The sequence below is a fragment of the Pseudonaja textilis genome, chromosome 3 (genome assembly GCF_049901715.1).
Source record: "Pseudonaja textilis isolate UNSWEBS1 chromosome 3, rPseTex1.2, whole genome shotgun sequence".
In the NCBI taxonomy this organism is placed as follows: domain Eukaryota; kingdom Metazoa; phylum Chordata; class Lepidosauria; order Squamata; family Elapidae; genus Pseudonaja; species Pseudonaja textilis.
Genome location: NC_141992.1, coordinates 99,323,588 through 99,395,676, shown reverse-complemented (window position 1 = coordinate 99,395,676; position 72,089 = coordinate 99,323,588). Strand labels below are relative to the sequence as shown.

Below are 72,089 nucleotides of genomic sequence, written 5' to 3'. Positions count from 1 at the left end.
TTGACAGATGGCAAAAATCTCTGGCATTTCTACAGGTAATAAAAGCCTGGTCTGCCATATTTTGACTCTTTTTTAACACTGAGCAAAGTTGCAAGCATGATCTTTTCATATGTGATGATGGAACTGTTATTATCATTCTGGGCAAAAAGAAATCACAACCTCTGAAACTTTGGTGGCTAAACCTGCTACACACTTTTTTTTCTTTAAGCCACTAGGATAGAATAAATAAATTAAATGGAATAAACAGAGCTCCTTGTAATTATTTTCTAGACATATTTAAAGAGAAGTGTATGGATGACATGAAAAATCCATTACTTCCTATACCAGTGTAACCTTTCCTGAAGCACTAGAAAAGATGTGCATGGACAACATCACTCCTTCTATATAGTCTTAAAGTATCCCAATATTATGATTGGGCTTGTTACCATGGACTTTCCTTGAAAGAACAAAGGTCCACACAGGATACAGCGGAACTTCTGCTCTAACTGAATCTACCGTGTTTCTCCAACAATATGGCCTCCCCCAATAGGAAGTCCCAGCATGTTTTATCGGCATAAAATCAAATTAAGCCCCTCTCCTCAACTTAAGGCCTATATTAAACATGCGAAATGGGGGGAATGGCGGGGGCTTGCTGTTAGGAAGTACTTTTGTTGCATACCTGATATGCATACCCGGATATGGTGCTTCTTGCATTGACTTTGGTGTTGGTGGGGCACTTAGTATGAGGAGACCTTCTGCCACCATTGCTTTCCCTTCTCCCCATGCTGCCGCAGCATTTAGAGCAATGCGGTGGCGTTTTGGTGCAGCCATGCGCAGCCAGCCAGGGCTCCTCCCTGCAACTGGAGCCCAGTGGAGACACTTGGCTTCAGGCGCTCCTGTCACTGCTTTCCCTTTGCCTTCAAAGGCAAAACCAATTCTTTTAAAAACAACACCCTACTACCGGTACAACAAAGCCTCCCCTGCCTGAGAGAGCAGCCCAACCCAATGTGGGGAGGCGAATCTCCCGGGGCCGCAGCACAGGATCAGCCCACCCCAGGAGAAGCCAGGCAGGGATGGCGGCTGGGCGCTTCTCCCAGGGTGGGCCGATCCTGCGCTGAGGCCCCGGGAGATTCGCCTCCCCATGTGGGGTTGGGCTGCCCTCTTGGGCAGGGGAGGCTTTGTCATACTGATAGTAGGGCGTCATTTTTAAAAGAATTGGCTTTGCCTTCGAAGGCAGCAACAGGAGCACCTGAAGCCGAGTGTCTCCGCTGGGCTCCAGTTGCAGGGAGGAACCCTGGCTGGCCACACATAGCTGCGCCAAATGCCACGGCATTGCTCTAAATGCCACAGCAGCACAGGAGAAGGGAGAGCAATGGTGGCGGAAGGTCTCCCGATACAAAGTGCCCCACCAACACCGAGGTCAACATCCAAGCCATCACTGCCTGCCCACCTGAGGATGCAAGGGGGGAATTAAGTCACCCCCGAAAAGACGGCCTAGCCGATTTTTCAGTGGTCAAAAAAAAAAAAAAAAGGCCTGGCCTTATTTTATGAGAAACACGGTAGCTACAATCACAGATCCTGACTGGAGAGAATTGTCTTCCTAAAAACATTCAGATTAAGCACAGCTAAGTCATTTTGAACATATTCCAATTCCCTTAAATTGGGAAATGGCTTCATTGCCCTTTGACATACTAAACACCTTCATGTGATGAATCATGATTCAGCTTGGAGATGTCCCTTATCTCACTTTACTGGAGACCTCAGACAGTGGGATTCAGCCGGTTCACACTGGTTCAAGTAAACAGTTGTTAAATTACACACCATCACCACCCCACTATCAAAGTGGATCCTGGGCACTGCACTGTGCTGCAGTGGAGAAATGGGCAACGGAGCGGCTGGCATGAGGGAAGGAGAAAGCCGCTTTCCCTCTTTTTTCTCCTTGCTCCTCTTCCTTACCTTGGCTGGCTGCTCTGTTTACCATTTCTCCATTGCAGCACAGTGCCCAGGATTGATTTTGACAATGTGGGGGAATTTAACAACTGATTCGCGTAGGGTCAGGTTGGGCCATGCCTCCCATGACAGCCAACCTGACCCTACGCGAATTAAATTATTTGTTAAGTTGTTAAATTTTGAATCCCACCACTGATTTCAAAGCCAGAACTAGGTGCATTCACTAGAGCTAGATGCATCCATCTTTTTTGTATAGAAACCATTCTTCATTACTTGAGCAAATCAGAATAAAGTAAATTAAGTCCTTAGATTGTCAACTTTTTCTGAAACACAAGCACCTAGAAAAAACTTAATGCTAGAAATTACTGCAACTTTATCACCCAACAATCATGGAGTGAATAATAACCAGCAAAAAAATCTGCTAAACTTGTTGTAATCTTGTCAGACAACCAGATTCTGCTTCAAGTGCCTCTGTTTCTTAACCCCAACCTGTCATATTGTTCTCACTTTACACTCTGGGCATCATTGCTAAATAATTCCAAAGTACAACAATTGGGTGTAAAATTATTTTTCCTGTTTTCCATAGCACTTGATATCTGACACTCACCCACCCCATGTCAGCAGCAGTATGATCATCTAGTAATAAAAGTTTTAAAGTTTAAAGTTTGAATGTAAAGTTTACATTCAACTAAAACTACCTTCATTCTCTCGTAATTTAATTTCTGACACTCTTTGAATGAAGGCTTGAAATTCATCCAGAAAATCTTTTTGCAAATATTTGCTGATGCACAATAATGCTATCGGGGATTAAAAGGCATCCTTAACATTCCCCTTCTCTGATGATTCTTAGCATAACCCAGATTTTTGTAACTGAAGAGCAAAGATCCTTCCTTGACATTTCAGTGCAAGGCTGTAAAGTAGCAGTCACCAACCAGTGAAGACTTACTCTCACTCGTTGATTTTTGAAACAGCACATTTGACATTTTGACTGTTTCAATTAGTGAACACAGGATGCTCCAGATATCCCAGAAGGTGAAAGCAACCCAATTTCTTCTCACTCAGTTCTTCGTTGCTATAAAATGTAAAGCCTGTCTCAACAGGGGATACCAGTTTCATGCTGTCATAGCCAGAATGCATAAAATGTACCCTGTTATGGGTTAAAAACAGTGCCTTAAGGGATGCAATGAAGGCTGCTGAAAGTAAGAGCCATGGAAAGTTATATGCAGAGTGATGAAAAATTGATCCAGCTGGAAGACAAATTTATACATTTGTAAAAAAAAAAAATGAAAAGGGTTGCCATAGTTGCCATAGGAATTTTTCAGAAAGGATTGTGAGAATATTTTTTTTTATCTGTGATTAGCTAGGAGTGCCCATATGATTTGTACAGAAAGCTACTGTTTCTCCAAACTGGCTTCAGATAAGAGAAGGCTGTTACTAATTTGATTACTCATAGATTGGAGTATGTATTACACCCAGTAATGATAGAAAAAAGTAGTTTGAAGATATTTTGTTACCCTGTCACATCCTTGATTGAACAAGTCAGCATAGTGGCAAGAAGTACATTCTATAGCCGAGAGTAATCAATCCATGATGTCTCTTCTTGGAGAGAATTGAACTAGCTACCATTATCCACACATTGGGTAGCTCCTATTTAAATGACAGCAGATTGTTCTACATTAAAATGCCTTTGAAAATGCAACAAGTCCAAAATGTGGCAGCCAGGTCTTTGTTGGCTCCTTCCAACTGGGAACATATGACATCTGTTCTGGCTAAGCTGCTTCCAATAGATTTCCAAGTTAATTTTAGGTGCCAAATGGAGCTATGACCTTGTCTCAAGGCCTGTTTGCAAATGCTGGAAAGGGTCCACCTGGAATTTAGTAGTAGCTCCAGTGCTGTGGAATTCAATTGTTTAAGAAAAATGGTTAAAATGGCTTTTAAATTTTAGCCTTTCCTTAATGGAGTTTTCCTACCATTTTAATCTATCATATGTATGTATGCATGTAAATGAAGGGGAGGGCTTCAAAAATTTCAGCGACTGGTTTTCTGCCCGGTTGCTGGGTGGGCCTGACCATGGTGGGTGTGGCCTAGTCAGCCTCCTGCACCATGGACAGAGGGAGTTTTGGCCTTCCCCAGGCTCCAGAAGCTTTCCTCGAGCCTCTGGGAAGCCCATTTTTCACCCTCCCTGAGCCTCTGCACAGGCCCTGCATTTACCTTGCATCCAAAACAGGCCACATGGAGACTCCTGCAAGAAGCGTGGAGAAGCAGGAGGGGTGAGGCAGGGTGGACAGGGACAGCCAGGAGTGGGATTTGGCAGTTCACCAAACTGGCCATAACATTAGCTATGGGTTTGCCCGAACCCGGAGAACCCATAGCAGCCCACCCCTGTGTATATGTATATACAATATTCAGAATATACAATATTTTTATAGTATTAATTTATTGTTGCTGCTGTTAGCTGTTATGAGTTAGTTTAGCTTGGATGAGGGGGGCAGGTAGGCAGGTAGGCAGGCAGTATCAAATAGATAAGAGTGAGGAAAAGAGTTGAACCCTAGGACACCCCACATAAGAAAGTCTAGGGCTGAATGTCTTTCCATCCCTCCCACAAGCACCAATTGAAACTAGCCTTGGAGGAAGGAGCAAAACAGTGGCCTCTACTCTCAATCTTCAGGATGCTATGCTCAATTGTGTTTAAAGCCATCAAGAGATCTATGACAGCAAGGAGAGATTCACACACACACACACACTCCATTCTGAGTCCATTCATAAGGATATTCATAAGCACAAGCAATGCCATCTCAGTACTATAACTTGGCTTGTAATCTGAAATTTCAGCACTGTGGTGGAGGTATTTGTAGAAACTATAATGAGTCTGCTCTCAGTCATAGAGTCTCGCTCCTTTTCCATATTTCCATGCAAGCACCCAAATAAAACAGTTAATATTCATGTTGTTGAAAAGGAGCTGAAACTAGGTGTTAGTTTAGATTCTGATGGGAAATAGTTGTCATAGAAGAAGAAGGGGTGATAGATATGGAATGGCATATCTTTAAAAATCTTTTTAAAAGACACAATGGACAATTCTGGAGACAAGAAGCTTAGAAATGGAGGTGATGGCTGGTAACCACAATTAATAACCTGGACCAACAACTATAGTGGTTCAGAAACACTGTTAAGTTCATTCCAGAAGCAGTATGGCTAGTAATCCTAAAATTGATTAAACAGTCTTTGCCATGTTTAAGGCTGCTAGTTCAGGAGTTGTCTGGTCAATAAAATACTTGAAGACATAATAGAGGAACAGTGGAAGAGGAAGAAGAGCAGCTAATATAATCATTACTGAGAACCTTTAGTTGGATTGAAATTAATGAAAGATCAATGGTTTTATTTATCAAAGAATTATTAGCTAGATCAAGGCCAGCTTCCTATTCATTTGGTTAAGATAGAAAGAGGAAAACCTACCACTAATACCTGCAAAGCTTTTGTAACTCTTGCACAAGAAGAATGGGTGGGTGTAGGATTAGAGTAGAGCACATATTCTGTAATATACTTATGCACATATATTTGATAATGTTTATAGTTAATAAGAGTTGAAAGCTGAAGTTTGGGGGTGGGGGGAAAGTCCTCTTGCTTATCCTGAAAGAGCAAAACTGTTTTGACTGGCATGCAGTCAGCTAGAAGCTGTAAATCATACTTGTAAAACTTAAGGCTGAAGAAATGAAAGTATGTTTGCTGTGTTTTATCAGTTATTTGACTTTAAAAAGAGAGAGGATGAATGGAATGCTATTTTTCACAGTGGCACTATCTATGATTAAATTTACTGAGACCAGTAAGACTTTGGGTATTATTATTTTTTTATTTTTTATTTATAAAACCATCTTCCATTTTGTACATGCAGTGTGTCAGTTGGTTTAGAATCTTCTGTGCGTATCTTTCATAATCATTGTTCACAATTTATATCAATCTCACATTGTCAAACTAACATATGCTTATTTATTTATCAATTATTATCCTGCTATTTATTCCATCAATATTATATTATGCTGTCATCCAATGGTTATATATGTCTACATTATTTATTTATTTATTTATTTAATTTTATTTATTTGTCAATTGTTTACAAGATAATAAGTATAAGTGTATACATAGTTCAAGTATACATACATGAAATGGGTACATATAAGAAAAATAAAAGAAAAATAAAAGAAACAATAGGACAGGGACGGTAGGCACGTTGGTGCGCTTATGCACGCCCCCTACAGACCTCTTAGGAAAGGGGTGAGGTCAATAGTAGACAGTCTAAGGTTAAAGTTTTTGGGGTTTGGCGAAGAAACTATAGAGTCGGGTAGAGTATTCCAGACATTGACCACTCTGTTGCTGAAGTCGTATTTCCTGCAATCAAGCTTGGTGCGGTTAACCTTGAGTTTGTATCTGTTGTGTGCTCTTGTGTTGTTATGGTTGAAGCTGAAGTATTCATTGACAGGTAGGACATTGCAATGTATGATTTTATATACCATGCTTAAATCAGACCGAAGACGCGTAATTCAAGGTTTTCTAGTTCTAGAATTTCAAGTCTGGTGGCATAAGGTATTCTACAACAGTAGAGGAGTGGAGAACTCTTCTTGTGAAATATTTCTGGACTTTCTCAATTGTGCTAATATCAGATACGTAATGTGGGTTCCAGACTGATGAGCTGTATTCGAGTATTGGTCTAGCAAATGTTTTGTATGCTCTAGTTAGTAGTGTGATATTACCAGAGAAAAAGCTACGTAAGATTAGGTTAACAACTCTTAATGCCTTTTTGGCTATGTAGTTGCAGTGGGCTCTAGCACTTAGATCATTAGAGGTGAGTATTCCAAGGTCCTTTACAGAACTTGGATCATCAACAAGATCTTGACTATTCAGCTTGTATTTTATTTTCGGATTTTTTTGCCAATATGTAAGACAGAGCATTTATTTGTTGAGATTTGAAGTTGCCATTTGTTTGACCATTCTGATACACAGTCAAGATCTTTTTGAAGGGTAGCAGTATTGTCTGTGGTATTGAACAGCTTTACATCATCAGCGAAAAGAACGCAGTTGCTCTTAATATGATCACAGAGGTCATTTATGTAGAGTATGAAGAGAGTTGGTCCTAGAACACTGCCTTGGGGACACCACTATTGACAGGTACAGAATTTGATAGGAAGCTCCCAATTTTGACCATTTGTTGTCTGTTTGACAGGAATGCTTCTATCCAGTTATGCAGTTGTCCAGAGATACCATAGGATTTTATTTTTAGGAGTAGTTTGTCATGTACCACTGAATCAAAGGCTTTACAGAAGTCTATGTAGATTGCATCTATTGTTTTGCCCTGATCAAGTTGTGTAGTCCATATGTTTTTGCAGTGTAAGAGTTGCAGATTACAGGATAGTTTTTCTGAAACCAAATTGTTTATTGGAGAGTAGGTTGTTTGTCTCTAAGTGGAGGATGATGGATTGGTTAATAATTGATTCCATTACTTTACAGGTGACGCAGCATACGGAGATTGGTCTGTAATTTTCAACTAGGCAAGGGTCTCCCTTTTTGAAGATGGGGATGACTGTGGCTTGTGACCATAGGTTAGGCAAGGAACTGGTCCTGAAAGATTTTTCAAAGATTATGCTTAGAGGTTTGGCTATGGCAGTGGATAGCTTTTTTAAGAAATAGGCACATATTCCATCCGGTCCAATAGATAGAGATGGTTTTAGATTGTGTAGTGCTTTTTCAACATTGTCTTCTGTAAAATCGATATGTATTAGATCATTGTAGTTATCTGTGGTTCGGCTAGGAAATACTGGGCATGATCCATTGCTGTTTACAAATACTGAGCCAAAAAATGTGTTAAAAGTGTTGGCTTTAATGGTGTCGTCGTTGCAGTCTTTACCATTAGGTCCTAATTATATTTTGTATCAGTCTATTAAACTTCTATAACAAAATTATCTATTCTGTTACCTTACCATGTCTTTTTATCCAACCATTGATAAAACAAATCCCATATCATATAAAATTGCTTGTCTTCTTATTCTCTAATTTCAAATGTCAGTTACTCATTTCAGCACAGTGCATAATTTTTTAATAACTTCCTCCTGCATAGGTATTTTGTCATTTTTCCAGTTCTTCCCAAATACAATTCTAGCTGCTGTTGAAACATTTATAATCAAATATTTCAATTTTTTATTGTATTTGTCTGGTATGACTCCAAATAAAAAGATCGCTGGTTTAAGTCTATATGTTGCTTTATCATTTTTTCCAACCATGTGTGGATTTTAGTCCAATATTTCTTTGTGTCTGAATATGTCCACCACATATGGTAATATGAACCAGGTATCTGATGACATTTCCAGCATTTATCTGATGTATTCTTAAACATTCTCGCAAGTCTCATTGGGGGTAGGTGCCACCTGTAAAACATCTTATACAAATTTTCTTTATATGCAGTTAACATTGTCAATTTATAATTTTGAGACCACAATTTTTGGCATTTTTCTAAATCAATCCCATATCCAAAAATTTTCCTCCAAGCAATCATCTTTTCTTTAACTTGTTCCTCCTCCAATTTAAATTCTAATAGATATCCATAAAGTTTTTTCATTACCTTTTCATCAGTACTCATCAAAATTTTATCTAAATCAGTCAACTTATCATAAATAACTTCTGCTTTAGAGTCTTTATCAAACTTAGATTGTATTTGCAAATATGAAAACCAATTCATTTTTACACCTTGTTCTTCCAATGCTTGCATAGATTTAAGTTCACCCTTTTTATTCAATATCTCACCTTATCTAACTGTTCGTTCCTTTTTAAATATTATTGGATAAGAAAAAGCTTCAATAGTTGATATCCATGTTGGAATTTTTAAGTAATATTGTCTTTTTATCTTCTCCCAGTTCAAAAACAATGCCTTTCGAATATAATGTCTTCTAAAATACCCCTGTGTTTTAGTTCCCTTATACCAGAGAAAGGCATGCCATCCCAACTGCAAGTCATGGCTTTCTAAAGTCAGTAATCTACTGTTCCTTAGTGTTATCCATTCCTTTACCCACATCAAACTTGACACCTGGTAATATAGCTCCCAATTGGGCAAGGCAAACCCTCCTCTTATTCTTACATCTTGTAATAGTTTTAATTTTATTCTTGCTTTTTTACCCTGCCAAATATATTTCAACACAATTCTATTTAAATCTTCAAAAAACACTTTCCGTAGTCAAATAGGAATTGTCTGGAATAAATATAAAACTCTAGGCAATATATTCATCTTAACTGTAGATATTCTCCCAATCAATGATAGTTGCAGTTTTTCCCATTTTATCAAATCTGTCGCAATCTGCTGTTTGAGTTTAACATAGTTATCTTCCTTAAGTGTACTACATCTTGGTGTAATATGTATCCCTAAATATTTAACCTTGTTCGTAACCTGTATTTTTAAAATTTCTTCCAACTCTTTCTTTCGTGTTGCTAACATATTCTTTGTTAATATCTTTGTTTTGTCTTTATTTATTCTGAAAACTGCTACTTTTCCATATTCTTCTGTTTTTTTCTATTAATTTGGGTGCTGTTTCCAATGGGTCTTCTAATATAAATACCAGGTCGTCTGCAAAAGCTTGCAATTTATACTCCTCCTTTTTAATTTTCATTCCTTTTATTTCTCTTTCTTCTCTAATATACTTGTTCAACACTTCCAATGTTAACACAAACAGCAGAGGCGACAAAGGACAGCCTTGCCTTGTCCCTTTTCTTATATTTATAAATTCTGTTAATTCTCCATTCACCATCACCTTTGCAGTTTGTTCATGGTATATTGTTTCAATGGCTTGGATAAATTTCTTACCAAAGCCCATTTGTATCAATTGCAGTAAAATAAATCGCCAACTCACATTGCCAAAGGCTTTTTGTGCATCTAGAAACATCAAGGCCATTTGCTTCTCAGGGTGTGCTTCATAATATTCCAGAGTATCCAAAATAATTCTCACATTGTCTTTGATTTGTCTCTTTGGCAGAAATCCATTTTGATCAGTATGAATAAAATTATTTAAGTATCTTTTTAGTCTTTCTGCCAAAACTGAAGCAAAGATTTTATAGTCTGAGTCCAATTAAGATATAGGTCTATAATTTTTAACTTGCTGCAAGTCTGTATCTTTCTTCATGCTTCTGACCATGTTTTTTGGTATTCTTTTCTTCAATATAACTTCATTCATAACTTCTCAAAGATGAAGATTCAACATTTCCTGAAAAGTCTTATAAAATCCCGCTGGCAACCCATCTGGACCTGGTGCTTTCCCAACATTCTGTTTTTTTTAAGGCTTCTGTTAATTCCATCATTGTTATATTTCCTTCTAACATTGCTTCAATATTTTTAGGTATCTGAGTTGGTTTGTTTTCTGTAGATATTGCTTAATTTTTTCTTCTTGAATATTCTCTCTCTTTTTTGTAAATTTTATTTGAGTTTTCACAAAGAGAAAAAAAAATACAAATAAAACATCTTTTTTGAAAGTAGCATAATCCCGGGTTACATTTCTTCGTACAGACACAAATTTAGGTTCATGCTCATTTTTATATTCTATTCCATATCTTATTACTATTTTACATTTTCTGCATAGCTTCTCCCCTCTTTTAATTTTCTAAATTTTATTTTAATTATCTCATCTCAATTCAAATCATTGTATTTATATTTTTTGTCTGTCCTGTTTCAATTATCTATTATCTTTTTTCATTAAACAAAATTTCTCCTGTAGTTACTGATTGGAGTATGATGCCTTTTTATCTTTTCCCTAAAGTTGTAACATTCAATATAATACATAACTTCCATTCAGATTCTGCTTGGTACATTCTTAAAATACACATTGTATTCTTAAAAAAAGAAAAAATTATAAATGTATATAATTAAAACAACATTCCATTCCAATTCAATTCTATCATTAATATTAATATTCATTAAAGTCTTAACATTTTTCACGTTGCTTTTCAATTAAATATTATACTTCTATGGGAACAATTATAAACTTTCCATAGTTAATTCCCCCCCCTTCACTTATATTTTATAAAACATTAACTAATTAAAATGTTCCCGTTCCTTCCTAATTCAATTTTCTCATTTATTTTATTTCATTTATTTTATTCACAAACATTTCACTAAATTACACTATTTTATCCCTCATTTTAATCATACGTTGTTTCCAATTTTCTAAAGTTATTTCTATTACTAATATAACAATACAATCTTATGTACCTTTACAGAATCCCTTTTTCAGTTAGATTTTCACCCATTATCTCTAAATAGGACCTGTTTCTCTATATCTTGCTCCAGTCCTTTGTAACTTCTTTTCCTTTCCTTCTTCCCTCTCTTCTTCTCTCTCCCCTTTTTACCCCCTTGTCTCTCTACCTCTATTTCTCTCTTCTGTATTCCGCTTTTCTGTTGCTTTCCAGTATTATACTTATTTTTTGAATTATTTTTTTTCTTTGGTTGTTTTTTTAAGTCTTAAATTCTCCATTCTCTTTCCCCCCTTTCCTTTTTCTTCCCCACATAAAATTGCTTGTTCATTAAAGATGGATTCTTCTTTGTCCCACTCTTCTTGTTTTGCAGTCTTTTCTTGTTGTTTCTCATAGTTCCAAATCTCCATTTCTAAGAATTGAAAAACGAAGTCAGAAGAACCCTTCCCTTCTTGTGCATCTTCTTTGTACTTTTTAAGTTCCATTTTCAATTCATCCAGAAGTGGTGCCATTGTATAAATTTTTAAACAACCACCCGATTGATTTTAGTCATTCAAATATAATAACCAAGAATCCAAAGATCACCAAATAATCCAAATATATGCAAGCTGTTTCTTTTTTGCTCTTTTTTTTCATTTTCTCTTCCTGGGGCTACTCTTTAGTTGCAAAGTTTCAGTTAAAATGTATCTTTTAGAAGTCTTGTTGAAGTTTTACTGTAGATTATTTTTAATTCCAGGCAGTCTCCTCCCTCTTCCAGATCCTGCCCTTATTCTTTTTCTCTCCCTTCCTGCTTATGAAAAAGAAAAATTTTAATATTCAGAAATCTTTATTATCCCTTTGGCATTTTGTTTTATATTCAGCTTAATTGCCTATTGATGTCAAAGCGGATTTTTCTGATTTCTTATTTAAGTCTCTTAGTTGTCAGTATAGGGAAGGAGAGAGAAGGGAAAAAACGCCAAACCTTTCCCTTTTCACTTTCCTTCGCTGCTTCCGACTCTTCTTTGGGAGAGATGTTATTTTTTTGTAAGTTTAAATTCCAGGGTACCTTAGTTGTTGCTTTTACAATTTAACCTGGTCAGCCAAAACTTTCACTTCTTATCTTCCTCCTGCACATTCTTTTCTGGTTGAGTTCTTCTTTGTGGTGGCCATTTCTGACCACCGCTGCAACCGCCTTTGGGAAAGGGAGTAATGGCCAGCTGAGGAGGAGAGATGTGGCTCTCCTTGCCCCTGCTGGCAGTCTCCCCCCTCTTCACCACTTCTACAGGGTGGCTTAGCCCCGAAACCAGCCAGCTCAGGGCGCTCCAGCGGCGAGCCCAGACAGAAACTGCGCACGATCGTGGATTTCTGTCTGTCGCCGAAGCCCTTCAAACCAGAAGTCATCCTTCTTGAATATTCTCTTGAAAGTACAGTTTTAATAATTTTTTTTCTTCTCCTCATTTCCATAGCAAACCTGTCCATCTTTATTTATTAATTGACTAATCCTTCTTGCTTCTCTTTCCTTTCTCAGTTTATAAGCTAGCCATCTGCCTGGTTTGTTTGCATCTTCAAAGTAATTCTGTTTGGCATTTTTAATTTTTTGTGCTAATTCTTCTTTTTCCATTAGTCCCATTTTAGTTTAATTACATCCATTTTATTTTTAATATCTTTTTTTTGTGGGGACTTCTGTAAGTCTTTTTCCAATCTTTTATAGTCATCCTCTAATGTTTTAAATGTCTTTTTCTGTTTTCTGTTTCTTTTCCTAGTATAATCTATTATCAAGCCTCTTGTGTAGGCCTTCATCATGTCCCAGAGATTCTGTAAAGATGTATCCTCTTTTCTATTTTCTTTGATGTTAATCAAAATCAATTTTCTTTCTATTTTCTGTTTAAAGTCTTTTTCTTTTAAAATCATATTATTTAAAGTCCATCTAGATCTCATCTTGTATCCTTTCCAAATAACTGACACTGGATTATGATCTCCCCAAGTGCTTGTTTCTATTTCAATCTGTCGTACATTAGTCAATAATTTGGTTGACATCCATATCATATCTATTCTAGACCAGGATGTGTGTCTATTTGAATAAAAAGTATATTGCTTACTTTCTGCATTTCTCTCTCTCCATGCATCTTTTAAGTTAAATTCTTCTATTATTCGAAGCAATGATTTTGGTAGTATCTTTCTAACTTTCTTTGTTGTTTTCTGTGTTTTATAATCCAACCGGTCATTAATTATTCCATTAAAATCTCCCATCATACAAATATTAACATGGTCCAATTCAATTATTTTCATGTGTAATTTTCTATAGAATTCTTCTTGTTTATTATTTGGGGCACAAATTGCAATTAGAAGTGTTTTAACGCTGTTATCCGTTATTTCCACCATCAGAATCCTTCCATTATCATCTTAGATTAGCTCTGCCAAAATTGTTTCTTTAAACCACACCTCTTTTTTTGGATTGTGCCAGCAACGTAAATAATTTCCCTAGTTTTCCTTGTTTTAGTTTATATTCATGTTTTTTTTTAATATGTACCTCTTGTAAGCAGATTATGTCAAATTTTAATTTTTTCTAATTTGTGAAATACTTTCCTTTTAGTAGCCAAATTAAGTCCATTTATGTTAATCAAAATCAATTTTCTTTCATCCATGTTAAGCTTTATAAGAGGGTTTTATTGCTTTAGTAGATCTCAATTCTCATTGTTCTCTGGGTTCACCACCTATTGCACCTTCTTCTTTTTCTTTTTCAATTACTACTATACACTCCTCTTGAAATTCAATCAGTGACTCTTCCTTTCTTTCTTCTTCCTCCTTTCCTCTAAAGTATTCTAAGTAGAATAGCTCAGCTTTTTCAACTGTGTCAATTCTGTGACTTTGTTCCTGCAAAGTGAACAAGAGGCCTTCTGGCATCAACCATCTGTAGTTTACTCCTCTTTTAAGTAACTCTTTAGTCAAGAATAAATATTCTCTTCTCATTTCTCCTACTCTTCTTGGTATCTGTTTCAGCATCACAATTTCTTTGTCTTTATATTTTAGTGTTTTCTCTCTCACCACCTGGAGTACCTGGGTCTTAATAATCTTCTTAATATATTTTTTAAAATAGATTTTATTGAATTTACAATTTAAAAACACATCGACAATACATTTACAAAATAGAAAGAAAACGGCTAGGGGAAAAGAAGGAAAACACCCGGCCTAACACACCAGATAAAGGCCGGTTGTGGGGAAGAGAAAAGATATAGAGGGAGAGAGTGGAAGGGAAGGGGAGGGAGAATAGGGTAGAAAATACAATTAAAAACGAATGATATCTTTTTGTGACAGTCTGTAAGAATCATTTCTCTTTGTCATATCCAATCTACTCCTCTTTTCCATTATGTTTAAGTTACTTTTTATCATTTACATAATTTGTCTCTATGTAAGCCAATTATACCATGAGTCCCAGTTGTCGTAAAATGTTGAGGACTCTTTGTTTTTTAACGCTATCGTTAGTTTATCCATTTCAGCACACTCACAAATTTTCTGAATAACCATTTGCTCTGAAGGTGAGGTGATTTCCAACATTGAGCAAACGCTAATCTAGCCGCAGTTAGAATATGGATTATTACATATTTTGTCTTTTTGGATAAATATCTATCAGAGATCCCTAACAGGAAGACCTCTGGTTTATAGTCTATTTGTTCTTTAGTTACCTCCTCCAACCATTTTCTGATTTTTTGCCAAAATTTTTGGGTAGTTTTACAAGACCACCACGTGTGGAAAAATGTTCCTTCAGTGCTTTTGCATTTCCAACACCTTGAGCTCATGTTAGGGTTCATCTTCGCCAACCTCGAAGGGGGTAAGTGCCATCTATATGACATTTTATACATATTTTCTTTGTACGCCGCCGATTTCATAATCTTGATGTTTCTATTCCAGATCTTTTCCCATTCTGTTAATGTAATGCTTATTCCAATATTCCTACTCCACGTTATCATGTTCCCTTTCACTATCTCTTGCTCTAATTCTACCTCCAATAAATATTTATAAAATTTGGAGATATTCTTTTTATTTGATCCTAATAAGATTTTATCTAAATATTGTAATTTTCTATAGATTCCAAACTCTTTGATATCTTGTTTGTATCTGCTATGGATTTGTATATATAACCACTGGTCAATTTTAAATCCCTGTTCCTGTAAATCCTGTCGAGTTCTTAATTTTCCTAGAGGGTCTAGTAAATCTTTATATTTAGTCGTTTTGTTATATCCAAATTGTTGGGATGAACCATTGCCTCCATTGTTGAAAGCCAAATCGAATTTTTAAATAATGTTTTTGCATATTTTTTCCAATTAGTTAATAATGAATCTCTAATAAGGTGTCTATGAAAATACGACTGTTTAGTTTTCCCCACTTCCCATAGAAATGCGTGCCACCCTCTCTGAAGATCGTGCCCTTCTAAGGCTAAAGTTCTTTTGTTGAGTAAATTAACCCAGTCTTTTAACCATAATAAGTTGGCTGCCCAATAATATAATTCCCAATTTGGAAGTGCTAGCCCCCCTCTACTTTTTGCATCTTGTAAAGCCTTAATATTGATTCTAGCTTTTTTCCCTTGCCAAATAAATTTAAGTGTTACCTTATTTATATCTTCAAAAAAATTTTTTGGTAATTTAATTGGGATTGTCTGGAATAAGTAAAGGAATTTTGGTAAGATGTTCATTTTGATCGTGGCAATCCTGCCCAATAGAGAAAGCTGCAGCTTATTCCAGGATTCTAGGTCTTTCTTAATTTGCTGTAATAGTTTATCATAATTATTCTCTTTGAGCGATTTACTATGTGGTGTTAACCATATGCCTAAATATTTGACCTTTTTTGTTGCCTGTATCCCTATGGTTTTTTCTAATTCTTTCCTCTGATTCTCTGTTAGATTTTTAGTCATTAATTTTGTCTTATTTCTATTGATCTTTAATCCTGCTACTGAACCAAATTGTTCTAGTTCTTTTATTAGGTTATGTCCTTTTTCAATGGGTTCCTCTAGGAAGAAAACTATATCGTCTGCAAACGCCTGTAGTTTATATTCCTCTGCTTTGACCCTTACTCCTTGGATTTCAGAGTTTTGTCTTATCCGCGTTAACAATGATTCTAAAGCAAGTATAAATAGGAGGGGTGAGAGGGGGCAACCCTGTCTAACGCCCTTTTCAATGTTTAATGGGCCTGTTTGTTCACCATTAATTAGCATGTTGGCCTGTTGGGTGTTGTAAATTGTTGTGATAATGTTCCCAAATTTAGTGCCCAGACTCATGTTATAGATTTTTTGTATTAAAAAGTGCCAATGTAGATTATCAAATGCTTTCTCCGCATCTAAAAACATGAGTGCAAATTGTTTCTCTGGATGAACTTCATAATATTCTAAGACGTCAATAACGGTTCTTAGATTATTTTTTGAGTTTGGCTTCCGGTAGCAGGACAGGGCGTACAGAGGTGAAGAAGACAGTTGCAGTCTTTGAACACCTTTTCTGGCGCCAGGAGCAATCCCCCAGGGATACACGAACCCCGGAGAGGTTCGTGTCAATGTGGAGAACCTCGAGCGGCAGAGTGGGGAAGGCAACCCCCCGACAGCGAAGAGGGAAGCTCCCGAGCCCGGCGCAAAAGAGTAAGGTGTCATTCTATGGCGGCTTCAAGTCCAGTCTGCCACTTGAGTGAATAAGCAAAGCAGTGACAGCCTGTGAGGTCGAGGTTAACAGGAACAGAGAAACGGTTTATAACTTGGAACCTTTGAAGACTGAAGATAGCAGAATGACAGAAGAATGACAGCATAAATTCTTCTCTCCTGGTTGTGATTAGCACCTTTCAGAAGTCGGGCGGAAAGCGGCCAGAAAAGCAGTTGGGAAAATGAAAGGACTATAATGGAGAGTGGAAAAGCCTAAGCACAAAAGTGAAAGCGCAGATTTTACCCTGTGAAAGGGAAGCTCTGGGGAAAGAGGGAGATTGCTAAAACCAGGAGATCGGAGGTCCGGAATTGGTGAGGGGCTTCATCTGATTTTTGGACCTTTCTTTTTGACTTTACTTGAGAAAAGGGAGGCGATGGAGGTGAAAGAATACTGGCATTGATCAAGTCTGATGAATCCTCAGATCTGAGCACAACACGACTATCACATCTATTTAATATTGTGGAGAAGACAAACTGAGCATTATATTGGACTTTGGAAGATTTGTATGTTGATTTAAAAGTTGGAAAGCAAAGAAAGAAGAAGCAGCAAGAGGAAGAAGGCAGAGACAAACAGAAGGCTGGGAAAGACAGTTTTGGGATTGCAGATTAGTCAGCACATTACACCATTTGTTGATTGGAAGGCTGAAAAGAATCCTCTAGCTGGAAGATGGACTTTTAGTTCACCCAACTTGCTTTCTTTATTACGTGGTACTACTTAATATTACTAGTTTGGCACAGTTTCTCCTTAAGATGACTTCCTTGCTTTTTGTTTGTTGATTCTCTGAAGCTGTGGTAATCTCTCTCCTACCCTTTCTCTTATTGTTTTGCCCCCTGCCTCCCTATTGTATCTCCTAAATAGCTTACATAATTCTACTTATTTGTGGGGGGGGAAAAGAGGGGGGTATACTATTATTATAGAGTTAAGAGATTACTGTTGTAAGTATTAATAGTAAAGAGGGATAAACTGTTGATATACACTATTTATAAATTACTTAGACTACTTAAGACATTTTAGATTAATTCCTTAAAGTGTTAATTGATGTACTATTGCTGACCAATTTTCTTATTATATAGACTAGAACACTGTAGTAGATATCTATTTATGATATAGGGGAAAAGACTGTGGAGTGAGACATTAAATTGAAATACATGAATAGACGTTCAAATACAAGACCCAAACACTGAATGGTGATTTGGGATAATATGTCTAAAATTGTGCATCAACAAAAACAAATACTTAGAGAGATGACATCCACGACAACTATGGCCTTAAAAACAGGAAGGAAGGCTACCCCGACCCTATCGACTACGTTGACACCCACCCCACCAACAACTCAAAAAACTATTGAGGAGTCCTTAACAGGGGAAAAGCAGCCTAATGTCCCCAACATTAATATACAAACTTCCTTATTATCCTTGCAGGAAGCTATATCTAAAATGCAAGAAATGATTATTAAAAATCACAATGAAACTAGAGCAGATATAAGCGAATTGAAAGATGAGATGGGGAAACTGAAGGCTGAAATGAAAGCGGATATATCGAAGGTGGAGGGTAAGATAGGGTCTCTACAGCAGGCCATGGAGAAAAATGAAGTGAAAATAAAAGATATAGAGAGTAGAACAACACGCATGGAGACTAACTTTGAAAGGATGGAGGAGGAATTTAAAAATGTACTTAGAGAAACGGAAGACTCACTGGTTCACCTCGAGATGGACAAAGCAATGGCGTATTTAAGGTTCCAGAATGTGGCTGAAGCAAAAAATGAAGAATTGGAACATTTGATGGCAGAAATATTGGCTGAATGGTTAGGAAAAGAAAAAGATGACCTAATTAAAGAGTTTGATGAGGTATATAGGGTTAGCACAAGCTACGCCAGATGCAACAACTGCCCAAGAGAAATCCATATCCGCTTCTCTAGGAGATGTCTGAGAGATTTAATTTTGAAAATGTCTAGGGAGGAAACGATATCATATAAAGGCAGAGAAATTATAATTTTAAAACAAATTCCAAAGAAAGTGAGGATGATAAGACAAGATTATAAATTTCTAGCTAATGATTTAAATAAAAAAGGAATCCAATTTAAATGGTTAATCCCAGAAGGGATGTTAATTATGTGGAAAGAGAGGAAAATCAAAATAGAATCGATAGAACAGGCCCAAGACTTTTATCAACAGCTCACGGATACGAATGGTCAATCCACTAAAGAAGAACTTAAAAGGAGACCACAGAGGACCGATATCGTCACAGAACCCAAAAGGAACGACTTTCTCTAATTTCAGGAAGTGATAAACCACAACCTGGGAGAGAAGAGCAAATCCCACAACAACGACAACAAGAGAATCAAATTATTACTAGGCAAAAATCTAAGCAGACGTAGATAAATGGTGGAGGGGAAGAAGTTGCTCTCCATCAATATAAATGGATTAAATTCAATATCAAAAAGAAAAAGGATATTTTCAAAACTTATTCGACATAACGCAGATATAATATGTCTTCAAGAAACACATATTTCAAAAAATGATGAAAGACATCTAATTTGTCCAAAATTAGGGAAACTTTTTACGGCACTGGCCGATAAACACAAGAAAAAAGGAATTGCAATTTACGTAAAACAAGATGTAAAGGCAGAATTAACCTGGTCGGATCCCGAAGGAAGAACTCTGGTTATACAAGTTTGGATAAACCACATCACATTTTTACTTGTAGCAATCTATGCCCCAAATGAAGACCAAGGGAAATTTTTTAAACACCTCCACCAAAAAATAGTAGGTTTCAAAAAAAGGAACATTTGCTTGATTGGCGATTTTAACTCCATTGCAGACTACCGAAAAGACCATAGTAATATGGGAAAAAACAAGAAGGGGAAAAGGGAACTTTCTGCGGCATGTAAGGAAATGATGAAAGAGTTAAATTTAAAAGATTTATGGAGGGAACGAAACCTTGAAGAGAAACAATTTACATACTATTCCAATCCACATAAGACTTGGACTAGAATAGATATGGCTTGGATGGATTTGGATTTGGCTAATGAAATAAAAGAAATTAAAATCCTACCAAATGAATGGGCTGACCACAACCCAACACAGCTAATTTGGAGAGACAGGAGAGGAATAAAAAAAAGATGGACACTAAATACCCAAATAGTAAACGAAGAAGAGTATATTAATAAGCTGAAAGAGGAGCTAAACTATTTCCTAAAAGATAATAATAATGAAACAACCTCAAAACAGAATATTTGGGATAGTATGAAAGCAATTATAAGAGGTTCAACAATTTCCTATAATGCTATGAGAAACAAGAGAACTTATGCCCAACAAAACGTATTAAAACAACAAATCAAAGACTTAGAAATACAATTACAATAAACTCCTAAGATCCAAGGAATACAAAACCAGTTAATATTAGCCAAACGTAAGCTGAATTTAATTGAACAAGATAAAATAGAAGTTAGTTTAAGAAGGTCCAAACAAAATTATTTTGAACACGCTAATAAACCAGGAAGATGGCTATCTTATAAACTTAAAAAAGAAAAAGAAAAGAGACTGATACACCAACTAATAGACGAGAAAGGCATACCACAACATGAGATTGAGAAGAAAAAAGATATTATATTAAACTATTTTCAAAGATTATATAAAAAAGAAGAAACCAATGAAGACAAAATAAGAACTTATCTGGAGAATACGAATGATAAAACAATAGGGGAAGGAGAGAAAGAATTATTAAATAAGGATATTACATGGTCTGAGTTGAAATCTGCAATGGAGAACCAAAGTAATAATAAATCCCTGGTCCAGATGGGATTCCAGTAGAATTGTACAAAGCTACAATAGAGTTAGTAGGGCCACTGATGCTGGAAGTGTTTAACGAAGTACTTTTGGCAGCCAAAATGCCAGACTCATGGAGGGGGGCATTGATTCGTTAATTCTGAAGGAGGATGTAGATGCCAGATATATCAACAATTATAGACCAATTTCACTTTTAAACGCTGATTATATATTATTTACCTCAATTATAGCGAATAGAGTAAAACAAGTTTTAAATTTATACATTCATGAAGATCAAAATGGTTTCCTTCCATCCCGCCAATAATCTTCTTAGTAAATCTAATGTGAACTTCTCTTGGTAGTCTGTTCCTTGTTGCATATCTTGTATAGTCATGAAACACTTCATTCATCCCATACATCACCTTTTCTTTGGTTATTTCCAGTGCTTCTGCCAATATTTCTGCCATTATTTTAGCAAGGTTTTCACCTTTTCCTTCTTCTATATTTTGAAATCTTAGATAAAATTCTGATTTATCTATTTCCCATCCTAATGGCTCACATCTGCCCTTCTCGACATCGCTCAATCAAATATCAATGTCTCCAATTTTCTTATCTCTTTGTATATCTTCTTCAATTTTTTAAAATCTGTCTTCATATTTCATCATCTGTTGAATATTTTCCACTTTCTCATCTGATTTTTCTATTTTTTGCTCAATCTTCTGGATTCCTTGCATAATCAACTGTAATGTCACTTCCTTCTCTTTCTCTTTTTCCTATTGTAATATTATCTGTACAGATCATTTTCCTCCAGATGGTGAGAGGGTTGGTATTGAAGAAGCTGAAGCTGTTGTCTTTCTATTCATCTTATAATGCTTATCTGTAAAGAAAGAGAGAGAGGAAAAAAAGAAAAAAAGAGGGAAAAAGAAAAAAAGGGGGGGAAAGACGAAGGCAAACAATTGCCACTCAAAGGAAAAAAGGAAAAAGAAAGTCTTCAGGCCAATTAGTTACAAAGGTAAATGTAAAAAGTAAAAAATCCACAATAAAAAAGGGAAAAAAGAGAACGAGAAATATTCTATATATTTCTCTTAATAAACAAAATGAAAACAAAAATAAAAGATTTATATTCTGGTTCCTGGTTTAAAAAGTCAAAATCCAATTAAAGAGAAAAAAAATCCCAACTAGTGGGGGGTTGGGGTTTAGAAAGGAAGGCAAAAGGTAAAAAGCAATTCTAATATAAAACAAGCCTCTGCCGCCAAATATCCAAGGCTCTTTGATAAATCAGCTCAGAGTTTTTCAAGGTCAATTCAGTCTTCTTTCTTTCAACTTCAACTCCAGACTCCAGCTGTTCAGATGTGCAGAAATGAGCACCTGAATAAACAAACTGCCATGCTCATCTCTATCTTTTCCAATACACAGCTCAGAGTCCTTGATTGTAACACAAACTAGTGAAAGAAAAGAGAAATAATGTATCCAAGCCTCTGGGCAGCAGTGCTACTTACATTCCTTCACTTTCACTCCCCCCTCCTCAATCTACAGACAGGAACTAAAATAAAAAAAGTAAAATCCCCCCCCCTTTTTTTAAAGGGAGAAAAATAAATCTTAAATCAAGCAGAAGAGTCTTAATCAAAAAAGAATTTTCAAAAGGATTGTTTTAAAAAGGAAAAAGAAATACGAACAGAAATAAAAAGATTAAAAAGTACCAGTCCAGCTTAAAGTTAAACAGCTTTGCCGAGTTCAAAATTCCAATAAAAAGGGGGAAAAAGAAAAAAAAAACTTTCCCGTTTGACAATTAATCACACTGCTTAAATTCTTTCCTCTTCACTTTTAGTCCACTTTATTTTTTTCAGAGTGTTCTCTCCAAGAAATAATAAGTAAAAGTTCATTTCAACGAATTGACATACTTTCTTCCAATCTCTTCTGTTCCCGACCTGTCCCAGCTTCAGCAGCTTGGAAGGCCGCCTCTCCGCCACCACCAAAAAGGGCTTTCTCTGGATCAACCAGGGACTTTGCTATGTCCCTGGGATCAACAGGATGTGCCCTTGTCAATCACCATCTCTACGGGACAGTTTAGGACTGTGGGGACCAACCAGCAGCTGAGATATCGACGGTGATCTTGGGGGATCAAGATCGCCTATCCAACTACCACGATGCCAGCTCTGTCCTCCAGAGTTTGGATATTATTGATCAGTTGTCAAAATAATCATTTATTTTATTAATTAGATTTATATTCCATCATTCCATCTCATGGTAGCATATATTAGTAATCTGCCTTCAATTTTATATGAATAATAATATGTCTCTGAGATAGACTAGGCTAAAAAATTACAATTGGCCCAAACACCTAGTGTGTCTTTACCATCTAATGCATTATGATTCATGAAAGTTTATGTAATACATAATTTAGTCTTTAGGGGGTTATGCTTGCAAGTCTAAGAGAGGTGGAAGAAAGGTAGTTTAATGGATAAGATCAAAAAGATGTCCTCAGAAAAATTATCAGTTCTTAAAGAAAGTCAAGGTGGCTACCATATAGTTGTCAGAAGATAATCCAACTCCATGACATCCTACTAATTAGCCAATTAACTAAGGTCAAAAGACAGTTGTTCTTGTACTAAAAACTAATATAGCAACATTTCAAGACTCCTTGACTGTCTGTGCAATAATTAAACACTAGTTTTCTTTTGAGAGACAATATACTTTTGTAGAAATTAATGGCAGTATGTTCATGTGATCATACAGATTGCAACTAATCTTGTTTCTAGCCCAAGTTCTACAAATTAATATCTTTGATCATTCCATTGATGGGATCTGTGACAAAAAGAAGTGGGTTGCCTAACTGGTGTGCTAAGACCTCTTAGAGAGGCTTTTGATGCTATATATTAACATATTTTTCTGAACAAGAGATTTGCGGTAGCCACTTAGAAGCAACACTTTCCCAATGGTCCCACATTTTCTTGGAGGTCTATCTAAAAAATGATGTTGAGATGAGTGCTTTGCAAATTTCTATCTTACCTAAACTAAATTGTTTGGAAGAAAATACAAGCAATACACTATTGACACGCACAGCTTCATCTCTTGGGAAGGGCGGGGAGGGGAAGGTCTCCCTTTAATCCTTTTTTGATTCCTGGTGAACTCAAAGGCAATCTTAGCAACAATAAAGAAGTTGTTTGCCATAATTTGCTGTCATGGCAAACATACTTCAAAACAGCTTACAGCTCTTGCAGCCAGTGGCCTCTCTTTAATCTTGATTAGTTTTATCAATGTCAGCTAAGGTTGACAAGGGGGCATCAAATCCAAATCAAACAAACAAAAATTGAATCCAAGGAACATTGCTTAAATATTGATCTGAGAATTTCAGCAAATTGGCTTCTTACTGGATCTGGTGGGTGACCGGAAATATCCCTCAGAAAGCCTACTAGTGGGAAAGGTAGCAGGGTTGGTTGAAGGTGGAATCAACATTAGAAAATGAGTTTGAATATGAGTTTAGAGTCTGACAAAATTGACATAGCTGGAAATTTAATGCCTTAACCACATCCCTCTCTTGAAATCCAAACTTCTGATATCTTCTATCAATCCTTTTTTTTAATCATCTGCTAGCTCTAAGGCAAACATATTTTAAATTCACTACTTCAAATAGCCAGCAGTACCATTATGAAATTATCATGTTCAAGTGTTCCACACAGACCAATAACTAATGTCTGTATTCTAAAAAGCAGGCTCATTCAACCCAGTAATTGAATAAGGCCTTAAGATACTACTACAGAACTCTTTTGTTTTATACAGTTTGAATCCCTTCCAAGAAACCATTATGCACTCACTGTCATTCTCCTATTATATGTAGACTTCTCTCTCAATACTTATGTGGATTTTCTACTGGCTCCATTTCTAAAGAAATGTATGTACATGGAGCTTCTATCATAATAAATAACATTTTAGTAGTCCCACTGAATGGTTGTGCCAAGGTTACCAGCACATACAGCAGCCTACTTATGCCTTCTTTATGAGCTGTTGCAAAGTGAAATGGAATGCATCTAAGTAATCACTTGACAGTACATTTAGAATAACCAAACCTTAACCTCCCAGGAACTGGGTCAATAAAAATTAAAGGGTAAGTGGTACATTTATTTTTCATGAAGAACCATAAAGTTTGCACCACAATCTTTCTGTTAGTATTTATTTACTTCCTCATTGGGGTGCCGTCTCATTTGTGCTCATCCTTTTGGTCCTTACCCAATGTTCAGAGATAATGCATATTTATAATTTTATAACATACATTTGAAGATTACAGTGTTTAACAACAATATTTGGTTTACCAGGACATGGCTTTGAGAAACACCCCTTACATGGATGACAAACTGCCCAATACAGAGCACAAATTGCTCCAAAATTGCTTCGCAAAATTGAAATCATTGTTAGATCCCATGGCACATTCAGTACAAGATCTTCTTCCTCCCCTTTTCCATTTTTCTCACATAGTTTAGAGGAAATGATGTTAGCTGGAATAAGCTGATGCTGAAACCATTTCCATGGTACTCTAAGCAAAATTACTTATATGTTCCAGTTGTAAGTTGACTGTGGGAGAGAAACAATGACAGTATGAAACATGTCAATGCTGTGTCAGCTTCATTCATCATAGTATAGCTTCTTCCTTGGAAAACATCCCCAAAAGCAAAATATCTATGGGGGTGTAGCCTGCATGACATTGTATTAAATTATGAATTGATATGGATTGAATACAATGCAACAATAAGGCATAGAAGTAACAAAACATGTATTAATTTGGTAATAGAAAACTGCTTTTTTTAAACAAAGGTGATGTACTAGACTCTGCTTTAATGGAAACATTCCTACAGTTTCTGTAAGATAAATGAAGAACAATTTTCTGTCCTACAACCAAGGGTGTTTTGCATCAATATTTTGAAAATATTGCAGTGCGAATGGTTTGGAGTAAAAGGAGGTCAAATAGCTACACTAAAGACAATCCAGCTTTCTTTAATACTTGTGTTGTGCTCCTAAAAACTAGATAACTCGGCTACCAAATCAGAGATGTTGTAAACTACCTTAGAATCTAAGTGACCTTGTGTCATACTATCTTGTGTGTTTGTAAGATCTTGACTACGTCTAGCTCATACTGGGTGGGGCAGGTGGAGGGGGAACTACCTACAAACTAAATAATCAAATGTACCTAATACTATGGTAAGGAAACCTGTCTCCCATGACTTACAAGGCAAGCTTCCAGTGCCATTATCGAAGCCCCCTGAATTTCCAGCAAAGCAATATTTGGAATTTTTAAACCTTCCTCAAAGTGAGCAGGTTGATATAGTGGCTAAGGCATGAAACTAAGAACTAGGAGACCATGAGTTCTAGTCCCTCATTAGGCACAAAGCCAGTTGGACCAATCACTTTCCCCCTCAGCCTAGGAAGGAGGCAATGACAAATCACTTCTGAAATTTTGGCAAGAAAACTACATGGATTTGGCCAGGTAGTTGCCAGGAATCAACACTGACTCCAAGGCACCAAAGCTCACTAATAAGAACACACACACAGATACACACACAGGTTAGAGACACATAAGCACAAGCAAACAAAATGCTAGCCCTGCATTTTGTAATGACATCACCTAGCCACCAAAGGAGGGATGAGGGGGCAAATGATGAAATGTTGTACACAATTAGGTATGGGGCAAAGCCTGCCTCATGACACCATGATGCTATTTTACTTTGATGACATCTCAGATACCCCTGCTTTCAACCCTCCATTGCTAAAAGATTACCATCCCTGACATAATTGCTATTAGGGAACTACTTCCTGAACCTCAGTCATCACTACTATGCCAGGCATCTCCTCATTACACAAGAAACAAGGGTAAAATGTTGAAAGTACAAAGAAGGTACAAGCGGGTATCAAATAGGTATGAAGAAAACCTTGTGGCTGGTGAAGTGGAGCTGGGGGGAAAGAAAATTTGCACTGTAGCCAGAAAAGGAGAATGAATCTTATTTTTTTCCAAATGTCTTTTAAACTACAAAGAGCAGCTTATTGAGAGAAAAGTAAAGAAAAAGTAAAAAAGTAAAGAAAACTTTTCCTTCAAGACCAGCCATACTATACTGTCGGTCTGCCTTCCTGCTGGTCCCCTAGATTTTTTATTCATTTACAATCAAATAGTGCAGAAATGTCTATGCTGCTCCTATCACAAGAAACTGATCTTGAAAAAGATGCCCCTGTTTTTCAACTGCTTAGGAAGCCAAGGGATTAGTTTTGCTCTGGATAGGAGAGCAGAGAGAATTAGGAGTTTTCTTCAAGAGCAGCTCTTTGTATGTAGGTCAAATCACTTGACTCCACTTAAGCAGTATTCTTCCAATGGTCCAGACCACAAACTGGGCCAATTATAGGGAATAAGTGATTCCCTTGAAACAAAAGATTCACTGGCTACTGATCTATTTCTGGGCACAATTCAGTGGGTTGGCTATGATCAATATACATCTTGGAACTAGAATGGTTTAGAGAATGCATTCATTCATTTGAAGTAGTCAGTAGTTTAAAATCCATGGAAGAAATCTTTGTGCCTATGTATTCTATTGCTCTTGGGAGAGACTGAACCCCAATAGACAGGTTCACAATTCATTTGCCTTAGGTTTCGTTGCAAAGTTGCATTAGCAAATATTAGACAATTTAATTATCATATAATACAGTCCTACACTTGAAATTAATAATGCAGAATCTTACGTTTTAATTTACTCCCTCTTCTACCCAAAAGAAGCATCAGGCACCTTTGCAGTATGTGGGAAGGAGAGCTTTCAACTTCCTTAGGGCCAGATCTAACCATTCATCAAGAACTAGGTTAGGTTAAACCACATACAGGAAATATGTGGCAACACACAAACACACACACACCCTGAACAGTTCAATAATTACCACCTCTGGATTTTTTATTTTGTTTTTGCCATATGGGCTTAAGACAGGAGGAACAAGCAAGCTTGAAATGCAAATAGAAAAGCTTGGTCTGCCGCGTGGCTATCTCTAGCAATCTTTGTGGTGCAGCTCTTCATCTCCTGGTATCGTATTTGTCTACAGCAAACTAAGGGAAAAAACAGAAATGGAGGAAAATTAGCAAGAAGAAAGAAAGAAAGCAGCATTTAAAAATGGCCAAGAAGAGCTCGGCAGATCATCACCACACTGGCTACATCATCACCATGATTATGACACAAATTTTGCATATGGCAAAGCTTGAATTGAGAGAGGATACTAAATATACTTCCACATTGGCTGCAAAAAATCCAGAGCAAGTCTCCTGTGTTTAATTTTTTTTTAATCTGATGATTCTGCTACTTTATTAGGTATTACAGCTATCCCACTGGTGCAAAAATAATAATCTTCTATTTAACATTAAGAAGACCAAGGAGGTTATAGTGGACTATAGGAAAAAAAGAGCAGACATTCAGCCACTGTATATAGAGGGTGTTCGTGTGGAACAGGTGGTTGAATGTAAGTATCTCGGGACCATCATTACAAATGACCTGACCTGGAGTGCAAACACCGCTGCTTTAATTAAGAAGGCACAACAACGGTTGTATTTACTAAGGATTCTTAGGAAACAACAACTGGCTGAGAGTCTACTGACTACCTTCTATCGGAGTTCAATTGAGAGTATATTATCCTACTGTCTCTGTGTATGGTTCTCGAGCTGCACAGTGGCAGAAAAAGGCAATTCAGAGGGTGATTAAGATGGCCCAAAACATCATTGGCTGTTCACTCCCTCTTTGGAAGAACGGTATAGGAATAGATGTAAGAGGAAGATATTTAATATATTGAATGACTCCTCTCATCCGGGACATCAGCTCTTTGAACTATTACCATCGAGAAGGAGATTCAGGGTATTAAGAACAAGGATGACTAGATTTAAGAACAGTTTTTATCCAAATGCAGTTTTGAGTTTGAATGCAGGGTCATAAGATTTTTGTGGAATTTAATGGCTGAGAGTAATGGGGTATTTACATTTTTAAATTGTATAGAGATTATTGTATAGTCTGTTGTGTTTAATTTTATTTTTCTTTCAATGGTGTTGTCCAGTTTTACTTGTGGAAGAGCACCTCATTTCGTTTCGCACCCGCTTGCGAGTGTAATGACAAATAAAATTCTTATGTCTTATGTCTTTATGTATTGAACGTCTATTATTATTTGTATTTTAAGTTTTTTAATTAATGTAAATGTTTTATTATAACTTTATTATAATGGATTAACATATTGTGTTTGTGTGTTATGATTATTATTATTCTGTTGCTGTGCATGTGTACTGAGAGCTTTTGCACCAGAAACAAATTCCTTGTCTGTCTAATCACACTATTCTGTTCTGTTCTTATTCTATTCTATTCTATTCTATTCTATTCTATTCTATTCTATTCTATTCTATTCTATTCTATTCTATTCTATTCTAATTCTTTGTTCTCCTAGTCTCGGAAAGGAGATATAGAAGCATAGCCAGCTAGACAAATAGGATGAAAAATAGCTTTTATCCATGGGCCGTCAGACTACTTAACGCAACATAACACCACAATCAGACTTAATGTGATAGACGTATATGGATTTCTTTTTTAATTTATTGAGATGTATTCTATGTGTTTGGGTGGGCTGCACCAAGGGAAGCTCATTCAATTTCATTGTATACATGTTGTGTATTGACAATAAAGGTTTGAACTTTGAACTTTGAATTCTATTCTATTCTATTCTATTCATGCAAGATGGGCTATTACTTAAAGAAAAATTCTACCTAGTATGCTGGCCTCTTGTTGCTAGGTGGTAAAAAAGCTTTTGGAGAGCTGTGAAAAAAGTCTTTCTTAGATAATATACTGTATGTTTAGAGAGTTTTCAATGAAATAAAATCACCATTTGTATTAGCCTTAATCTTTGATAAGACAAATACATTAAAGCCACTGCTTATCAGGAACAATGCCTTATTTTTTTTCAGCTGTCTCAGAGTTTTCAGGGTGCTATTTTAACACTAACTAAAAGGGAGATTTGTTCATTCTTCAAATCAAATGCCATTAGCTGTGTTCCCGGAGGTTAGACAAGAGTAATGTATTGTGCATGAGTACAAGCACATGAATTCCTATGGATTTATTTAAAAAGCATCCATTTCTACCCTTCTATATGAGAGTTTGTAACAAGTAGTAAACATTTTGAAGTGTGTTTCAGCATGAACAAGAAGCAGACAAAGAATTCTTGCATGGGAATATATCACATGTATGCAGGACTGTCACCATTTTCAACTGTGACATTTTGGAAAGCATAATCTAGTGATCAAACAGTTGCCCAGTCATGGATGCCTCATGATGCACACTGGCATACTGGAACATGCCAGAGCAGGTAACTAGAAAGACAATCTGCCTAGAGATGAAATTTTTTGAAGGAGAGTGAAAAGCTAATCATGTTTAACCTTGGAAATTAATACAAAAAGGAGGTATAATGGAGTTTCAAACTGCCATGGTGGGACTGCTAGATTTCTTCTCTGGGGGTTCAGAGAGCAAGACTGGGAAATTATGGGAAAACAGTTTGACAAAAACAAACCAATGAAGAAAAGACAAAAAGTCCCCCAAATTAAGTTTTTGAATGTATAGGAAAAGAACATGGTTGTGGAAGTTCAGGTCTGCATGCATTACATGCTTTCTCCATCGTGCAATTTATTGTTAATTTGAAGGTAAGAAATTCAGTTTTATTGGTAGCGTAAAATTTGTTCCAAATAAAAATATGTAGTCTGGTAGTAAATTTTGCCTAAAAAGCATTTTTATAGCTTCAGAAGAATGCTATTGATCTAGTCCACTTTTATAACAGGAGGTATTTATTTCTATTTGTTTTTCTTGATTCCTCATTCTGATGAAGAAAATAGCCAAAGTACAGAGGGGAGAAGAGGCCACAGAAAATTGTTGATTCGTGGGTTTTTTTGCAGAAAAGAATGATGAAAGCAAGACTTGGCAGGACTGGGGAGAAATTGCAAGGCATTTCAGTATTTTGTTCTCAAGTTGAAGTTTTGTTTTGTTTTTTAAATTGGATTTGTAAAAATTAAACATGCAAGTGTTGAGATCTCATCCCATTTTGGCTACAGTACATCAGTGATTATGTATATTTCATATCCAAGGAGACAATGAATATAACAATAGCCATAGACACAAAACAATTAACACAGCGCATAAGATAATATTGCAGTCCACTACCTATGTTATTCCTTCACATGGAATTCAGCCCTTTGCTTCTGAGCCAGATCATCTACACAACAAATGGTGACACCTCTTTAATAAGTTCCATGTGGCCAACAACCATATGGTCAACATGCATTTCTTCTATTGGCCATACTGTGGATTCTAAAAAAAAAAAAAAAGAATCCCTTCAACTTGAAAAATGAATGATCAGGAAGTAAACAAGAAATGATAACATCCCCAAATGAAGATTACTGGGACCCACGATACATTCAGAATTGAGACATTTATATATTTGCAGGCTCTCTCGGGCATTATAACTGTCAGAATCTGATGTCATGACCCCATTCCTTCCTTGCAGAACACAAACACTAATCACCCCTTCTTTCTTTTCAACTCTTTTCTATCCCTTTTTGTCGTCTCCCAAGCCCATTTTTCATATAGAGATAAATGTAGATTACACTTTGAACCTTCCAAACTGTGTTCTTTGCACTTTTCTTCTTAGAAGGTAATTCTTTTTTTTAAACCAGTTTTATTGATTTTCAAAGACAATACACAAACAAACAAAACATAAAAACATAGAACATCTTTTCTGAAAGCTGTTTGATCCCGGGTTACAACTCTTTGTACAGACACAAATTCAAAATCATATTCATTTTGTATACCATTCCATATCTTATTACCACTTTCAATTTTCTATATAACTTCTCACCTCTTTTAACTTTCTTAATTTTATTTTATTTATATCATCTCAGTTCAAATCATAATACTTATTATTCTTTGTCTGTTGCATTTCCAGCTATCCATTTATCTTTTCTCTTTAAACAAAATTTCTCCTGTACACTGATTGGAGTATGACGCCTTTAACTCTTTCCCCTAAATTTATATCACTTAATATAATACATGACTTCCATTGGGATTCTGTTTGGTACATTCTAAAATTACCCACTATATTTTTTAAAAAGGAAAAAATTATAAATGTATAATATAATTAAAACAACAATCCATACCAATTCAATTCTATCATTAATATTAATATTCATTTAAATCTTAACATTTTACACATTACTTTTCAGATAAGTATCATACTTCTGTGGGAACACTTATAAACTTTCCATAATTAATTCCTCCCCACTTCACTTATATTTTATAAAACATTAAGTAATTAAAATGTTCCCGTTCCTTCCTAATTCACTTCTCTCATTTATTTCATTTCATTTATTTTATTCACAATTTTATTCTCTAAAATTACACAATGTTTTTTATAAAGAAAAAAGAAAAAAGGAAATTATAGGTATATGATGTAATTAAAACAGCTATTAATGCCAGTACAGATCTAATCATTAATATTAATATTCATTTATAGCTTAAACACTTTACACGTTACTTTTCAATTAAATATCATGCTTTTATGGGAACACTTATACTTTCCATAATTATTTTCCCCCCATATCACATATTTTAAATCATTATTTCATTAAAATATTCCCATTTCTCCTACTTCAATTCTCTCATTTATTTTATTACCTTCTTTTTCCTCACAAAAATTTCACTAAATTACACTAAATATTTTATCCCATTTTTGATTACATGTTGTTTCTAATTTTCTAACATTATTTCTAAATACAAATATAAGAATACAATCTAGTGTACCTTTACAGAATCCCCTTTTCAATCAAATTTACCCATTATCTCTAAAATAATTTTGTTTCTTTACATCCTGCTCCCCACCATTGAGGCTTCTCATCCCTTCCATTCTCCCTTGCTTATTCTTCTCCTTGCCCTTTTTACCCCCTTGTCTCTCCACCTCCCTTTTCTTCTTATGCTTTCCCCCTTTCTGTTGTTTTTTTCACCTTATTTTTCTCTTTTTGGGTTGTTTTTTCAAGTCTTAAAGTCCCCTTTTTCTTTTCCTCTTTCTCCTTTCCTTCCCCCAATAAAGTCACTTGTTCATCAAAGATGGATTCTTCTTTATCCCAACCATCCTGTTGCGCAGTCAGCTTTTCATAAATACAAACCGCCATTTCTAAAAATTGAAAAAGAGCCAAAAGAATCTTTCCCTTCTTCTTCTTCTTTTTTGTATTTTTGGTATTCAGTTTTCAATTCATCCAAAAGTGATGCCATTGTAAAGAGAAAAAGTTTTTCCAAAACAAACACCCAAGTGCTTTTAATCAAAGGTAATTCCCAAAAGTTCCAAAATCACCAAACAATCCAAATAAGCTGTTTCTTTTAGTACTTTCTTCTTTCTTCCCTTTCTCTTTCTGGGGTTACTGTTTAGTCACAAAGTTCCAGTTAAAATATATCTTTTAGAAGTCTTGTTAATATTTAATAACTCTTTGAAGTTCTAGGCAATCTCCGCCTTACTTTCAAATTCTGCTCCAATTTTTTTTCCTCTCCCTTCCCACTTACAGCAAAAAGGGTTTTTTTTTTTTTTTGAATATTCAGAAATCCTTATCCCTTTAGCATTTAATTACCTCCAATGCGTGTTTTCCGATTTCACTTGTAGTTCTTTTCGCTGTCATGTTAGGAAGGAGAGTGAAAAGAAAGAAAAACTTTCCCTTTTAAATTTCCATTCACCGCTTGTAAATCTCTGGAAACGATGTATCTTTGGCAACTTTTAAAATCCAGGATACTTTCGCTGTTACTTTTCCCGGTCAGCAAAAAACACTTTCACTTCTTCACAACTCCTCCTGCACTTTCTTTTTCCGGCTGAGCGCTTCTATGTGGCGGCCATTTCTCACCGCTGCTCAGCTGCCTTCGGAAAAGAGGGTTTTGCCAGCTAGGGAAGAGAGGTGCGATATCTCTCAACCCTGCCAGGTCCCCCCTGTCTTTGCCACCTTCTACGGAGGTGGCTAACCCTGAAGCCAGGTGGCTCAGGGCACTCGGGCAGTGAACACAGGCAGAAACTGCGCACAGTCACGAATTCCTACCTGCCCCGAAGCGCTGCAGACCGGAACTCCCCTTCTTAGAAGATAATTCTGAGATGCATATTGAAATTCTGCAGAGTTATCCTTGCTTTTAGAAACTTCAAGTATAAATTGTATGCAATGAAGCTGTATATCAAAAAGCGGGACATTTTTTTTTATTTCAACTAAAAATAAAAAATGTATTTTATTTCAATTAGATACACATCCCCAAACTTCAAAGCACATTGGCACTTTGTACATTCACTTGAAAGTATTTTGTTCCCCAATGGAAAATAAATTACACAAAACAGTGGCTTCCAGGTGAAGACTGATGGCAGGTGAGACATCCCTGAAAGCAATTCTATGAGTGGGAACTTCACCATCGTGGAATCCCCAGTCATGAGCTAGTTTCTGGGTGATAAAAGTGTCTCTGGAGATAAGGTGAATGGCTTGGGAACCAAGATATTTGCAATGCTTTCTTAACCGTTGTCCAATCATAATGGACATTTGATTGGGGAAAAGCTTTATTTTCTTAAAATCTTTAGACTTAATGATTTTACACTCTAAGAGAGATATTCCAAAGAGCAGTGGGGATCAAAGATTCTCAGTGAAAGAATTCTTTTTGAAAATAAGAAGAGGGAACCCTTCCCCCCACTATTTTAAAGCAAAATGTTTAAGAAGATTGTGACCAAAGAAAGATTTAAATGGATAAAGGGGACAGTGGTTTGGGGAAAAAAAACAGAAGAAATATATTTTTCTGACAAAAGTGCCTTTGAAAATAGCAAAATTAATTGGGCTAACATGGCTGGACCTTCATGGGAATGTTGATTCTTTATTATTAAGGACAGTAGATAATTGGTGAATTTTACAAAACAAGAAAATAAGAATAATGTGAGCTAAACTGAGTCTGCAACTACAGAGAGCTAATTGGGAGTAAATTGATAAAGACAGAGAAAAGCAAAACAACAAAATAAAGGAGAAGTCTGCCTTTTATTTTCACCAAAGTAATCAACATACTTTCACTTTCTCACAATGGCAATCACAAGGAATTTTATTTTATTTTTATTTATTTATTTTGTCAAGCATGCATTTGATAATATATATAAGTATAAATAAGATTATTAATACATGAAATAGATACGAATAAAAAAGAACATTGAGACACTGACAGTAGTGTCCTTATGCACCCCCCTTACAGACCTCTTAGGAATGAGGTGAGGTCAACAGTAAACAGTCTGAGGTTAAAGTGTTTGGCGTTAATGGAAGAAACCACAGAGTCAGGTAGAGTATTTCACGCATTGACCACCCTGTTGCTGAAGTTGCATTTCCTGCAATTGAGTTTTGTGCAGTTTATCCTGAGTTTGTATCTATTGTGTGCTCGTGTATTGTTGAGGTTGAAGCTGAAGTAGTCATTGATGGGTAGGACATTGTAATGGATAATTTTATGTACTATGCTTAGGTCAAACTGAAGGCGGTGTAGTTCTAAGTTATCTAAGAATAAAATTTCAAGTCTGGAGACACAGGGTATTCCATTGCAAGAGGAGTAGTGGAGGACTTTTCTGGTGAAATATTTCTGGACTTTCTCGATTGTATTAATATCCGATATGCAGTGCGGATTCCAGACAGATGAGCTGTATTCAAGAATCGGTCTAGCAAATGTGTATGCTCTAGTTAGTAGTACAATATTACCGGAGAAAAAGCTTCGCAGATTTAGGTTAACAACTCTTAATGCTTTTTTGGCAATGTTGTTATAGTGGCCTCTAGCACTTAGATCATCAGAGATGAGAACTGCAAGGTCCTTGAAAGAGTGAGAATTGTCTATAAGGTCTTATCCATCCAGCTTGTTTTTTATTTTTTTATTTTTCTTGCCAATATATAAGACAGAGCATTTGTTTGTTGAGATTTGAAGTTGCTACTTGTTTGACCATTCTGACACATAGTCAAGGTCTTTTTGAAGGGTAGCAGTGTTGTCGATGGTGTTGAATAGTTTTATATCATCAGCAAAAAGAACATATTTGCTTTTAATATGATCACAAATGTAAAGTATGAAGAGAGTTGGTCCTAGAACGCTGCCTTGGGGGACACCATGGTTAACAAGTACTGGATTTGATAGAGCATTCCCTATTTTGACCATTTGTTGCCTGTTTGACAGAAATCCAGTTATGCAGGTGTCCAGAGATGCCATAAGATTTTAGTTTTAGAAGTAGTTTGTTGTGTACCGCTGAATCAAAGGCTTTACAGAAGTCTATGTAAATTGTATCTATTGCTTTGCCCTGATCAAGTTGTATAGTCCATATGCTTTTGCAGTGTAGCAGTTGCAGATTACAGGATGATTTTTTTCTGAAACCAAATTGTTTGTTGGGGAAATTTGTTATTAGGGAAAAAAGATGTAAAATATTTAACTCACAAATTTATTTCAGCAAGAGACAAATTTATTTCAGCAAGATTTTTAAAAATGGACATGTTTTGTGCAGCTAGTCCTCAAGTTACAACAGTTCATTTAGTGACCATTCAAAGTTAAAACAGAAAAAAATGACTTATGACTGTTTTTCATACTTACAACCCTGTGGTGGGATTCAATTTTTTTTACTACCGGTTCTGTGGGCGTGGCTTGGTGGTCATGGCAGGGGAAAGATACTGTAAAACCAGTTCTCCAGAATTGGTCAGAATTTGCTGAATACCACCTCTGTTACAACCATTATAGTATCTCCATGGTCACATGATCAAAATTCCATGCTTGGCAATTAACTCATATTTATGATGGTTGCAATGTCCCAAGCTTAAATAATCACTCTTTTTGACTTCTGACAAGCAAAGTCAATGGGGAAGTAACTTAATAACTGCAGTATTTCACTTAACAACTCTGGCAAGAAAGGTCTTACAATAAGGCAAAACTCACTTAACAATTGCCTCACTTAGCAACATAAATTTTGGGTTCAATTGTGGTTGTTAAGTGAAGGACTGCCTGTATGTAAATTCTTAACTACATCCAAAATCTGTATTGACTGACAATTGTGATATGTTTATACAGTGGAGGCATTACCAAATACTTTCATATCAAAATGTTTTGAAGATGAATTTTTACAAACTTTAAACAAAAAATTAATATTACTCTACAAAATGGAAGTGTTCCTTATAACTAGAAAGAGGCTAATGTAGAGGGACAATTTTTGACTTTAACAAGAAACCATTGAGGAATATCTTTATTGAATAATGTTTACAACTTGTTTACCACAGTTTTGTCTAAAAAGTTGAAGATAATTTTATAGAATGTTGTTCATGAAGAGCAATGCTTCTTTTTCCCTAAAAGAGAACTACAAAATAATATTAGAAATGTTTTGAATATTATGGAATACTATAGCAACATAATGCAAAAAAAAAAAAAACAAAAACCAATCTGCATTGATATTCTTATATGTAGAGAAAGACTTTGATAATTTGAATTGGATTTTTCTATTTATGGCTCATATGAATTTTGCAAATAATATTTTAAATGAACAAGATTGTTTTATATTTCTCTGAAAGCACAAATAATTATTAATGGAGAATTACCAAAAACCTATGAGGTTCAAAGAGGAACAAGACAAGGATTTCCACGATCTTGACTTTTGTTCATTTTGAAATACTGAGGACTGCTTTATTTTTAGTATGGGAAAAATTAAATCACAAAACTATAGGACAATATCAGTCTGGCTTTCTACAATGGAAACACTGATACATCCAAATCTTATTGACTTGAGGAAAAATTGTATTTTATAAAGACATTCTAAATGAGAATGGTGAACTTAAAACTAGACAAGAATTACAAAATCAAGGGGTGGACTTAGCTTCGTGGCCACACTTGCAAATACAATTGAGATATGAGAAAGATGCAAAAATATAGGGTTTTTATAAAGAACCAACAACACTTGATGTTATTAGGGACAGATGAAAAACTGATAAGAAAAATATATAATTGTTTATTAAGCTTTAAAATGGAAAATGAACAAGTAAAAGAAAAAATGATAGTATGGGCAAAAAACTTTGGCTATACTATAGAATACTATATACGGCAAAAACGGACAGGAATTATGAACTGACAATGGCTACTGCATATAAGGGAAATCTTTATAAAATGTTTTACAGGTGGCATTTGCCATCAGCAAGACTAGCAAAAATGCTTAACAACATGTGTGCCAAATATTGGAAGTGTAATGAGACCCCAGGTATTTATTATCATATGTGGTGGACATGTATGAAAGCCAGAAAATACTGGACGAAAATACACACATGGTTGGAAAAGATGATTAAACAGCATATAGATTTGAAACCAGATTTTTGTTAGGTATAATACCAGAAAGCTATGGTAAAGGGACTATATATTTAATATTACACGTACTGACTGCAGTGAAAATTGTATTTGCACAATATTGGAAAAATGAAAATACCGCATCAGATGAAAATATAATTTGGAAAATATTGGATTGTGCAGAGATAAATAGACTGACATTGAAAATAAAAGATAAAGGAGATAGAGTATTACTTAATGTGGAATAGGTTTTATCAATGGTTAGAGATAAGAGGTAGAAATTAGATGAAGAAAGAATTGTTATGTATAAGTTAAACATGAATGTTGTTTGTAACTATAAGTATGCTAGTATAATCAATAGGATTATAAATAAGCTAATATAATTATAAATATGGTTAGAATCATTCTGTTGTAATACTACTATTGCTATCAGTATATATGTTACTATTTCTTGTTTTTCTTTCTTTTGTAAAATGGTATGACCGGACAATACCCTGCATTCAAAATATTTTTATATAATAAAAAAAACTTTACTTAAAAAAATGAAATACTGAATAGAGGTATAAGACAAGATGAAAAAATTATGGGAGTTAAGATTTTAAAAGAAACTGATAAGTTTAAGGTGTTTGTGGATGATTCGTATTAGAGTTAGGGTTGAGGGAATAGAAACAATAATGGAAAAATGAAAGGACTTTGATATATTAGCAGGTTTTAAAGTTAATAATTAGAAGACTGTTAGTGTTTGGGGATAAACCCCCAAGCAGAGTATGCAGCAGCAGTCCAGCCAGGCAGGCATTAACAGTAAATACAATGTCTTTATCTGCTTGTAAATCTTCTCTTCCCGATACCTTTCTCTCAAAGACAACGCTGAATCCTCAGCTCACCAAGCAAACAGTCTTTGTGTTCAGTTGAAATGGTATCTGGCACAGTAGCCTCCAAAAGCAAGCAGATAGACGTTCCAGCAGGCAGCAGACCAGGAACAGAACCAGGTGCATCCAGAAGCAGGGTCTATTACGTTTCCCTTCCTACCTTTATTACTGCCTGCAACCGCACCCACAATGACATTGCAGTTTCTTGCTTAAAGCTACATAGCACTTTAATCCTAGGTTTACAAATTTATTCAACCCAAACCTGGTTGGTGTATCCATATACCCAACAAAGACGAAGCTGTTAACAAAAATATGAAATTAGAAAATTAAAGAACTGATGGAGAAAACTGGTTTTAAGATTAATTAAAAAATAAAATTATTGGATATTACTATGACAAATATGAAATGTATGTTATTTGAAAATAATTATGTTGAGACATGGAATGACATTAAGAAAATCGAGTTAAGATGGGACAAATTGCAATTTTTAAAGTTAGGGAGAACCTGAAAAAAATGAATGTTTTATTGAGAACAATGTTTTTGTTTCAGACAATATCTATTTTGACAACTGATGTACAATTTAAACAATGGTAAAAAGATATATCTAAACTTATATGGCAAGCGGGGGGAAATGAAATAAATACAAAGCGCTACAAGGTACAGAGAAAAATTTGGGGTTACCAGATTTGAAATTGTATTTCTCAATTTGTTATTTGGTCTTGACAAAAGAATGGGTGTTGCTGAGAAACAAGCGACTTTTAGAGTTAGAAGATATCTAGAGTTAGAAGATTTAGATAGCATGGGTATTTATGCTATAATAACATTAAAATTAATGTAGATTTTAAAAATGGAAACATATTGAGAGTATAGAATAGCTATAAACTCAGGTTGTACCCCAAAATGCCCTTATGGGTCTCAACCAAAAAGTATATCATAGAAGAGAACAGCAGACAAGGACACGTGGTTGAGATATCAGGAATTATTGGAAAACTATCAAAGGGAATTTAAAGTTTAGTCAAGGGAGCAATTAATAGTAGAAGGATAAATAATATAATAACAAATTACTGAAATACTTATCGTTCCTTTTGGAAAGAACAACTCACTGGGGGATCCCAACCACAGATTGTCATATTTCCTCCTATGCTCAAATGTATATATTGTACATAAAAGTGCTAAGTTTATAACTAAAGCAGTTGTCCTATGAACTCAGTATATTGAACAAATTGCAGTACTCTGTAAAGGAGGTTCATTTATCTGATTACTATCTGTTTGTATTAAGATATTTGTACTTCATCAATTTTATTGCCTTCTATCTACCTTGTTCTGAAATTAGACTATGTACTATATTGTATTTTATTTTTTTGATAAGGCTGCAAGACTAATCAATCAATAAACTAATAATAATATAGTAACAGTACAAATATAACTGTTTTCCCATTAACAGTGATCAAAATGGACAAAAATAATTAGAAATACAGCTGTGCACCAATGATGAACATTAAATGCTTGAGTTTATAAGGTTTTTTGGAAATTTGAAACACGGGAAGAACATATAGTAAAGTGGGCTAATTTATAGAAATTTACAGTGAAATGTACAGTGAAATTTACAGTGTGTCATGATCAGTTTCCACACAACAACATTCAACAGAAGACACACAGTATCTTCTAAGTAACACCACCACTGCCATCATGGAGCACTCTTCATTGAGGAAAGCTGCCTACTTACTGTTGTTAGTGGGAGTTCAATTTGTTCTGTTTTAATATTAGCAGCAGCTAAAGCCTGGACTGCATGTTGTTCTTAATGCAATCCCTAAACTGCAACCCCTCTTCCCCTGCCGCCACCGCCACCACCCTTGAAATAAGTGACATTCTCTTAGCAATCGTTGGTTAATGTACCAGATAGGAACGATCATGCCATCAAATCAACTATATCATGTATTTTTCAGGATGATTGAAATTGCCTGAAGGTTTTAAAGCCTGCGGTTAAAAACAAACAAAACAGCCCATAAACCCTTTACACAAACTGAGAAAGGTAGCTCTGATTTCTTCTGAGATACAGCTTGAAATGTAATGAAATTTCAGAACAGGAACCAAATTTATTCATAATGTAGCAGCAAGAGCAGGAGCTGTTTACCAGAATTGGGTAAAGGAATGGCTAATGTAGGAATGAGTAACTCAGGATCTAGTATTTAGACGCTATTATGATTCCCAGGAAAGGCAGCAGAAATTTCCAGATTTCAAAGGTCCATTCACTCTGAATTCTAAACCTGTTTAGAGATACAATTTATTTGCTTATTTATTTATATTCCACCTTTATTGTTTTTATAAATAAGGTAGCCTCCTTCCTCATATTTTCCCCACAACAACCACTCTGTGAAGTGGTTGGGATGAGAGAGTGACCCTGTTATGTATGGTCGGTGGGTCCCATTAAGACACAAGGCTTGAGTAGTGAACAACAGCTCTTTATTAAGGAGGCAGATTCTGAGACAGCAAACCCAGCCGCGGCAGCCCTTTATATAGAACCGGCTGCGGCTAGCAGCCTATGACAGTCTTTCAAGCTCTATGTGTCATGATAGTTTGAGCCTCAGCAGTTTCAGCATCAACCGGCAGTTGTTGATAGGCTTGTGCCAGGTCGAGCTTTGCAAAGATTCTGCCACCCCACAGTGAGTGTAGGAGATGTTGGACTACCGGCACGGGGTAGGCACTTTGCTGCAAAGCATGGTTGAGGGTGGCCTTGTAGTCTTCACAAATTCTCAGGGAGCCATCTGGCTTGATGGGGGTGACAATTGGTGTTTCCCATCGGGCATGGTTGATGGGTTCTAATACGCCTTGCGCTATGAGCTTATTTAATTGCTCATCTATTTTCGGCTTGAGTGCAAATGGCACTCGGCGCGGTTTGAGGCGGATGGGAGCGATGTCAGGGCTAATATTAAAGGAGATTGGGGACCCCTTGTACTTGCCTAGGGTGTCATTGAAGACCTCCTGGAAGTCTCGTACGAGCATTGCTTCCCAGTCTTCGTCATCTGTGTGGTTGATGCCTGCCATCTCGATCCCCAGGGGTGCAAACTATTGCAACCCGAGTAGGCTGGGGTGGTCCTTGTCAACAATTGTGAGTGGTAGGATGCTGGTATGGTTTTTAAAAGAAATCTTGAAGTGTCCTGTACCAGCGAGTGGGATGCGGTTCCCTTGATAGTCTCTTAAATCAGTTTCTGGTTGTTTAGTTCTTCACGGCGTATGGTGGGTATCAGGCATTTTATGGTCCACCAAGATACCATAGAGAGGTAGGAGCCAGAGTCTACTTCCATGGTGCATGGATGGTTCTCGATGGTGACCTCAACACAAATCTTCCGTGCGTCTATTGGTGAAGTGTGGCCGATGATAACTGGTGCATTTCTTCCCTTCTTGGTGCATCTGTGAACCTCTTAGTTCAGCTATCCAGGTTCCATCTGTTGTCAGTCGGGCGGTCCCGGTTTTTGGCGGGGGTGCCATCTAACCTTCTTGGGCTGTTTCCTCGACTCCGGGGGCTGAAGTCTCTTTTGTTGTGGCATACATTGGCGATATGCCCTCGTTTCTCGCAAAAACGGCAAACAGCGTCCAGGAATTTGCATTCGGAATGCAGGTGATTCCCTCCACAGCCGGCGCACTGGTACCTCGACTTACGACCGCTCCGGTCTTGCCGTTCGTGATCCGATTGGAGTCTGTGGATTTCTTCCTCTTCGCTGTCAGAAGGGGATTTGATGTCACCATGGTGGGTGGAGGCTGTGAGTTTTTCTGTTGCAGTGGTCATCTCGCTGGTTGAATGGCGGTAGTTCCATTTGAATGCCGCATTCGCGCCGCTGACTTTCGGGTGGCTTCGGCTCCGGTGGCTTCGGCTAAGGTGTCGGTGAGGGAGATGTCTCCTTTGGCTATTAGTCTGCTTTGAAGTGTCGGGTCTTTCAGGCCAAGGACAACCCGGTCACTCATGGCCTTGTCCAGGTTAGCGAATCCGCACAGGCCCCCTAGGTTCCTCAGGTCGGCTACGAACTCACTGATGCTCTCACCCTCGCGCTGGTCTCACTGATAGAAATCGTGCCTTCGGATGAGCATCGGTACAGCTGGGGCGTAGTGGTTCCCGAGGATGGGAGCTAGGGTGTCCCAATCCATCGTCTTGACATCTGCGGGCTTTGCTAATGCCTTGGCCATTTTAAAAACAACAGGCCCGCAATGTATTAAGAAGACTGCTCGCTTCTTGCTGCCGGTAGCGTCTTTTAAGTTATTGGATTCCAAAAACATTTGGAAACAATCAATGTAGGACTCCCAGTCCTCGCTGGCTTGGTCGAATGGTGCGGGCGGCACGGCGCTGCTGGCCATTTTGCTGGTCGTCTTAGAGCTATCTGCCACGTGTTGATCAACCTTGTTGTCTCAGAATCCCACCCTTGTCGCCAGTGTTATGTACGGTTGGTGGGTCCCATTGAGACACGAGGCTCGAGTAGTGAACAACAGCTCTTTATTAAGGAGGCAGATTCTGAGACAGGAAACCCAGCCGCGGCAGCCCTTTATATAGAGCCGGCTGTGGCTAGGCAGCCTATGACAGTCTTTCAAGCTTGCCACGCTTGGTTTCACCCAATCACGGCAAGCCCTGTACGAACCAATCAGAGATGTTCATATTGTCCAATCACGGTCCGGGTTTCCCGGACCAATCGGATTGCAGGTCTACAAGCCTGCTTAGTATGGAACAGACCCAGCTAGCTTTCATGCCTAAGGCAGGACTAGAACACATGATTTCCTGGTTTCTAGGCCAGGATCTTAATTCCTAGACCAAACTGGCCTAGTCCAATATGACCTGGATTAAAACTTTTGAAACTTCATTGCTGCACCAATCAGCTTGCTAGCACAGAAATCTATTAACAGGTCTCTGCACACTGTTCTTTCTCCTCTTATATTTATTTTATACCTCCAGTATTTCACAGGTTATTCTTGTGCATTAATGGATATGCCTAAGAAGAATTATATCTCCCATTACAATGGGCTAGTAGCCAGTAGTTTATTCATCATCAACATCAAAAATCATAAATGCCACCACAAGACAACAGAAAGTAAAAATAAAAGCAAACAGATGGTGCATATGACTGAAGGACTAAAGCAAAACACACATCACATGACAATTAAATGCGTAACTTTTGCATTTTATATTGCATTTATCCTAGTCAGGAAAGATTAGCCTCCTTTAGAAAATATTAGTTCCTTTTTGCAGTAAAAGAATTTTGCAATAAAAGAAGCAATAAAGAATAAATTCCCAAACCAGTTTGTAAAGACCCTTAACAAATATGCCAAAAGCATTTAGTCACTGTTCCTAGAAGAGCTAACAAAAATGGATTGAAGATTGAAGATACAATACTGAATAAATTTATGCTTTCTCAGTAGCAAGTTCAATTGAGCTTAATTAGGTTACTCCCTGATGAACTAATATAAGATTGCTGTTTACATTTGAGAACTCAAGCATACACAGATTATCAGAAAAATTAGGATTATTATTCCATTGTGAAAGAAGGATTGATAAAGTTACAGTATATCTAATAGGCAAATCAGCTTACCATCATAAAACTAATCAAAATATAGAAAAAACAGATTACTGAACTAATGGAGTTTGTTCCTCTCATCACTTCATGTGGAATTGGGTTTGCGGGAGGAAATTTCCCCTAGCAATTCAAGCATGTATTTTTACTGGAAAGTAAGGATTATTTACTTTTCTACACACATGAATATTTTCCCAGCTTCTTTTTTTTCTCCTCATTCCTTTAATTTTGAAATAAAAAGAGGCAACTATATCACATACAATATGCATGCATTTTGTTGGTCTTAAGCACCAGGCTAGAAAGAAAGGGAGACTATGAATTCTAGTCCTGCCTTTGGCACAAAACCAGGCCTAGGAAGGAGACAGTGGCAAATACCTCCAAAAACTTGCCAAGAAGTCTCCAAGAGTCAAACACTGACATGAAGGCTCACACACCCACATCTGTGAAATTTCATCCTATTAGTGTCTTACCTTCTGAAGTAAGTGAGAATTAGTTCAACTCTTGATAATGTTCGACAGCCTTTCAGATATTTTGAAACAGCTATCACATCTCCTCTCAACTTTCTTTTCTGCAAACTAAGTAAAGAAAGTAATCACCACAAATCCTGTGCTTTTAGTTTTCATTTTCTTCCTTTCCAAAAGTAATCAGGTGTTGCCGAAAAATTAAGCTTAAGTTTCAGCTTTTTTTTCCTATTTATATTTCCTTCAGAGCTTTTTTTAAAATCCTTTGTCCATCCCTTGCATTTTTAAGACCTATTTTTTCTTCTTCCTTGGTTCCATTGTCCTTGCTATGGATACATTTTAATTGTATCTCACATGGTAAATTTTGGTTGAAGAAGGAGACTATTTGAATTATCAGTTATAGGGAGTTGTATATAAAGGTAGGGAGACACTCTGAATACAGAATCTTTTCTGGATGATGATGTTTAAAAATTTTTTTAAAGAGAGATACCAAAAGAACTTGCTTTCCCTGATAGAAGATACAGATACATCAGATTAAGCAAGACTTATAATCAGCAACTTGGCTGACTATGGGAAAATATGATAATTTAAAAGAAAATGCCAGCTTTCCCCTCTTGGCCCTGGTGATTCTCTCTCTGTCTTTGGCAATGCCTAAGAACTGAGTGGAATAAATGATATAAATCTATTGACTTCATTATATTCCTTACACCAGCCCAGCTAAATTGGTCATCTGTCCTTTTGTTTCAATACAAAATTACTTTGGGAACAAGAAGATACTATAATTAAGGGTCTCCAACCTTGGCAACTTTAAGACTTGTGGACCTCAACTCCCAGAATTCCTCAGCCAGTCTTAAAATTGCCAAGGTTGGAGACCCCTGGCTAGGATGACAGAAAAATGTACCAAAACTCACTAGTTTTGACATCTAAACAATCCAGCAACCTTTAACTTTGCTTTTGGCTACATTCCACATGACACCAGACCACGGTAAAATTTAGAAGCATGAGTGAAGAAGATTGGCATAGTTCACTGTGGCATTATTATCCTTTCAGAACCAAAGAAATAACTACTCTCTGTGTGTGAATGTGTGCGTATGTGCATGTTGCTATATGTCAGATCTGAAAGTCTGGGCCTGCAGTTTGCAGCAGGGATAGGAACAACTCATGAAACTGCCTCTTTGAGCAGAAATTCCCTCTTACCATATGTTTCTGCCTGCCTTTCCCTCCTCCCTCTAATCTAGACAGTTGGCCACCATTTCATACTATCCATGCATTTATTTATACTTAATTAATGGGGAAAAATTCAACTTTTATTAACCGAGAGAGGTTCAATACTGAGCCACCAATGTATTAAATACCACAACAGATACTCTGTCTTCTGTCCTCTGCAGAAGTGCAGGATGTGAAACAAGACCAAATGAAAACAATTGTCCAAGTTGGATTTTGAAGACTTAGAAGAACCATAAAATAGAGCGGTAGATAAGACACCTCTCTCTCCCCACCCCCACCAAAGAGTCAAATGAAGAATGATTGTACAAGAGATTAAACTCATTTCTCAAATTATTCAAATCCACTTCATAAATTGCAGCACATTAATCTGCAGCCTGAAAACAGTGACGGACTGGATAATACTACAGTATATAAGTATTTCTGAATGGTAGAAAAGTTCAAATAGAGTTGGATGTCAAGACATTTGCCCTTCTTGGGGATGAAGAAGAGTCCATAGCTTGTGCTTTTGTATCAACTGAATGACCAATAGCAAGATATGGATTCTTTCTCAAACAAAAGACTGTCATGGAGTCTTTGGAGGAAGAAGGAATACAATCACCCTCTGACTGTTTTTAATGACTCTTTCTCTTCTCTCTAGTCTTAATTTTATAAGCCCAAGGACCCTTTCAAAAAGACTCCACAATCTGGAATTACCAGCCTATTTCAATGCAAAGAATTTGTCTTTGGGATCATAAAGAGAGTGATGTCTAAATCAAAGAATTCATTTCCTCTACTGTCCAAGACTCTGTAGGTCAGCCATACCTGCCTGATACCACATTAGACTAAAAACCATTGTCTTGGTCAATGTTGCTGGGGACTATGGATTTTAACTCAATTTTTTTTAAAAAAAAATTGAAATTTGTCTGGAAACAAATTTGTTTGATCAAATAAGCAATAGAATAGATTGCACAACAGTTTAGCAAATTGTAATTTGCCAGTGTAAATTCCTAGTAGGAAACATGCCACAAAATTAGCTTTAGCATTAATCTCCTGCTTCTTTGGTGGCTTAATGCTCAGATTGGATTATTTGTACAAATGGATTGGAAACCATCCTATTCATAGATGAGGTTATCTGCCTTAGATACTAATGGTATATATATATATATATACAGGGTTTTTTTTATCAATTTGCTTTGTCAAGAAAGCTGCCCTTTGTTGACATTCATTGTCATAAGGAAATCCCAGTGAGAAGATTTAGAACTGTTCAGTCATTACTTTGACTCATATTCAGAAAAAAGAAGAGAAGCAATTGAGTTTTGGAAGCACAGAACACATGTCATGTTCACACAGTATAAATAATAGGCCATGAGGTTTAATTTATTGTCAATTGTCTGATCAACACTTTACTTTCAGTGTAGAATATTTTAATCAACCAAAATTCTAGAGAAGTGGACTAATAGATACCTCAAAGTGCATTGAATTCTTTCAGTTGCATCTTTGGTACTGATCCACTTAAAGGAAATCTGTGATAGGTATTTTATACATTTATTTATTCATTCATCAAATTTATATGGACATCCATCTCATTAAAAAGTGGTTCTGGACAGTGAACAAGAAAACTATGTAAGTTAATATTTAGAAACAAATATTTAAAAAACAAAAATTGCAAAAAGTAAGATAGGACAGAAAAAAAACAACAGAGCCATCTTAGCCATGGATCCCCTTGTTTCCCAGACCTGATGATATAACCAGAATTGAAAGACTTCTAAAAAATCAGAGGGATGGAGCCAGTCTCACTTTAAGGTGGAAAGTATGTTCCATAAGGCAAGCACCACAGTAGAGAAAGCTCCCCACCAAATGCAGCTCCCTTGCAGATGGGACCTGTAACATGCCTTTTCTGCTGCATTTGATGGAAAGACAGATATAATCAGAGAGGAGGCCCCTGAAATAATATAGGAAGGATTTAAGGGTCAAAACCAGAATCTTGAGTTAGACCCAGAAGCTAACAGGCAATCAATGTAGCATGCAGGGCAGAAATGTAATATGCACTGTTTTAGAGACACATATAACTGCCTACACTGCTGCACTTTGCACCAGCAAAAGCTTCCAGATAACTTGTCAAGGTCAGACCCATATAGAGCACATCACAGTACTCCAGTTAGAAGGTGACTATGGTGTAAGGCACCATGAACATAAATGGCACAACTGGTGCATAACATAAAGCTGTGCAAAGACTCTCTTAGACACTATCTGCTCTTTGAGCAGAAGTCCTGAGTTCAGGATAACTCCCAAGGTGTGTATCAGGTCTGTTCATATTTCTTCTGAAGGGGACTGTCCAATACCACATCTATCCAAGAGGGTATGCATCATCTGAAACAGGATTGCAGTATGGCTATCCACACATGCAATAAGGATGGGAAAGTACTAATATTTCACCCCTTTTAAGAGCTACAAGGTAAGATATAACAGCAGCATTAACTCATATTAATTCATCCTCTATTGAACACCAAAAATGGTCTAGATGTATGTCCTCAGCTGTTCCATGTATTTCATGGAGTGATGGGATTCATGAGAGAGGAGAAGTCACATAGGTGTGACCCAACCCAAAGCCTCAGCTGCCCCCCATTTCAAGCAGCAACCAAGGCTTCACTCCCAGAGAAGGCAGATTGAAGTTTCCCAAGCTTATAAATCTGGGTAACTCCACTGACAACCCAGAAATAGAAACAAGGAGCTCAGCCAGGGGAATTGATATGCAACACAGAGGTTGGTACAAGAGCAACAAACCCAAGTGATCTATTAAGAAATAGGAACTCCCATCTGGTAACCTGTAGTTTAGTACCCCAGAAAGCTGTAAAAGACTCCCGGAGGACTATCAATACATCAACCATGCCATGAAGGTGAGCTGACCCTACCCCATCTTGGACGCTTCCACTTCAATAGCCCTCAGTAGCTCAATAACTACCATCCCTACTTACAGTTAACACACTCAAAAACACACTCCCTTTCATAACACAGGAATCCCTCCTCTATCAGTCTCACTAATTGGTCCAAGATTCCAGGGTTTCATTAACCACAACCCTACCATTCCTCTCCTCTGACTCTCAACCAGAGGGGAGAATCAGTCTTCAGTGGGAAATCCATAGACCACACATGTCTATAGATAGGGTAAATGCCAAATGGTAAATGCATGTCATACTCTTTCTCTTTGTACTAAAAAATAAGAAAGCAAAATAGTCTTCACAGGGAGATGGGGGTCACAGTCACTCTATGGTCAGCCCCACCCTGCCCAGCCATGCTAACTCTCCCAGAGTCCTTATGTCCTGAATAGCCTTTCAAATAGCTACCAAGGTGCTCCCAGGAGCAACCTATAGGCTCCCCAAAATTGCTGCACATTCTTTGTTGATGCATCCACTCTCCCACTGGCCCACCAATAGACCAGTTAAAACTAATAAATATTCCGTAAGGTGACTGTTAATTCCTAATTTTCAACTTATATCAGCTACTGGTGTTCAAATTTTTAACACTTATGGGAGACTTCGAACTCCACACTGCTAGTGTGGATTTCATGTATTTTCTCTACAATTCATACTACCTAATTGGATCCAAGACTTTGCAATAATAAAGAAGCATGACAGACTGCACAAGCAGCAAAAAGGCAGGTGGAGGATGCCTTCAGAACAGGCCACAGAACAGGCAAGTTGCAAATTTTGTTGTACATGCCTGCCTTTGAGAAATGGTTAGTGGGCCATCACTGTGCTGGGATAAGCAAGATATGCAGATGAGTATCTGTATCCCAGGCCTTCAATATTTCGGCTGTGTTCCAACATCATACTTAACTTTATTACTGAATTAACTCATTTTCTGTGTTTGCATAATACATTGACTCATAAACTAAATGGGCTAGATATAATATACCCAACCACAAAACAAAATAAAAACAAATCAAAGCTTCACTTGTGTGTGAATGAACCTGATGAAGATGTTATAAGAACATACCTTTGAGAGCCGTTGCATTAGCTTTTTCTCGTTATCTTCAATTGAAAGATTGGTTACTGAAGGGTTGCCCAAATCATAGCAAATAGAAGTCCAACAATTTGGGAAAGGAGACATTTAAATCAAGACGATTTTGTGAAATAGCTTTTCGCATGGCCTGAGGTCTAAGAGCAATGCCGGCTGCCCTGACTCTGAGGTAGTTAAGTATGCAAGCAGGAAACAATGTTAATCACACCTCATTACCCAGCAAATTCAAAAGTATGGGAAAATCAGCATGTAATTTAAAGAAATAAAATCATATTTTATGCTAGCCTCTTAACCAGGTGGTCTGCAAATGAATTAAGCTTACAACTCCCAGAATTCTCAAATTTGACTAAATCCAGATCGTAGGTATTATCACTTATTATTATTGATTGAATCCCTAAATCCTGGCTGGGTATTATTGACTGAATCCCTAAATCCTGGCTAGAGAACAGCTATAATCCTCAGAGATTATTGGCATCTTAGAGCCCAAATCAAATCTGGTCATTCTGGTCACTCTGCTTTAACTACAACCTATTGGAAACAAAGGAAGTTGAACAGTTTGAAAGGTGGGAACTCTTCAGTCCACTGTTGATGTCAACATTGGATGCCCAAAGCAAGATTGTCTCCAAAGCTCTTGAGATAGATATTAAAAAGCGTCTTTTTTCTAGATGTCCAAACACACACATATGCATTGTCTTTGGGCATTAAAACATTACTACTTAAATATGTCGTGCTCTTTTGCAGAACTCTTCTATACTGTCCCCTTGAAAAAAGCAGTCAAAAGAAATTTTCTCATCTCAAATAATTTATTAAATGGATCAATTCTCAATTTAGTTATAAGTGAAAGAAGATGGAAGGGCATTATGATTGCCAATGAGGAAAACAAACCTGTATTCTTAATTTCTCCAACGGGCTGCCATGTCTTACAAAGACATTTGTCTTTCTTGCTTTACAGAGTAAAGGTTAGATTCAGGAAACCCTGGGGAGCTACAATACATCTGGCTGATCTCTATCATATATGTTTATAACACATTTTAATTTTTCCTCATCTCTTCTTCAAAAGGAGAAGTCATAAATAAATAAATAAATAAATACATACATACATATATAAATACATAAATATTCAAATTGTATGTGAGTCTGAAATATTTAAATTGAAAAGTAACATATATTTGCTCAATAAATGTGAGTAGAATTCCCCAGTTGCAAATCCCAGCCACTTCAATGAGGCTCTAATAATTATCCCCTTACAAACAGGCATCTGCATTCAGAATAAAAAGACACTTGGTATCTCTGAATCTCTCCTGAAAATTATTTTGAAGTGACTCCTGATTCTCTCATTAGAACTTTTGGGGTAGCTCTTCCATTTAGGTCGCTCTACAAAAGGCAAGCTGTGAGGCTGCCAGTTTGGAGATCAGTGGTCACTCATGTACATATACACAGGTGGAGCATTTGAGAATATTTGATGTCCTAAATACCCCAAATTAATAATAAAGCACTTTGTGCTCAGAATTTTGACCCACCCCAAAAGACATATTCAAAGGGTTTCTAAAATTTCTCCTCTAATTTTGTTCCTCATGTCTTGGATGAATAAACCAGCCTCCTGGACACTGGCAAGCTGCTGTTCCTCAGCCTTGGTGCTGAATGGTAAATCTCTCCATGATTTTGATAGTTCATATTATATACCATTGGCTTACATAAGTTGGTCCTGTTCTTGGCATCTGAATAGTAACATTGCCACCTAGAGGCCTGATGTAAACTGATATTTTTAAAAAATTAAAAGAATCTTCCTTTTACAGATAGTCAACACATTGCTTAATGTTGATTAATATATTCTCAATGGTATTTCATCTTTCAAAACTCCTCATAACTGCAACTTGTCAGTGGCTCTATCACACCCAGACTCAGAGTTCTTTTTTTTTTTAACTATTTGCATATAATACACATTATGTATGATGCAAAGATATCATACTATGTCCTTTTAGTGGAATAAATATTATGCAAAATTGAGATAAGAAAAAAAGAAACATGCTACATACTATATGTTTTACAACAGACTGATTCATATATCTCCTTTCATTCTTTAAATTTCTTACATATTTTTAAAAAATTTCCTCCACTCTATTCAACTTGATACAATATTAAGTTCTATACTTTCTATTATATTATACAATCAATTCAACTTTTATGGCAAATTGTTTGGGTTCTCAGCTCAACATAGCATCGTGTGCATACAAAAATACATACACAATAAATATCTCCAAACATTTCTAGCATCATCATAAGCATTACTTATACATTTGTCAAAAACACATTAAAATAGAAGAGGGTCATTACACATTCCTGTCTTATTCCCTGCTCAATCTTGAACCATTCACTAAGCATTCCATTATTCTTATACAGGCTTTTACTTGGATTATATGCTACTCTTACTTCATTCAGTAACCAACCTTTAACTCTACATTCATAGAAAACATTTCATATTCATGTCTGTTCATTGCATCATATAGCTTCTTAAGATCAACCAAGTACAATAATACACACACATTCCCATACACACACATTCATACATTTTACAATGACTCGCAAAACACAAAAGAACAGATTTGTTCTGGATCTTTTCTTCTTTCAATCTTCGCAGCAATGTGCTCTTTTGGACTATATTTGCTGCAACTTTGTGTGTGTGTGCGTGTGTGTGTGTGTGTGTGTGTGTGTGTGTTTGAGAGAGGGGGGAGAGAGAGAAAGAGAGAGAGGAGAGAAAGAGAAAGAGAGAGAGAGAGAGATGAAAACATTGTCTCTAACCTTCATTTATTTGGCATTAATAATTCTCTTGTTTGCTTTTTTTCATCATCATAATCTCTTTTGCTTCTTTATTTTACCAAGCATGCTTTGCATTAAGATAACTACAAACCTTCTGTGGCATATCCTAATGTAAGTCTTTTCATTCTGTTCCAAGCAAGTTCTACATCCAGTTTTCTATTGGAAGATGAACCTAAGTTCCATACTTTCTCCTTCTTCAATCATACTTTCTGTTTCTCTACTTACTTTAATTTCCCTCATGTTTTTTTGTTTTTATCTTCTTGTGGTAAGCCTCTTTGTATCTCCTCCTCCTCAACATTCAAAGCAACTTATGAAGTCTAAATATAAAACTAAAATTAAAAAAAATCCAGGTAACACATTTAAAGAAGAATCTATTTGGAAGATCAATCAACAATATGTGATTTTTTTTTAAAAAAATGGCTTTATAAACCGCAATTTGGCAACAGCATTTTTTTAGTTCTATGAACAAAATTCCCCAAAGATCAAGGTCTGTTACTTTAACAAACTATTCTAACATGAATTACATGGCCTGAACATAGAGTAACAAAAAATCTAAATAATTTGCTATAGCATCATTTGCATAACCCCAACATCCTCTTAACCAGTATGTCCAGTGTTACTGAGAAAAGTATAATCCAGCCAGCTCACCACAATTATGCTAACACATAAAGCTTTCCATAAGACCTTTGCCTGTTGCCTTTCTTGAAAGATGCTGATAGTAAAAGAAACCAAATGATATTAGACTACTGAGCTTTTCTTACAATCACATATCTCTGTTTTGAAAAATGAAATAAAACCATGCCATGTATCAGATATAAAGAACAGCTTTGCTGTTACTGGCACATCACTAGCAAACTGCAGATGTGATAGGCCTACATGCCCTCTCTTGGACTTCAAGTCATATATTATTATTCCTCTGGGATACTTTATAAATGTGGTGAGCTATTTATTTACTTTACAATTTCATCTTAAATCCTCATCGACAAGAAAGCCCTTGAAGTTTGCTACCACTAACTCCCCTCCCTAAAAAAAATATCATACTTTTAAATAAGAAGGGGGAAAAAGCAAAGAGAAAAAAGCATGCAGAGAAGTCTGAATGACAACCTTCACAACATGTAACTAACACACTGAATTTAATGTTGTGCAGCATCATAATATCCTCTAGTTTAGTTTTTTTTTCTGTCAGAGATGTAAAAAATATGTAAAGCATTATATAAACCATGTTATTAGATGAATAGTTAACTAATTAGTTAAATTAGTTAAATAATGGATAGGTTATAGATAGATTAGAGCTATCTACGAGGGCTATCCACAAAATAGATTACGTTTTCATCTGTAGCAAGAAGGGGTGGAGCTAGAGTGGCGTCCGTCTGTGCGTCCGCCGCTCGGTCTGCATCTAGTCGTGCTAGTGGGAGGTTCGTATCGTTGCCCGTTATTTCACAGCAAACGTTTGAAATGTGTGCTGCAATTGAAAATCCCTCGATTTGTGAGGTGAGATCAGTGATAAGGTTTTTGTTGGCAAAAAAACATAAACCGATTGAAATTTTTCAGCAACTGTGTGAAGTGTATGGGACAACATCATCACTGAAGGTGGAGTGCGCCAATGGTGCATTAAGTTTAAAAATGGCCGAACTACGGCACTCGAGAAGTCCTGAATGCTTTCAAGTGGGAGATTTTTCCTCATCGCCCTACAGCCCCGATCTTGCACCAAGCGACTACCACTTGTTTCTGAGGATGAAGACCTGGCTTGGAACACAGTGCTTTGACGCCTGAGATTTGAGCCAGTCAGTCACGCCCGCCCGCAGTTCCGCGTCATTGTCAAAGTTCTGTGTTCCAAGCCAGGTCTTCATCCTCGGAAACAAGTGGTAGTCGCTTGGTGTAAGATCGGGGCTGTAGGGCGGATGAGGAAAAATCTCCCACTTGAAAGCATTCAGGACTTCTCGAGTGCCGTAGTTCGGCCATTTTTAAACTTAATGCACCATTGGCGCACTCCACCTTCAGTGATGATGTTGTCCCCATACACTTCACACAGTTGCTGAAAAATTTCAATCAGTTTATGTTTTTTTGCCAACAAAAACCTTATCACTGATCTCACCTCACAACTCGAGGGGTTTTCAATTGCAGCACACATTTCAAACGTTTGCTGTGAAATAACGGTCAACGATACGAACCTCCCACTAGCATGACTAGATGCAGACTGAGCGCACAGACCAAAGATGGCCGCACTAGCTCCGCCCCTTCTTGCTACAGATGAAAACGTAATCTATTTTGTGGATAGCCCTCGTATATAGATAGCTATCTATGTAGGAGATAGATAGATTGAATCATCAAGGTGTAATTATTTGTAATACTATAGCCTAAGATGTACAGTACAACCAGGAGATCTGATTACTTGAGTTTTGGGGGTGGACCATCTGACTGGTCACCACCAAAAGCTGATTGCCCTGATAGAGAGTTCATTAGACTGAGTCAGAGGGGCAGTTCTGATATGATATAAGATTTCTTGCACAGATGGTGCTAGAAATGTCCTACAGCACATAGGAAGAGCAATTAGTTCTTAAATAACTTGCTCATGCAAGTAAAATGTAGACAATGTAGCTGGGGATTAAATCAAATACTATTATCAAAGACAACCAGCCATACTAGCCTACTTCCCTGTCAGTGCCTTCTTTCAACAAAAAGTCCATTCTCCACATGTCTCACTCTTTGTAAAAATGGGAGCTAAATGCATTTAACACTATCAGTTAATGTGCACAATCATTGGTTCGTTAAATATGGGGAAAGAGACAAAAGTAATCAATGCCACCATTTCCAAAGCAATTTTAATTAAACATGTATAGCATAGCAAATTAATGGGCTACTATTACACACATAAGATAGATATTGTGCTGTATAACAATTTCTCTTACATTTTCTGTATTTATGGAACACGTATTACATCAATTGGAATGGAATAGAAGCTCTCTTACACTGCAACAGATTCTGCTTGTTCCAGCTGGCAACATTCTCTGGCCTTTGGGGTTGTCTACTGCAAAGTGAGAATTTAAAATACACTCAACTCTAGCCTTTTCACGCTTCTGGGGATGGTTGATAATGACTGGTGGGTGAGGTGACCTTCAAGAAAGTTTGGCTGTACCAATTTTCTTATTGTGAATTCTCCCATCAGAATTCCAGAAAACAGAATGGGAATCATCACCCTCGAATTAAAGCAAAGTCGTATATCTTCATTGTTCTTCTTCTTTTGTATAACTCGTGCAGACTGGGTCTTTTCCAACTCAAGTTCACTGGGGGAAAGGGGGAACCTTTTTTTATTCAGCAACAAGTATTGTCTCTGACTCTATTTGTAACAGTTCTCAATTGTCCTAAGTGATCCGCATTACTCGGTCAAATTGCCCTTGACCCCCTAAAAGCCAATAAATGGTGTCTGTGCCGTTTCTTCCTGTGAAAAAGGAACCTCTCTTTTAGGGAAATCCTATCCATTTGCACGAATTGACTCCATACGTAAGTTAATAAATATGAAAGCAATGGTGGGAGCAAGATTATGGATACCATACTGCTCCCCCAGCTTTGCTTAGAAGTTTTCATTTATGTACAATCTGTAGAAAGAGCTCTTTAAACACCAAAGCTCCACCCCAGAAATGGAATTCTGAAGTGATGAGATCATTTTAGTTGTTTTTCCTGGAGTGAAGCAGCTATAAACAGCTTGTTTGAGTATCCCATTTTCAAAAGCATTTAAATTAGTGCAAATCTATAGGCATCTCCAAAGGAGAGCTTGTAGTTACTATGTACCCTGAAAATGTCTGAAGACTGCATTATTCAAAATTTATTCTTCTTTCCCTGTGCATGAGTCAACAGATAATGCCCATGAGGCTGGTAAAAACAGATCATTACATTCAGAGTTTCTGCATGCTGAGGAAGATTTACAGACCTTTGTTATGTAATAATTTACATATGCTGATGGGATTTTATATTATGCTATGTTTAATGATATTTCCAAGAGCAGTTTAAGCTTAAAATCATTGAGGAGTTAAACATGATCCAGATATCTATAGAAAAGCCTCCCAAATTGACCAAATTGCAGATCATCATATATTTTCTATCTCACACATCCTTTGGAGAATCAGTGCAACCAAGTCAACATAGAGGAAATGAGAGAAAGAACATCAGTCCGTTTAATGTGTTTCATGTACATGAACAGAAAATTCTTATCAAATTGTGCTCAGATATCCAGATAGTAGAATAGTCCTTCAAACCCAAATTATGTTTGTGTTCATGTGAAAGCTAAACCTACTCTTTGGGTTTATGGTACAAAAGAAACTTAGATTCAGAAACATGGATAGGCATACTCAAAGCAACCTTTATGTCAAAAACTCACTTTTCTCAAACAGTGTCATCAGAGAAACCCGGATTTCTTTATCTAATATTGCAAAATCAGCATCTTAAAGCTGGTTCACATAACCAGTCTATCCCAATTCCAGTCTATCCCAATTCTAAAGCAGGTCTCTGAGCATTTCTTGAGTACAGGAACAAATTATATTGTATTTTATTCAACCCTAGACAATTGAGAACACAACCTCTACTAATCTTTTCTTGCTATGAATAAAAAGTATTTTCAGATTTGTACCAGCTGGTGCTGTTGTCCAGTTCACCAGATGCATTATTTTTTTAAATAAATCCTGTTGTCCAGTTCACCAGATGCATTATCTTTTTAAATAAATCCTGTCAATTCAGTACAAAATGTGCAGTTTGTCAAAAATGCTCCTTTCCCTCCTGTCATTGGCCCCTGTCATGCAAAACCATTTTCATGTGTTACAAGTTCTCTGATGAGACAAGCAGTTAAAAATCTGAAATTACCAAAAATTGTGCCAATTTCATCTTGTAACCCAGACAACAATAGAAGTGGTTAGTCAGGTTTTCTTTTTCTTTTCATTTTTACTGCTTCAGGAAGGTAAAGAAACACGAGAAGCCACCAATTAGCCCATTACCATGACCAAAATAGAAGACCAGATGCAAACCCAGAAAATGATTTTTTCAACTGGCTTCATTTCCAGATGGTTTTACACGAAAGAATCAAATAGCTGTAAACTGTAACTGGGAAAATCCTAAGCAGACATATTTCATGTTGAAGATGAAGCATTGTTTGAAATTTCTACATGAAATTTGTTTTCTGTCAAAACTTAGTATGTTAGAAACAAAAGCCCCAACAACTTTCCTCCACAACCACAATTTTTTCCAGAAGTAACTTCAAAACTGAGATCATAGCTATTAAGATAAAAAGTTGCAGCCAGAGCTAAGGGAAGGGGCCTGATCTAAATACAAAAGCTGGAACTACACAAGAATCTCCTCCATTCATATTCCACATAGCCAGATCTCATCTTTTTGTGTTTTCATGAAAGTATGATGGCCAATCAAGTGATTTCTCAGTCAAGCTATGCACTTAAGGCCAAACATGAGCCATCTTAATGTTATATCATTGCTTTTTTGCAGCAAAGTACAATGAAGCACACACACATACACACAAACGTTTTATTCCTGTTACTGCAAGAAATAACACTTTACATTCCACTTCCCTATTCTCATTCCTCCTATTTTCATTCTGCTGGGAAACACAATAGTAGTAAACATCTGCTGTTTTGTGCTTATCTTTATGTATGTGTATACAATATGATATGAGTGCATGAGAATAATATCACCTATCAGTATTCCAACAACAAAATAAGGTATTATTTGCAATAACATCTTTAATCATAGGATTCATGAAGTCAGCTAAAGCAGACTGATGTAAAAAGGAATTACCCCAAGAGGACAATGCTTTGAAGCATATTAGCTAAAACACAATTACTTTTTCTTCTTCAAATGTGTATTGTCATACTGGCATATTGGTATAGAGGAATCATTTTTCACAAATAATTGCAGATAGATGATCCATCTCTGAATATACTCAGAAATGTCAGTTTGTTGCATGTAAGGACAAAGAGATAATAATGGAAAGAGGCAACTCTGGATTCCAAATGGTGTTTTGCCATTTTAAAATCACCATTAAAAGACCTGAAAGACCAAGTTAGGGACAGATCACCATACAGATCTATCTATGTGGTAGCTAAGAGTTGACAATAACTTGATGGCACATATTATGAATCAATTTTGAAATCCTGGAATTCCAGTGCAGAAAAATAAGTAATGTTAAAAGTGCACGATAAGACCTACGTATATGATCACAACATTTCTTGGAACAGAATGGGGAATGGGCTATGAGTACCATTCCTGAAATCAAAGCTAGCAATCCCTCTTTCAATCACTCTCCATCCAAACAAAAATCTTTGGCATTGAAATACTAAAAAGCATTCATTCTTTTGAACTATTATCCACATAAATATACCCATTAAACCATTTCATTTTGGGGTGAACAACATATGAAGAGTCCAGAAATGAAATAAGAAATAATAAATCAAAGAAAGTAAAGGTCTGCCATAAGAAAAAGAAACATTCCTTAATCTGGTTCCCATGAACACCATTCACTGTATCTCTCTCTTTTGCTTTTCAAGCTGAACTTGTTTGCAACATAGCCATGCAGTGCTTGATGCACTGACTTTTTTTCGGGGGTTTTTTTCACCTCCCACTTTTGAGAATCTCCATCCAGCCTTGTCCTGTCTTCCTTTTCCTTTTGACCCATTCGCTCTTCCTTCATGTATTTTTGTTTGCAAGCTGATCCTCATTCATTCTCTTTGAAACTAAACTACATCAAGCTATAGGTATCTCTTTCATACTTGTCACTCATTCAATCCATATTTATTCATTACCCATTCACTTTTGACCCTATCACTTCTTATTTCGCCAGTCATACTTCATAAGCACCCTATTCCTACTGCATTCAAATTACTTCCACATTTCTCTTAGCCTAACTCTCATTTCCATATAAAAATTCAAGAGACGCTCACACTAACAAACCACTATTTTCACTCCTTTCAACATTCAATCACTGCCCCAAACCATCTCCTCTTTACTAGCTTTTGCATATCTTAACCATTTTATCAATTTTCATATTTATTAACATTTAAGGAGGTATACAAATTCATGGACTTTTCCCAGTTTTTTGGCCATATACATACAACTTTGCTCACTTTTCCTGCCCTATACAATGATATTGATCATTGATATATGAATTCTTAGATATACGCTTTTCATCTCATCATACAATGTTCATCTTTTGCTGAAAATATGTATGGCACCATCTGCATACAAACTACACATACATCACATCATCAATCAACACACCTTTAACATTACCACAAGTAATCCTTAATTATTCCTTATTCTCCTTGTCCCTATTTTTTCCTGTCAACACTATTCTTCTCTTGCCTTTATTTTTTAAATGATTGTTCTTTTCTATGCATTTTCACTCACAGCCTCTTTTATTTAATTGTATCAAGCATACTTTTTCATATTTCATATTAGTATAACACCACACCTTTCTGTTCATTTCTTTTCATTAACTTTCAAGCAGCTTCCGTGTCCTCTTTTTTTGTATCCTCTTTTCATTCACTCTGTCTGGAGACAAATGTATTTTCATACATAATCAATACCTTATTTTGCTTACATTGTCACATTCATTCTTATATCTCCAATGATCCAATTATTTTTCCATACTCTCATATACCATTTCCATCCATCCATCCATTCATTCATTCAGATACCCAAATATCTTGCCCTCCATCATATTCATTCAGAATGCTACACTATTTTCTCAAACCCTACCTATAATCCTCTATATCTCTACTCAATGGATTTAATTCATTGTTTGGAATGGCATCTCCCCTATCTATGGATTCCTATTTCACGCAGTAGTTATCCATAACAACCTACATGGCACAAATTTATAATTTCAAAAATCCACTTTAGCCCTTTCAAGATTAAATCTGTATCTTCACTTCTCTGGATGTAGTCATCCAATTTGCTCCAAAAGATCAGAGTATTTACTATATCCTTTCCCATTCCTTTCATTTTATAACTACACCACAAATATATTTTTCTTTAATTTCTTTCACACTTTCATGCTTTTTATCATTTATTCTTCTTATATTTGAAGTCATTGTCTTCCATATTTCATGGTTACTAAATATGCCAATGACTACTGGGTTATGTTGTCTATCATGGTCAATCAAGGCCTTCATATAATGTTTTTTAGTATGACAGAAAAGATGTACAGTTGGATGCAGCATAACCAAACAGTAAAGGGACATGGGTCAGTCTGGGACACAGAGATGTTTCCTAGTGTATAACATTTGGTTAGATGGATCCTCCTCATTCAAAAAGTGCTAAACACACAAAAAGAGATACAGTATTAATGTCTAGGTAATACATGAATTGCCATAATAAAATGCATTGCAGAGAAAGCAGCTTATCGGTCAAAGCTCTGTTGTCATCTGACAGTGTGTTAATACAATTTGACAGGGATTTACCTTTGATACTTTGCTGCGATGCATCCCCTTTTGGGATAGGCTCTGTGTTGGCACACAAATTGCCAAATGGCCTGGAAGTGTCGATAGCATATTTCTACAGGACCTTATCAAGAACTGAGAGGAATTATGCATAGATTGATTAGGAAGCCTTAGCAGCAGTGGCTTCCATCAAAAAATTTCATGAGTAACTCCTATGGTCACCATTTTCAGCTTGTGACCAATCACAAACCTTTATTAGACATTTTGTCCGGAGATCGTCCAAGTCCTACAGTGTTGTCTCCAAGAATGACTAGGTGGACAATATTCCTTGCTGCCTACTCATATACATTAATACACAGAGCTGGGAAACATGCCGACGCTTTAAGCTGTTGTCCTTTACCAACCCCTGTAATTGACCCCACACCATCATTAACTGTGTTCTCTTTGGATGATCAACAATTACCTCTGACCTACAGCAGATATTGCTCAATGTTCGTCGAGAGACCAAGTAATATTACAGGTTTTGGACTGGGTGAGAAGGGGTTGGCCCAAAGGAAAATTAGACACCAAATTCTTACCTTTTAGAGCCAGGCAGCATGAGATGTCCACCCAGCAGGAGTGTTTATTATGGGGTTGCCGTGTCATTGTCCCTAGCAGATTGAGGCCTCAGATAATTGATAGTTGAAGGACATCCGGGTATTGCCAGAATAAAGGCACTGGCAAGGAGTTATGTCTGGTGGCCAGGCATAGACGCAGACATAACTACTAAGGTCAGGACATACCAGGCATGTCAACTATCAAGGCCTGCCCCACCAGCTGCCAATCAGGGGAATGGGAATCAGCTAAGTCCCCATGGTCACGAGTCCACACAGATTTGGTGGGCCCTTTCCACAACTGCATATTCTTAATTGTAGTGGACTCTTATTCCAAATGGCTTGAGTTGTCCCTCATGCATTCTACTACTTCGACAGATGTCATAAAAGTGTTAGATCGTTTGTTTGCAACTCATGGTTTTCCAGATATTCTTGTTTCGGACAATGGTACACAATTTGCATCAGCTAGTTTTGAAGGGAGTCTGGCATGCTCTGACAGCCCCGTATCACCCAGCAGCGAATGGGTAAGCTGAAAGTGCCATAAGGGCAGCCAAGGAGGTTTTAGGCAGACTCGAGGGAGAAGATTGGCACTCAAAATTAACCACTTATTTACTATCACAACATATCACCCCTAGCTCAGTGACAAATTGTTCTCCAACAGAGCTGCTAATGGGAAGGAGGCTTAGGAATAATTTAGATAGGCTCCATCCAAGCTACTCTCCTTTAATTCCATTAGATTCTTTTAGCCAAATGAGGTCATTCCAGGTAAATGACCCTGTGTATGCTAGGAATTTTGGGGGTAATCCCCTCTGGTTGCCCAGCCAAGTGGTGGCTGTCATGGGCCCCAGGTCTTATAAAATTGGGTTACAGAATGGCAGAATATGGTGATGCCGTACCGACCAATTGAGAGGTCATTGGGGCTCATCCCAGAGTAACTGAGATGGGAATGAACAAACAGAGGGAATGTTTTGTGGGTATGACACTCCAGAGTATGAGACACCGATGAGTGGTGCGCATGCTGACACAAACTTACCTGATGACGAGTTCCTGAGAGAGTCCAATTCATCTTCGACGAGAAGTGCAGCGCCGCCACATCTGGAGCGTTTGGTGACAGCCGACCCATTCCAACCAGCTGCAAAGACTGAACTGCGCAGGTCAGGGCAAGAGAGATAATTCCCCGCCTATTTAAACGATTATGCATACTCTTAGCTGCGGGAAAGGAGTATTGTGTTCCACAGAAGTTCTATTTGTTGGTCTGCATTTTGATCAGGAGTTTTGTTTGTTCTGATTGGCTGAGCAGCCTGAGAACAAACTATAAAAGGAAGCTGCCCAGCGGCATCAGCTGTTACCTATCAGCTGGCCAATTCGGCAGCATATCGGCAGACTCGGGTAACCTGTTTCTTTGTTACAATAAACATTGTTTCGTTCATCAATGCCTGCCTCAGCTCATTCTTAGAAAGAATTTAATAAGGACCTTTCTGTTGTTTTGTTGCAAATTTCCTCTATTGCTAGTTGCCTTTGAAAAATTTATTGCACTTTTGAGCTAGATGATTTTCAGAAGGAAACTAGTGTCAGGAAACTGCAGTTATTTTTCCTTTCCAATGCAAATAACCAGTTTAAATACACTGCTTAACAAATGTGGTTGTCGTCATACATCTTTTCTTTCCCACATATTTCAGTACATGAAGGTGAAACAACCCAGACTGAAGAAAATATTACCCAGTGCAATACGGCTTGGGTACATTTTGTTTTGACAATACAAACATGACATTTAAATCAGGAAAATAATCAAATTGGGAGGGATAAGCAGTGGTTCAGTAAAACTACAGTCCTACTCCTAAATAATTTTGTATGCCTACACTGACATTTTTTAGTCCTTCCAGTTGTACAAGATACTGTTGCTATTGATGAAAGCCAACACTTCAAGCAAAACATGATTCCGAAATTACAGTTGATCTGAGCTATGAAGAACAAGAATCTAATGAGGAAACGGAGGAGGAAAAGAACCTAACGACGTTGCTGAACTCTCCCTTTCACACCTTCGAGTTCTTGCCATTCTAAAAAAGTTCCCTTTTAAAAAAATTGTTTACAAATTGTTTTTAAAACCTTAAAAAAATTAAAAAATAAAAGTAAAAAAGTTCCCTGGAGAAATTCTTTTTAATCACATCTTAATTTTTGTAAGACAAAAACAAAGTATGACAGAGCCTCTTAAAATATAACTAAAACCTCAATTGTTGTTCTGTTTTCTACATTCATATCCTACTTCTGGCAAGCAACTATTGGTCTTTTTGATGGATTCTTCAATCTACTATAAATTCTACCCTTTATTTTCAATATTACCTGTTTCTGTTTAGTTCTGCTACTGACCAGAACTACTGCCTTAAAAAGGACTATGTGGTATTGACGTACCTACTTCTGGCTCCTGGTCTAATGACCAATCATTTTTTCTGTTCTAGCGGTAACAGGAAGAAAACCTTTGTCTCTGCTTGTTATGGACCCAGGAGAAGCATATGGACAATAAAACTACACTGTGTGCTTGACCAAATGGGTTTTCTATCAAGCAACCAAAAAGCCTTAGACAATTAAAGAAACTTCAGGACCTTCTTCGATATTTTGGAAAGGATGTTTCCCCACTTTGAACAAGATTCAATTCATCTGAACTATGGCAAACAATCCCCATTTTCTGAAATTTCAGATGTTTCCTGATGTGAAAGTTAATGAACAATTGTAACCTTATCTTCTCCATTATTTTTAAAGGGGAGCCAAGTGTTATTTAACCCCAATTTCATTATTAATAGGGCATTTGATAATTAAACACTAAACTTGAAAAACTTTCTGGATATACTATATTTGTGCAGATTATGTGCAAGTTTGTGCAATTAATTCCAACTCTTCAATCATGGTCCACAACTTCATTTCAAAACTCACTAATTGGGTTCAACAGTAAGCATATTACTTGACAACAAGTTGCCATAGTGGACCTGCTACTTCTTTTCAGAATCAAAGACCAGTAATAGAAATGAACCAAGTGGAGAAAAGCAACTTCACGCAGCTGGACAGGGGAAGTTAAAGAAGAGAATGGAAGATTCATTTTCATTCCCTGAGCACATTTTGTAATAAAGGTAAGCCAACAGGCAGACTATTTATCTCCAAATTAGTGTCTAGTTAGCACTATTAGTTTGCTCGGGTTTGGTCCTAAGAGAACTCTTGGTTTCATTCCAAATGTTTGGGATTTGATGTTCATTCCATATTGTATCTCTTTTACCCCCATTCAGCTCTGAAGCACTTTATGTCAGCTTAACTGAGATGTGGCCAATCCCTAAAGCTTTGCTGCTTATTCATACGTTCCTTACTTTTTCATAAAAGTCAGTTTCTCATAATATAATTAGCACTGTGTTGACAACTCAGCAGTTCATAAGACAGTTTTTATGTTGTTACCTATTCAAAATATGCTTCTTGCTAGTAAGTAGATAGCAATCATCCACACTAGGGCTTTTAGGCTCTTCTTGGAGCAAAAACATTCTTGAAATAATTAAGTGTTCTTCACTCTGTTTTGTTATTAATGCAAGACTCCTTTTAATATTTCAGTATCATTGATTTGAGAAATGGTTTGCATTCACCTAGCTATTGATCCCTGTCTCAAGTTGCATGACACATTAGACACATAAGTGGGTTTACAATATACTACTTTATTGCTGCTATCCTCATCTTAAGCAACACGTGTAGGTCTCTTATACCATTTATGTCTAAGGTACAAAACCTAATATAGCCAACAGAGAACCAAGGAATTGGAGCAACTCTGAAGTGCTCTAGAATATTCAGTCTTTTGTACCAGTTCCCATAAAAACATGAGGACTATATGATAAATAGTAGCAAGCCACTCAGTTTGATTTTAGAATTTAGATCTGCTAACCTGTACGTTTTGACAAAAAGGGGAACTAAGTTGTTTTCAGGCTGTTTTCCCATTCAGTCTTTCCAAGACACCACCCAGAATTCCTCTTTGAAGGACATGGGTGGTTCAGAAATGTGATGTGGGAGAAAGAGAGGCATAGAATTTCAGAATCAGGTGGTAAGTATCCCAAGGGAGGTCCATTGTAACTTTAAATGGTCATAAATCAAGGACTACCTGTATCATAAGAGCTGAGAGAAACTCATGATGCAAAAAGTAATCATGTCTTACAGGGTATTGTGGTTAGCTGGCAGCAGGTGCGGATGGCTGAGGAGAGCAAGGACTCAGATGAGGGACCAGGACCATTAGGGAGTGGACTTCTGCCTTCAGAAATTATGAGGACTAGCAGCAGTGATGAGGAGGTTTCCGAGGAGCCTGTGCTAAGTGCGCGTGCATGCAGGATTGCTTGGAGAAAAGAGCAGTTACAACAGCACGGGCAACTCGGGATAAGGCTGCAAGGTAATGATCCCTCTTTCAAGAAGATAAAAGCCAGCTGTGAAATGAACGTACTTGCAGAAAGCAAAAACATTTTGAAACTCCAGCCTCATGGACATTCCGGTATCATGAGTTTGTATTTGAAGATTTTTATTTTGCAAATTATTCCCTGACTGTTATCTTTTGGCATGTCTTGCACAATTTGGCAAGACTTGTGCTTATCACAGCTAATTATTTTGTAAAAGCATTACAAGTTTTCTGTTCCTTTTGGGTTGTGTTTGATTTGTTGAAAAGGGGCGTGGGTCAGAACACAGGGGCAGAGGGGAATGGGCAGGACTTCACCCAAACAATATGCTGCTCACCCTATTTCTTCAATTTCAACAGTTTAGCTTAAAAGGGACAAAGTAAAGAGACCTGGGGCAAGTCCTGAAATGCAGCAAGGACAAGCATTTTGAAGCAACAGGATCCTCTAGCATTTGGGCCAACTACATGCATTCTGGGACTGCATGTTCCTTCCCTTGTTTCCCAAACAGCACTTGAGGCAGAAAATATTCCAGTGTGCTTTTTGGATAAGGGAAAGTTGTAAGAAAGATAGCTTTGAAATCCTTTCCCATTTTCTCTCAATTGTCCTTTGTTATGATTATCATGATATGCCAGTGCCGGTCAAAAAAGAAAATTGCAATACACTACAATCCCCAAACTGATATGTGCTATTCAAGTCTGCAAATGAGTCTCCAGATGATATATTTAAATAGATGCTGATCTTGCCATCTACAGTTTTGTCCAAGACGAGGCATCTTTTGATTATCCTAGTAGATTCCCTCTTTAGATTCCCGTAAGTGCTCTTTATATATTCAGCATTGCTTACAATATTTAAAGTGCGCAGAGCCCACTATCTCAGAATCCTTGGGATCCTGCAGGAAGGAAGGAAGGTGAGTATTATCCCTGGGTCTCTGCAAGGGAAATCCAAAAACTCATGATGGAGGCTGCAACCCTACAATTGAATCCTTGCCCCCTCTTTACATAAAAAGGGGTGGGAGTTTAATCGTAGTCTCATGGCTGTTGTCTTGAATTTTTTTAATGCATCTGCCCCTCCCCCTCCCCCCCCCCAAATGGATGTCTCTGGTACTATCAGGCTGAGATTAGCGATGGTGCACAAAGTCCACAAAATGTTCTAATTTATTTGTGGCTGAACGAGGGGCTTCTAAATTCATAACACACATCCAATTAACTAAACTATGCTGGTTCTTGCTAGTTTATTTTCTAAGGCAGGTTTCCCAATTTCTACATATCTTATTATGTAGCTTATTATTCCCTTTCCAAAAACTAAATTCATTGTTTTTAATATTCTGTAATCTAGTGGCCTGTCAGTGGGCAATGCTTCTCTCTATATCCTGTTGCTATTTATAACTCCCTGGAAGGTTTCTGATTGGCTTGACAGAGTCATTGAAATCATAGGTACGCTCTAAAGAAAGTCCATATAAAAACCAAGATCTTAGGCCAAATAGAAGGTTCAGAAAAAAAATAGATTTAAAGTTGGGGTGCAAAGGGCAAGATCAGAATTACAAAAGGAGGCAGGCATTACAAGAAAGCTCTGGTTCCAGCTGTCAGGACAAATGAAAATGCTAACAATGAAAGAGCTGTAAGCAATTCCAAGAAAATCTCTGTGCTGCCATAGCTACAGTTTCTAAGCATAGTGTTCAGAGCATGCATTTTATATATAAAAAAAGGAATTTCTGTGTCTGCAGATTTTGTTTGTGCCACTTCCTACTGGTATTTTCATTTTTAAAGTTCTTATTGAATCCAAGAAATGTCTTTTTCTTTATGAAAAGAAGACAAAGACTCCCAAGTAGTCAAAAATGACTACGTGCTATGAAAACGATAGCTCTTCTGAGCAGATCTGTAGGACTGTGGATTCACTTTCTATGGAAGCGTCCCATATATCAAGCACAAAGTTTTCCTTTACAAAGAGATGAACATGCAATCATAAACAATAAACAAACAAAGACCCCTATAATAAAAATTCAAACAAGATTTGCAAATATGAAAAAAAATCATATTTACCAAACCTTATCCAGCCAGTTCTGACAAGTTCTGGAGAACCGGTAGGGGAAATTTTGCGTAGTTCTGAGAACCGGTAAATACCTGATTGGCCCCGCCCCCATCTATTTGCTGCCTCCTGAGTCCCAGCTAATTGGCTGGGTCTTCTTTTGTTGTCCTGCACAGGAGAATGGAGCTGGAAAGGAGTGTAAAATAGTGTAAAATCTCCATTCCCACCCCATTCCAAGGAAAGAATACTGCAAAATCCCCATTCCCTCCCCAAGCCACTAACCTGCTTTCCAGCTCCATTCTCCTGTACAGGGCAACAAAAGAAGACCCAGCCAATCAGCTGGGACTCAGGAGGCAGAGAATAGATGGGGGCAGGGCTAGTCATGGTATTCCGAACTACTCAAAATTTCTGCTACCAGTTCTTCAGAACGGGTCAGAACCTGCTGAACACCACCTCTGAGCCTTTCCCTCTTTCATTCTTCTGCACAGAGGTCTTTCAAAATATTCTAGCAATCCTACACCCTCTCTACACTTTCACAAACACACTGTATTTTTCTGTAAAGTATATGGCAGACCCTATACCTCAGTGTTTCTGATCTGAGATATATTGAGAGAGCCAATTATGGCTATTTCATATCTCATCTATTCCTCTAGAAATATTGAGTAATGTATTATTGATGCAAGACCAACCTGGCAGAATATAATAATGTGCTTAAATGAATATGATTCCATGCATTTTCATCTTAATGCCGTGCTTTCAATTAATTCACCAAGAAAAGCTGAACAAATTACACAATTTGCTAGTTTGTGCTAGTTTGATGTAGAAATTAAGGTGATGGCCTAGAAAGCAGGAGATTGTGAATTATAGTCCCACCGTAGGCATGAAAGCCAGCTGGGTGACTTTACACCAATTACTCTCTCACCAGTGGTGGGATTCAAAACATTTTACTACCGGTTCTGTGGGCGTGGCTTGGTTTGGTGGGCGTGGCTTGGTGGGCGTGGCAGGGGAAGGATACTGCAAAATCTCCATTCCCTCCCCACCCCACTAACCTGCTTTCCAGCTCCTTTCTCCTGTGCAGGGCAACAAAAGAAGACCCAGCCAATCAGCTGGGACTCTGGAGGCAGAGAATAGATGGAGGTGGGGCCAGTCAGAGGTGGTGTTTGCCAGTTCTCTGAACTACTCAAAAGTTCCACTACTGGTTTTCCACAACTGGTCAGAACTTGCTGAATACCACCTCTGTCTCTCACAAGGTGGTTGTTGTAGGGAAAATAGGAGTATTATGTATGTTTGTTGCCTTAAGTTACTTATAAACTAATAAAGGCGGGGGGGGGGGGGGAGATCTAATAAATAGAAATAAATAAATATCAATATGGTTTCTACGATTTAATTTTGCCTTTAGCAATTTTCTTACTCTTTGGAGGTATTCTTTTCTAATCACAGTTTTCATTTGTCCATGCTTGATTTTATCCAACTGTAAAATGCCCAGATACCTATAAGCTTCACCTTGATGGCTCGTGGTGGTTTAGCCATTCAGAATTTCAATCCCATTACTATTCATGGTTTTACCCTGATTTATTGTTACTGTAGCACATTTCTCTACATCAAGTTCCATTGCTGTATCTGTGCTAAAATTCTTACAGTATTTATCAATTTCAATTTCTGATTTTCCATAAAACTTCAGATCATCCATATAAAGCAAAGGTAAGGCTTTTTCCCCCTCTTTTTGAGGTTTGATGAAATTACTGAAAGTGGGATCATAAGCAATAACAAATAATTAAGGGGGATAATGAGTCATCCTGGAAGTTGCCTCTTCTAATGCTGACAAGGCCATATTTTTATATCCAAAAACCAGTTTTACCTTCTATAGCTTCATTATTTTTCCTATTAATATTTTAATGTTTTTACTGATACCAGTTGCTTCCAATTCTTTGATGATCTAACTATGTGGTGATGAATCAAATGCTTTTTATAAGCAATACAGACCATACATAAACTGATTTTTTTGGCTTTTGCAATTTTCCAAAAACCATTTTAGATTATTGCTTCTAAATAACTTATTGTCATAATTGGTCACATTGTCAGCCAGATATTTAGACTGGATTTGGCATTTTATCCACCTACTGCACCTTTCCTATGGACTTGAGATTGGTAAATGTTGTTTGATTGTATTTTAAGGCATCAGGATATAAGCTGTTACATGTTGCAGGATGTAAGCTGTTCCCAATAAAGCTACTTATTTGCTGACTGGTGTTGACTTTATCATTACATGGGCTAATGAACCTTTATTTATTTTTTTATATCTTCAATTGAGAAAACAATATTTTCAAGTGTATTGAGTCCAATGCACTTTAAGTACATTTTTTTCATAGATCAACTTTAATCTGAAATCTGCTGGTATCATTTTAACATTTTGAAGGATGTGAAGCCATTCGTGGAACATTATCAGAGATTCCAGTTTTAGTGACAACTACCCATATCCTCTCTCAAAAGCCAAGACAGAAACTGTAAACAGAGTTGTATGTCATGCAAGGCATTGCTCAAAAAAAGATTTATGCATTCTTGCAACCTCAGATCTTAACTCAACCTATTTGTATCCAAGAAGGGTATTCTTTTAATTTTCAATTCCAACCATTTCAATTTGGATCTGGATTAATTTGAAACACTACTAAAATTATTTTTAGTTCAATAGATTTTAATTTATTCTATTATTAGAATATTTTTCTAATAATAATAATACCTATAAAGGTGAGCCAGAGGCAGAATCTTTTGAGTTTTTAGTAGTCACAGCTGGTAACAGAGCAAGTCCTTTTAATTGCTTGAGCAAAACTAAAAGAAATTCAGTTGCTTGCATGTACAATCCATATCCTGCAGATTTATTATGATAATAACATTTTTGTCATTTGTCTCTGTAACTGTGGTGGATGTTTAATTGAAAAAAAATAAGGAAGAATTTAAATTATGGAACAGAGGATGGAGTGGAGATCAGTGGGAATCAGCTAGCACATCAAATCAAAGAAAGTCAACATGTTTTAATGATAGGTACCAGACGTACCCAGAAGTAAGTGTTCAGAAGGGATATACAGCTATGCAAAATAGCCTTCTCCTCCATCTGTACTCCAGTCTCTGGGTTCCTATAATGCTTAATAATTATGGAAGATGAAGTGCAGAAGTTTGGGGAGATTGTCTCTACCACCCTTTATTCCAATCAAGAGAAGATTTGATCCATGCTTTCTAGTCATGTGGTTTGGCAACTACATGCTCAACTGCATAGATTTTCCTTGGATCTATTAACGCTCTACTAAATTCCAACAATTATTTGGATCATCTCATTTCAGGCCACCCTGAGACCCAGTTTTCACCAAGATAGTACAGCTGAGTCGAGCTTCCCAATCAGATGCACTTCAAATGTGTTGGCACTATATTGCCCAGAGGTTCTAGCAAAGGGCAAGACTGAGGAGAATTTACCTGAGGAGATTTACCTCCAATTCAGGCCAGAATGATTGCTATTGTGTCTTGAATCTTCTCTTTTTTTTAACCTAACCCCACGGTATTTAAACAATAACAAGTAACCGTCAATTCTGCTGGGCACAAGCAATGAAGTGGATGGTTAGTGGGGCATTTTATATTGCCAAAACACATCGTGTGGAATGGAAGAAGAGGTGGTAGATTGTTCTTTCCAGAGACCTCTGTGACACTCAGTTCCAACCTTATATACACAGTTCATTTGGTGACCTAGAACCAACCCA

General features: G+C 36.9%; 1 long non-coding RNA gene across 2 annotated transcripts; it reads right to left on the bottom strand.

Moving 5' to 3' along the window:
* Positions 1–27,311: 27,311 nt before the first annotated feature.
* LOC148126234 (uncharacterized) lies at positions 27,312–63,097 on the bottom strand. 2 transcript variants are annotated; one of them, XR_015743021.1, is made up of 3 exons: positions 62,943–63,097; positions 44,845–44,949; positions 27,312–27,647 (listed from the first exon to the last, which is right to left on the bottom strand). It is a non-coding gene; the product is annotated as an uncharacterized LOC148126234 (long non-coding RNA). The 2 variants fall into 2 exon arrangements; XR_015743020.1 differs by lacking the exon at positions 27,312–27,647 and adding an exon at positions 30,784–30,924.
* Positions 63,098–72,089: the final 8,992 nt, after the last annotated feature.